The sequence below is a fragment of the Lactuca virosa genome, chromosome 4 (genome assembly GCF_052849685.1).
Source record: "Lactuca virosa cultivar CGN04683 chromosome 4, Lactuca_virosa_CGN04683_v6, whole genome shotgun sequence".
In the NCBI taxonomy this organism is placed as follows: Eukaryota; Viridiplantae; Streptophyta; class Magnoliopsida; order Asterales; family Asteraceae; genus Lactuca; species Lactuca virosa.
In genome coordinates this window covers 67005797-67077885 of record NC_136429.1, presented here as the reverse complement: position 1 = coordinate 67077885, position 72089 = coordinate 67005797, and the positions used below count along the sequence as shown (strand labels likewise).

At 36.7% G+C, this 72089-nt stretch overlaps 1 protein-coding gene and 2 long non-coding RNA genes across 3 annotated transcripts; 2 read left to right on the top strand and 1 right to left on the bottom strand.

Annotated features, from left to right (window-relative positions):
• Positions 1-19464: 19464 nt before the first annotated feature.
• On the bottom strand, positions 19465-22239 carry LOC145105120 (ubiquitin-conjugating enzyme E2 5-like). Its single transcript, XM_079042253.1, has 6 exons — positions 22082-22239; positions 21875-21954; positions 21226-21340; positions 21090-21142; positions 20757-20885; positions 19465-19797 (listed from the first exon to the last, which is right to left on the bottom strand). The coding sequence occupies exons 1-6, from the start codon at positions 22123-22125 to the stop codon at positions 19664-19666; spliced, it is 555 nt and encodes a 184-aa protein (XP_078898379.1). The 5' UTR covers positions 22126-22239; the 3' UTR covers positions 19465-19663.
• A 16288-nt stretch (positions 22240-38527) lies between these two features.
• On the top strand, positions 38528-38963 carry LOC145168844 (uncharacterized). Its single transcript, XR_013742132.1, has 3 exons — positions 38528-38604; positions 38684-38728; positions 38807-38963. It is a non-coding gene; the product is annotated as an uncharacterized LOC145168844 (long non-coding RNA).
• Positions 38964-44316: 5353 nt separating this feature from the next.
• On the top strand, positions 44317-44971 carry LOC145168694 (uncharacterized). Its single transcript, XR_013742015.1, has 2 exons — positions 44317-44489; positions 44715-44971. It is a non-coding gene; the product is annotated as an uncharacterized LOC145168694 (long non-coding RNA).
• The last annotated feature ends 27118 nt before the right edge of the window (positions 44972-72089 follow it).

The window sequence follows — 72089 nt, the reverse complement described above, 5'->3', positions numbered from 1 at the left end:
AACCTAATTGTTCATTGATTGTCAGAGCCTGATTCGAGGGCATAGTCCTTGAGACGGTTCTTGTCTAATATTACCAAAATAGATAAGAAACTTTGGTTTTTGTTCATATTTAGGTAATCATGTTTTTTTTTTCGTACACATTTGGTCAATAAATTTGTTTGACCTGTTCATAATAGAGTAATATTACCATAATTACCAGTCATATTACCCTATTTTGAACAGGTCAAACAAGTTCAATGGTCAAATGTGAACGAAAAAAAAACATAATTACCTAAATGTAGACAAAGATCAAAGTTCGCTACCTTTTTTAGGTCATTAACCCAAAGATGAATGGGAGGGAAGGAAAGTGGGAAAATTTTCAAGCCCAATTTTATGCAAACATCTTGTGAAAATCATTCAAATACACCCCTTTTATACAAACATGTGGTGTTGGGTTCGTGTTGAGTTGAAATTTTAAATTTGTTGGGAGAATTTCACCATAATCCGTCCATCTTATTTAACATGTCATGTTGTGTTCACCTGTTTATTTTCACCTTAAATTCGTGTTAAGTTAGAAGGTTAAAGTTTAAACCTTGTAAATGCATCATGTCGTTGAAACACTAAACGTGTGTTGGGGTATGAAGTCTTGTCCAACATGGAGCACTTGAGATTCATGGAGCATGTGACAAATGAATGAATCATCTGAGAAGGGAATGGATCTCTTGACAAAGAAACAAATATTCTAAAAGGGGGTATGGAGCATCCTGGTGCATGGATGGGCCATCTATGATCAAGATGCGCCATCCTATGCTTGGATGCGCCACTTTGAAATCAGAATATGCCACGAAGTGACTTGATATGCCACAGAGTGACTTGATATGCCACTAAGTGATAGGACATGCCAAAGTGATAGGAGATGTCACAATGTGACATGATATGCCACCAAGTGACTTGATATGCCACCAAGTGAGATGATATGCCACAAAATGACATGATATGCCACCAAGTTACAGGAGATGCCCCCAAGCGACATGATATGCCACCAAGTGACAAGATATGCCATTCAAGAGGTGGATACACCATTATGGAACATGATGTTCCACCAAGGTTCATGGTGCACCATCATTGCTCCTGATGCACCACTCAGATGTCAAGTTCACTAGGATGCTCAAGACTGTTCAAATGTTGCTCAGAAGAATGAAGATGCTCATAGAGGATGTTCCACGTGGTTGATGTGCCATTGTGATACATGATGCGTCATCATGTGTTTTGGTTGATGCTCATGAGGTCGAAGATTCTAGAAGCACCCACATAACATTCTGTGAATGGTTGGAAATTAGGACATCTCCTATATGGGCTAATTATGGATGGGTCTGACCCATCATAATTATGGTTTCCCATGATTGCCTATAAATAAGTTCATATATCCATCATTGTTAGTTGCAAAGAAATTTCAAGAGAGTAATCATTGTGAGATTGAGAACACATCCTTTTGAGCAGTTAGCAAGCAAGAGAGATTCTTTTGTTTTTAGAACTCAAGTGAGGTGTAACTTTTGTGTGATTGTAATTGTTCTTGGAAATTAATAAAATCCTCTCTCTCTCTCTCTCTCTCTCTCTCTCTCTCTCTCTCGCGTGCGCGCGCGTTCGCCTGTGGACATAGGTCACCTTCACCAAACTACGTTAAATATTGTGTTCACTTGATTTACATTTTTCAGAAGTTTTATTTCCGCAAGTTCACTGAAGTTAGTTTTGATATTTGTCTGAAGTGCTCAACTTGTTTTGTTGTCATCCTAACAAATGTGTTTGCAAAAAGCAGAAGGGCAGAAAAAAAAAGTGAAAAAAATAGAAAGAGTCAAGAGTTAGGATGAGAGGCAATGTCAATGTTCTAAAAAGCTCGTTATTGCTCCAAGACTTGCATCTGACGCCACGCCAAAAAAACACCGTCTTAAGTCATTTGTATTTATATAATTATAAATTATAATAAAAAACTGAATAATAGTAGAAATCATATATATGTATATATAAAATTAAGAATTATATACAAAGTTGATGCCTTAAGTCGCACCCTAAAAAACATCACGACTCACCATTTTTCTTGAAGCTTAGGATTTGATGTTGCTGTCAAGCCACATCTCATGTTATTTAGAATATTGGGCAAGGTTATGTGGAATAGGGAGTGACCGAGTGACATTGTAGAGTTTTTTGACCTAGGCGGTAAGTTGTTTCCACATTGTAGAGTTTTCTTTTGTGATGTATCAGTGTGCATAATTAAATGTATTCAATACTCTTAGTCAAACCAGTTCTGTTTTTGTCGGGCTAGTTCTTACCACACATACCCCTTTATTAAGAACAAATCTCTGGTTTTATTTCCATTGTGCTCGTATCTAGAACCTGTCTTATATGAATGCGAAAACCCACTTCGATCATGCATAGAACGAAAGTAACAAATAATAAAATTTTCAACAAATCCCAAATGAATAGTTCTTATTAGTTACAAGACGATCCTTGAAGCTTATATTCAACTTCTCTGTACGGGGAGCTAAATTTGATACATGTCAAAATTTGAAACTTTAAAATTGACACATGTAATCTAGTTTTGAATACCTAATCAATCCTGGGATAAACAAAAATAACTGGTTTCATGTGATTAACCATTAAAACATGACAATTTAAAACAAAAAACATGACATATAATTAGGAAAAATTAAAATTGGTGGTCAAAGCATTAAAATTTAATATGTTGAAAACTTTTTATGTCAAGGGATGAGTAAAAGCTGAATTGCAAACTGAAAAATCGAGACCGAACATGAAATTGATGGTTTGGTTTCTATTTTTTCAAAACCCAAAAATTTGGTTCGGTAAAACCGAACCGAACCAATTTGTGTAAATTATTAAAAAAATATATATTTTATGAAAACATTATAAATAAGTTTTGCGGAATTCTAGCATAAGTAGCAACTTGTTCATGTGGTTGTGAATTTATAACTAAGGTCTCTAGTTGAATCTTGTCTTCGATATGATGTGTTCTATTTTTCCAACGAGGGACGCACATCCCACATCGATGCCCATATAAAAGCTCCGTCAATTTTATTTAAGGGGGTAACTCATTTTCATTTAAATCTTAACTTTGAGGAGTCCCACATCAACTTTTACAAAATCAAAACCAATTATGAAATCAATCAAGGTCAATTTCAAAATCCTGTATGTTAATATGCTCGATTCATATTGTTGTTTGGGTTATGGTTGGGTAGAGTTAGTGAATTACCCTAATAGGGTGCTTTGCTAGGTGAATATCAAGGAGTATACATTTAGACATTAGCCTCTCTCATTTCTATGATAAGTTTTAAGACCCATCAACATACCAAAAAGTTTGTATACCCATACAATCATGGATATTGTACTTCAGAGTTGAGAGTTAAGTTTTTAGTTTAAACCATTGATATATCAGGTTACCTATTGTTTATCATTTTTGTGTGTGTAAAAACCCATGTTTGAGGCTATAGAACGCAAGCTTAAGTACATAAAAAGAGGTTGCTTATTACGTGATGAATTGAAGACATCAAACAACACATAGCAAAAGTATCAACTCAATTTGAGTTTATATGAGAGAGTTAAAGTAGATATTTTTTTTGCACATGGCTATTAAGAAAAAAAAAACAAGTCTGGAAAATTTAAGTTTTACTCAGGCTATACTTTTCCAAATAAGTTGATTCTTGTGCCCAACAAAGAAGACGCAGGAAGAAGAATCAACCAAATCCAGGTTTATATGAAAGAGTATGAATGTCCAAAGTTTCAGAAAATTTTGGTTCAATATTGGTTTTTACCTTGATTCAATAGTCTTGAGAACCAAATTTGGGCTCACTAACGGTCATAGAGGGTTCACCAAAAAAATTTAATCAACATTAACTTAAACAAACAATGAACACAAGAAAATGATTATAAACCAAACATGCCTGATTTTCTCAGGGCTTCATCGATTACCATATATAATATGTTAACAAAATCTTTGTCGTAGTTACACAAGACTTCAAAATATCCCCATTACAACCACCATTAGATTACCATTACACCTACGCCCTAATAAAGCTCCGCCCATAACGACGAGACCCACAACCAACAAAGAAATAGATTTGATTTTCTTCTCAATGTGATTGAACCTTTGTTGCATGTTGAGCACATCCACCCTCAACAAAAGAAACTCTCGACCCATCTCATCCTTCAAACGATCAACCTTAGTTTTTTACGCCGCTATCTTCTCTCCACAATCGCAGAAAAAGGTGTGCAAATCGTTTAGGTTCAACCTGTCTCTTGAGTTTATCGAGTTTATTAAGTCTGGTGAGGGTGGTGGGGTAGGCTCAATGGAATTAAGTGAATGGATAAATGGATTCTTGTCGAGTGGTTGTCAGCTTGTGTTTGGCCGAAAATTGTAATGAAGTGTTAGGGTTTTGTCCAACAGCTCCTTCTCTTATATACTATAGGACCATACCAATCCTTAGGGCCCAAGTAAAGCAACTCTCCCTTGACTCGCTGACGTGTCATCCGAGTTCATCTTGAGTTGACTCAGTATCCACTTTGGCTGGTGACTAGGCATGAGCACCGGTTAAAATAGGTAAAAGTCCCTATTTATCTGGTGAAATGACAGCTTACGCACTTAGAAATCCAAAAAAAAAAAAAAAAAACAATAGGGACGTCTTAAACCAAAACCTTCAAATATTTTACAATTGGATTACGGCATCCTTCTTCCAAATTGTAGAATATTTTGTTGGGTCCTAGCCTTAATATTTCATTTGGGTGTTATATTAAAGACTTAAATCAACTAACTTGAATTTATCCCTTTGTAGATGTCTAGTTCTAACAACTATGGTCTACCTTATCCTTTTGGAAAAAGCTTTCCTTATCAAGATGATATTCCACAAGACGATCGAGGTGAAAGATTAATCCCTTCTTCGTGATGTAGTGTAACTTCTCTTCCTCCAAATCCTCCAATTATTCACCCTGACCCACATGTTCGTTGACTTGAAAAGTTCAAGGTCACTCAGGCCCTATTGGCAAGAAAACATGAAGATGGAAAGTCTGTATGTGCTCACGTCTTGGACATGAAGCTGCATATTGACAGGCTGGGAATGTTGGGTGTCGTGTTCCCTAGGAAGCTGGTCGTTGACTTGGTTCTTCATTCACTTCCTAAGTCATATAGTGAGTTTGTTAAAGACTACTATATGACAGATCACGACGTGATCCTTATTGATCTTACCTATTTGCTAATTGATGCTGAATCAGAAATGATTTGGCGCACTGGTAATGCAAATTTGATTGGAAGATCTACTTCCCAAACTTCCATGGAGATTGACAATGGAAACATTGGAAGTCCAGAAAAGTCTTCTCTTCCCAAGGGAAAGGGATCGGCCATGGTCGAACCATTAGACCAAATGGTAAAGAGAAAGACTAAGTCTGAGATTGTCCCGTGTGCCATTCCAAAAGAGTCAGTTTGTTACTACTACCAAGAGAAAGGGCATTGGTTGCGAAGCTGCCTTATTTACCTGAAGGATCACAAGGATGGTAAAGTCAAAGTGTATGAATCTGCTTCAGGTAAGTCCACTATCTAACTCTATTAAGTTCCTATTTGTAGATTCTTAATACATGATGTGATGAAAATCAAATTTTGATGTTTTGTAGGATCCAAGAAGAGAAAGGAAGCTTAAAGAAACAGCAGGCTGAGTCTGATCACGAAGAGATGGATTTCGATCGCATGATTCGATGATCAGAATTGTGAGCTGCTACTTAGGAGTTATGATAGATTGCTTAGAAATATGTAGTAACATAGTTTTCATTTGTAATTGAATTGTAAGGAAAAGTTTTTCCACAGTCTTATAAATAAAGAAAAATTTGATTTTATCTTATTTTATAATTCCTTGCAATGACATTTGTGAAAATTGATCTTTGTATGTTTCTATTTTTAGCAATATGGATTTGATTCTTTCGTTTGTGGTAGTGTCTAAATTTACCAAATAAGGAAAGATTCTCATCACCAAGTTTCAATTGGACAGAAACTTGGAATCATGCAATTTGTATTGTATGATGAATGAGAACCTTCGTATTTGGGAAATTAAGACTAGTTCCTTGTTCACATGTATATGTGAGTCAACTGAAGGACTAGGGGATCGGGTACACTTGTTGTGCACTGGTCAGGTCCACCACAAAGAACAATAAGACTATTCGTCATGATTTACTAAAAGTTTAGTGAATATGATTATGCTTACAAGTTTAAGTATAATTCTAAGTCATTGAAAAAGTTTCAATGTATAGTTGCAGTTTACAAGTCGGTTGCACATTGATGATATGTAAACGCAAGAGTAACTTGGTGTTATAAACATATTGTTGTGTGTGATTTGATGAGTAAATAGAGCAAGCATAAGAGTCGAAATTTATCCGGTCCTTTTACCTTAAGAGGGATAAAATCGATATATGTAGTCCCCTCGATGATTTAGTGATGACACCCTAAGCGCTTGGCCAAGCCTGGACTGATTTGATTTGTTCAATTAGTCGGTCGTCATAAATCGGAAATCGGGAAACAACACATGGACAGAGAGAATGATTATAATCCATGTCTCATGTCCATACGATATCTAGAATGGAGGAATATATGATCTATTATCTAAAATGGCACGTTAGAGTTAGACATCGGCTTTTAAGAGCTACAATTGCTAGTCGGTTTTAAGTCTTACTTGCATTTATAGTTATTAGACTTATCCAAGTGGGAGACTGTTGGACTAGGTGTCTAAGCCCATAACTATAATTAGTATGTACTTGACCCGAGAGTAGCATGGTCTATTTTGGGTTGCATTCACCAAAACTATCTGATAGGATGGATATTTGAGAAAGATGTTATTTATGATTTATTGATATATTATAAGTATAATATATTAATTGAGGAATCATATTATTTAATTAGTATTGATCAATAACTAATTAATTTGGAATTAATTTAGTGATCAAAAGAGACTAATTAAATATACAGGGACTGATTGTGTAAATCAATGATACATATAGGTTGGGCTAATAATCCATGATTGATTAGTGATGGGCTAAGCTTATGTAAGGATCCATAAAGTGTTAGTCCATTACAAGCCCAAGTGTAAGAATTAGGGTTTACACATAACCCTTCGAATTCTACACTATATATATATATATATATATATATATATATATATATATATATATATATATATATATATGTAACCCCTTGGCCTAAAATTGGATACACTAGTCTTCTTAGAGAAACTATAGCCGATTTTGAGTGCCTCCAACGTTTCTCTCAAGTTCTCCAATTGTTGGTGGTGTTTTGTGAACCATTTGAGGCATCACACTTGAGGTGCTAAGTTCTTAGAGGCCAAATACAACAAGCTACAACAAGATGTATTCTTCTAACTAGTTTATATGATTCATATACCACATTTTGTATGCTAGTTAGGCTTCTTGCTTTGGAAACCAATATTGCATGTATAATTAGAGAAAACTTAGATCCAAAACATTAGGGTTGTATGTGCACCATAGGGATGTTAGAGTACATAAAACCCATCAGAAACGCAAACCACAAAGAATCCGACACATGGCACAAAACGAATGGGGGAGACGTCGCCTTAAGCGTGCGGCGTGCACCATGAAAGGCGCGACGCACACCCCAAAAAATCGCCAATAAACAGCTCAATACTCTCTCATTCTTCCCCGCTCCATTCACAAACTCTCTCATCTCTTTATAATCGATTTCGAGGTCTTTTCTTGGGATTTATGAGTATTTTTTTAGCTTAGCGAAGCTCTAGGCATTTAGGATCAATTAGGAGAAGATTTCAAGTCGAATTTCTACCAGTCCAATCTTCCGATTTTTGTTAAGTTAAGCTACAATCATATTTCTTTCATTGTAACTTATATTTATATTCATATTCGTTGTTATGAATGTATAAATAAGATTTATCAGTAATTATAGTTATAATACTGATTGATCTACTTACGGGAGATGTGTCTAGAATAGGCACGTTGTAACACCCCAAATTTCAATTGTTCAATGAAGGGCCAAAAGTGTAAATTTAGGAAAGGGACTCGACGAGTAGGTCCGTCTACTCGCCGAGTCGGAGCGGGATTCTATCGCGGTTTAAGTGGCCAACTCGCCGAGTCGGCGACTTGGACTCGACGAGTTGGTGCTGAAGAAGGAAAACCCTAATCCCGAGGGTTGCACCCTATTTAAAGGACTTTATGTCCTTCTCCCAGCCTCCTAATCCCCCTGAGAGTTCCAGAAACCCTAATTTTCGTGTGAGACTTCATTGTTGAGGAGATTGGAGCTTGGAAGAAGAGTTTGGTGTAAAAAGCTTGAGGAGTTAGAGGCTAGCATCAAGGGGCTTGTGTAGATCCAGAATCTACATTAGTTGGGCACATCTCAGAGGTAAGAAGCCCTTATCCTAAGCTATTTCCTTTTTAGATTCATCCATGGTGGTTGATTTGGGGTTCCTTAGTTTGTTTGTGATCCATTTCGGGTTTAGAGGCTAGATCTGAGGTTGCAACTCCGGATCTAGGTTAGTTTTGAGCTATGAAAGCATAAAGCACCATCCTTTGGGTTTGTTGAGGGGATCCTTTGTCTTAAACCCAAGCCCTAGAGTGATTTGGACCTTTAACTCCTTGGTTTCACGTAAAGTTTGCAACTTTACGTAGGGGTTATGCCCTAGAAGAGTGGATCTACAGTTTGGAGCCCCTGCATGGCTCGAAAAGCCTCTGTATGGATTGAGAACCGAAGAGACTCGGCGAGTCACATGGGTGTACTCGACGAGTTGTATGAACATATGCATGGACTCGACGAGTTGGAAGAACAACTCGGCGAGTCTGTTGAAGATTGCCTTAGACTCGGCGAGTCTGTTCTTGGACTCGGCGAGTCTGGTCGCAGAACCCAACCTCTTGTGGTTAAAGCTTTGGTTTAGTAAGTCGGTTGGCGACTCAGTGAGTTGGACAGGATGGGATTCCGAGATCGTTGAACTCGACGAGTCTTGGGGCGACTCGGCGAGTTGAGTCGTGTTATGGGAGTTTTCTGAGTATGGGAACTCGGCGAGTCGACGGGTTGACTCAGGCGAGTAGGGTCAACCAGGAAGGTTGACTTTGACTGAGGACTTTGACTTTGACAAATAGTTGACCAGTTTGACTTCCAAGGGTACTTTGGTAATATTGGTATTTATGGAATTGGTTCTTTGGTAGTGTTCTGTGGTGAAGATCGTGTCGGTGGTCGGAGCAGCTTGGTCTTATCTTTTCAGTCGGTAATTGCAGGTGAGTTATCCTCACTATATCGACAGGGTCTACGGCACCAAGGCCGACCCTTTATCGGATGAAAATCCGGGTATTGTTTGCTATGTTATTGCTTTGCTAGATCTGCATCCTGGTATTTAGGATGGTGTTATGTTAGTGACCTGGTTAAGGTCGGTACCCGGTATATAGGGTAATGTTATGCTAGTGACCGGTTAGGTCGGAATCCTGGTTAGGATGTTGATATGCTATGTGATCTGTTAGACTGTTTGTCTGGTTAAGGTTTGTTATGTGATTAGTTGTTTTATGTGCACATGGTTGTTTGACGGGGGTTGGGTTGAGGCGGGTCCTGCTTCGTGCTGTAGGCCAACATATCCAGGGCGGACCGGATATTCCGAAGGCCCAGCGAGCGGTCCGGATAGGCTGAAGGCCCCAAGAGGGCGGACCAGACGTGCCGAGGCTCGGAGAGTGGACCAGGCCGACTGAAGGCCCGGTGTGGGCGGACCAGTCATACTGTAGACTCAGAGAGTGGACCAGGTGGATTGAAGGCCCGGTGCGGGCGGACCAATCACACTGTAGACTCGATGTACATGGCTAGACTCGGAGGGTGGACCAGGTGGACTGAAGGCCCGGTGCGGGCGGACCAGTCACACGGCAGACCCGATGTGCATGGCTATTCTATTTGTGATATGTTATGAGTATGTTTATGTGTGGTTGGTATTTTGGGGGTAACTCACTAAGCTTTCGGGCTTACAGTTCAATGTATTGTTTCAGGTACTTCAGGAGATCGTGGCAAGGCGAAGGCGTGATCGTACCGCTCCTCATGTTTTATGATTTATGTGATATGGTTCTGGGGGATACTCTGATGTTTAAACTATTTTGAAAACAAGGTGTATGAACTTAATGGCTTTTGAATGAATTAAAATGTTTTAATTTGGCTCAAATGTTATGGGTGTTACAAGTTGGTATCAGAGCCTTGGTTTGAGTGAATTGGAGGAACATTCGTGTGAATCCAGTCTCAATTCAAGGAGAGATTTTCAAAAATAGTTTTCAAAAGGTTTTCGAAATAAGTAAAGGAGGACGCAGAAGGTACGATGAGCCGGAGCCAGTAAGTAGACCCCAAAATACCATGCAAGTTATTTGATTATGTGATATGTTAGAACAACATGCTAGTACTAGGCTAGGGATCTTCAGGAAATTGCATGATAGAATTGCCTGATTACATGATCCCTGCTAGCCTAGGGTTTCCCTTATGTGAAATTGACCTCATTACTGTAGTTGTCTTGTGTATGCATCACAGCTGTATATAATTAAGATCTTATAGCCCGAGAATGTTTGATCTGGCCTTATGTTCTGTTCTTATTGATTAGGGTATAGGGTAGGATTGGATATTCGAAAGTCTATAGGTTCCAGCGTTATGTATGGCTAGCATACACTAGTGCTGCAGGGATTGGTGGAAGTTTCATGGATGGGTGGGTTGTGTGAGGTCGGGAGGCCAGTTATGAGATATTGAGCATTCGTTGTGTGATGTATATTATTAGGGTGTTGTGGTGATACTTGAGACAAATATGGGTAGGTGTGGAAGGTAGTATGGGCCCGTACTACTGAAAGCACATGACCCATACACATGTCAAGGAAGTCATAACCCCTAGGTTGTTGGTTAGAGGTTAGTTCTCGGAGGTTATGCGAGGTATCTGAGGATCTTGTTGGTGTATTGCAGTATGGAGGATGTGAGGCGTGTCGTGACTGGATCCGGATCGGGATCAGGACAGGGTGAGCAGGAGGCCCCAGTGGCACCTGAGATTATCGGCCAGGAGGGGCCAATGTTGACAGAGGATCGGGTCAGGAAGATCATCCGCAAGGAGGTGGTCGAGATTGTCCGGAGTCAGATCCAGGAGTTGTTTGGGACTATTAAGTCCGCTATGAGAGAGTACTTCGATGATCGTTATGCAGCTCTTACTGAGACGGCTGCCGCGGCAGCTACAGCGGCTGTAACAGCGGCAGGGGGTGGAGCCGGTCGGGGCTTTCAGTATCGGGACTTCGATAACACGAAGCCCCCTACCTTTGATGGAGTTCAGGATCCTATCATTGCTATGAGATGGTTGTCAGACGTGGAGGGTTGTTTCTTCACGTGTTCATGCCCTGCAGATCAGAGGGTGAGGTGTGCTCTGAACCTTTTGAGGCTCGGGGCGAAGGATTGGTGGAGGTTGACTATGGGATCTTATTCGGATGCGCAGCGGGCTGCAGTTACTTGGGATCAGTTTCGGGAGATGTTCAGCACTCATTATGTTCCACGGGTTGAGAGAGAGAGGTTGGATCAGGAGTTCCTGGAGCTGAAGCAGGATTCAGAGTCGGTGACGGAGATCACCAGGATGTTCACCGAGAGGGCGATGTTTTGCCCGAAGTTCGCGTCGGAGCAGGCTCAGATGTCCCGGTATATGAGTATGCTCAAGAGGGATATTAGACAGTTTGTGTCCACGCAGAGATGTGATACCTTGTTAGAGTTGCAGGAGGCCGCCATGCGGCGTGAGTTGGAGATTGAGTTCCAGTTGCGAGAACAGAGGCAGGCCCCGGTGCAGTCGCAGCCGGCGCCGAAACGGTTCAAAACCGTTGACTCCAGGATTGGGGGTCAGAGCAGCCACACTTGTGAGAAGTGTGGGAAGGGTCATACCGGAGTTTGTAGGTCCGGTGGTGCATGCCGCAAGTGCGGGAGAGAGGGGCATTATGCGAGGGATTGCCGTCAGTCAGCCCAATTCAGGATATGAGGATTTGTTATCACTGTCATCAGGTTGGTCACATGAGGGCCAACTGTCCACAGCTTGCTGCAGGATCGGTGCAGGCTCCAACACCAGCCACTTTGAGGATTACTGGCAGGGGTCAGGATGGAGTGGAGCCTCCGAGGGCTCAGGGACGCGCATTCCAGCTTACAGCAGAGGAGTTCAGGGCAGAGCCGGATGCAGCTGCGGGTATGTTTCCATTTTGATATCTTGTATTCTTGTTGATTGTGTGATATAGCAAATCTGTTCGTCTTCTTTATCACATGAATCATAGTATGATCGAGGATCTTAGTAGTTAGGAGTTGTAGTTGGTTAGCATCCAAGAGGATAGATGATCGGAAGGTAGGATATATGACATTTTGCCGGGTATGGCACCTTCGATGTGAGAAGTGTTCAGCTGAGATTCAACTTTCTTGGAGTTCGGGTGTGCGATTGCGGAAAGGTTATTTGGTGAAGGTTACTCACTTCCGAGGGAGTCGGATCATGGTTAAGAGGGAATATATGGAGTAAGGGCAATTAAGCTATGACGGTTTTGGGTATTGGTGGTTGGTAGTCGGTGCACTAAGTGGGGGAGAATTGGAAACTTCTCCGGTGAAACAACATGCATCCAAGGATGGTTAGCTGTGGGATTTCAGCAGTGTCTTGTTGAGGGTGCGGATTGGTAGGAGCAAGTGGTAGACAAGTGGGGCAGGGAACAAACCATGGTTTCAGGTAAGGTAGTTGGTCGATGTGAGGCTTGGGTTTAGGCCATGGAAAGGATTCCGGGATCGGGACTGGAGTTTGGAACCCCAAGAGGGCTAGAACAGACTGCATGGGAGAGATTCCCGGGAAGGATGGTTCAGGGTGATGTACGATAGTTTTGAGCGGTCCGGATAGACTGAAGGCCGGAAGGCGTACCAGTCAGGCCGAAGGCTCGGGGAACGGTCCAGACAGGCTGAAGGCCCAGGAGGGCGGTCCAGACATGCTGAAGGTTCTGAGAGTGGTCCAGATAGGCTGAAGGCCTGGAAAGACGGTTCGGTCATGCTGAAGACTCTGTATGTGTTAGTGGATCGGTAGGAGGAGAATGAGTGAATATGTCACCATGCAATAGTAATCGATATGGTCTGGCCCCAAGTATTGATCATGATGATGAAGTTGGCTGGAGGCCGTGCGTGGGCTTTGTTAGTTATGTGATCGAATTCGGAGTATATGGGAGTCCGAGAATAGCAGTTGCTCTACATGGATAGTGTAGAATGGAGTTTAGCTTAGTGGCACTTATAGGTGCGGTAAGGGTTGTTGAGTAGACTTCCTGGAAAGGAAGGGTATGTAGCTCTGGAAGGAGTGTGGGTCCTCTGAGAGGAAGGCAACAGAGTAAAAGGATGATCGAAAGTGCTTCGGTTATTGGTAGTAAGCACTGGGATGGTACCAGATATATGGAAGCACATACGGGTTGGATGCCCGTTGAGGTGGTGGCAATGTTGGATGATGCGCAGGCATGTTTTCAGTCGCCTTGGAAGAGGAGGAGGATAGTGGTTCCAGATTGGAGACTGGGACAGAGGAAGGTGAGTTAGCAGGATAACAGACACATGAGTAGTCTGGACCGGTGCTGAGGACTGTATAAGGATATTACAGTCAGAGGTCAAGGATCTAGAGATCGTGATAGGGATGTGTGAGTGGGTTGCACTCCGTTGTGTCGAACCGAAGGGTTCGAGGGTGACGCAAGGAAAAGGTCCTTAGTTCCGAGTATGGATGTAAGCTTGAGCTATGTATGTGGAGGTATTTCAATCTGGGGTATTCTATCATGAGGATGACCGGACCCTATGATTGATTGGACCTGGTGTGTTTGGTATTCCAGCCCGAGGCTGTTTGGGCCAGGTACGAGTGGTTACGCGATATGCTTGGTTGATGGGTTATGGGAGCCGAAGGATGCGGTATCCTGGCAGCGCGTAAGGGATAGAACCAGAGGGTGGAACAGGATTCGTTCCAAGTTGCAAGTTATCAGGGTTATCGCCAATTTTAGGCGAAGGAAGATGGATTAGTGTCTTGGCAGAGCTCAGTGGGTGTTGTGGTATCTAGCGTTCGCAGGGCGCGAAGGTGTGTTCCCGATTTGAAGGGATGGTATCATCGGGTAATACGTGGTTAATATGTAGTGCTATTGAGTTGAAAGGCCGATGGTCGGCTTGGAGTAGTGGCAAGGATGCCACGTGAGAATGAGCCATTTTGAGAGAGATGCAGAAGTAGGGTTTGTAAGAGCATGAGTTGATTGAGAAATCGGAGTCTACAGTGCATGGGGTTTGTTCTGAAGCGTATACTGCAGTAGGCTTCAAGGACGAAGCCTAATTTAAGTGGGGGAGAGTTGTAACACTCCAAATTTCAATTGTTCAATGAAGGGCCAAAAGTGTAAATTTAGGAAAGGGACTCGACGAGTAGGTCCGTCTACTCGCCGAGTCGGAGCGGGATTCTATCGCGGTTTAAGTGGCCAACTCGCCGAGTCGGCGACTTGGACTCGACGAGTTGGTGCTGAAGAAGGAAAACCCTAATCCCGAGGGTTGCACCCTATTTAAAGGACTTTATGTCCTTCTCCCAGCCTCCTAATCCCCCTGAGAGTTCCAAAAACCCTAATTTTCGTGTGAGACTTCATTGTTGAGGAGATTGGAGCTTGGAAGAAGAGTTTGGTGTAAAAAGCTTGAGGAGTTAGAGGCTAGCATCAAGGGGCTTGTGTAGATCCAGAATCTACATTAGTTGGGCACATCTCAGAGGTAAGAAGCCCTTATCCTAAGCTATTTCCTTTTTAGATTCATCCATGGTGGTTGATTTGGGGTTCCTTAGTTTGTTTGTGATCCATTTCGGGTTTAGAGGCTAGATTTGAGGTTGCAACTCCGGATCTAGGTTAGTTTTGAGCTATGAAAGCATAAAGCACCATCCTTTGGGTTTGTTGAGGGGATCCTTTGTCTTAAACCCAAGCCCTAGAGTGATTTGGACCTTTAACTCCTTGGTTTCACGTAAAGTTTGCAACTTTACGTAGGGGTTATGCCCTAGAAGAGTGGATCTACAGTTTGGAGCCCCTGCATGGCTCGAAAAGCCTCTGTATGGATTGAGAACCGAAGAGACTCGGCGAGTCACATGGGTGTACTCGACGAGTTGTATGAACATGTGCATGGACTCGACGAGTTGGAAGAACAACTCGGCGAGTCTGTTGAAGATTGCCTTAGACTCGGCGAGTCTGTTCTTGGACTCGGCGAGTCTGGTCGCAGAACCCAACCTCTTGTGGTTAAAGCTTTGGTTTAGTAAGTCGGTTGGCGACTCAGTGAGTTGGACAGGATGGGATTCCGAGATCGTTGAACTCGACGAGTCTTGGGGCGACTCGGCGAGTTGAGTCGTGTTATGGGAGTTTTCTGAGTATGGGAACTCGGCGAGTCGACGGGTTGACTCGGGCGAGTAGGGTCAACCAGGAAGGTTGACTTTGACTGAGGACTTTGACTTTGACCAATAGTTGACCAGTTTGACTTCCAAGGGTACTTTGGTAATATTGGTATTTATGGAATTGGTTCTTTGGTAGTGTTCTGTGGTGAAGGATGGTGTTATGTTAGTGACCTGGTTAAGGTCGGTACCCGGTATATAGGGTAATGTTATGCTAGTGACCGGTTAGGTCGGAATCCTGGTTAGGATGTTGATATGCTATGTGATCTGTTAGACTGTTTGTCTGGTTAAGGTTTGTTATGTGATTAGTTGTTTTATGTGCACATGGTTGTTTGACGGGGGTTGGGTTGAGGCGGGTCCTGCTTCGTGCTGTAGGCCAACATATCCAGGGCGGACCGGATATTCCGAAGGCCCAGCGAGCGGTCCGGATAGGCTGAAGGCCCCAAGAGGGCGGACCAGACGTGCCGAGGCTCGGAGAGTGGACCAGGCCGACTGAAGGCCCGGTGTGGGCGGACCAGTCATACTGTAGACTCAGAGAGTGGACCAGGTGGATTGAAGGCCCGGTGCGGGCGGACCAATCACACTGTAGACTCGATGTACATGGCTAGACTCGGAGGGTGGACCAGGTGGACTGAAGGCCCGGTGCGGGCGGACCAGTCACACGGCAGACCCGATGTGCATGGCTATTCTATTTGTGATATGTTATGAGTATGTTTATGTGTGGTTGGTATTTTGGGGGTAACTCACTAAGCTTTCGGGCTTACAGTTCAATGTATTGTTTCAGGTACTTCAGGAGATCGTGGCAAGGCGAAGGCGTGATCGTACCGCTCCTCATGTTTTATGATTTATGTGATATGGTTCTGGGGGATACTCTGATGTTTAAACTATTTTGAAAACAAGGTGTATGAACTTAATGGCTTTTGAATGAATTAAAATGTTTTAATTTGGCTCAAATTTTATGGGTGTTACTGGCTTGGTTGTTGGATTTCAGAAAAGCTGTATGCTAAAATGATCTTGCCTCCAAATTGTCTTGCATGACTGATCCTTATTTGATAAAACTCTCAGTATTCATTTTGATTAGTGAAAGATCTAGCTTTCATTATCATATTGTCATAGGGATTAATAAGTTGTAGTATTATAGGTTAATACTTGTTAGACACATTACCCATCCAGTTGGATCGCCAGTAGGATCACCCAGATAGTTGTGAATCATCTGAGTAACTGTCCAGGTGAGTTATCTCACTATACCATATGTTATAATATATATTCATGTATGTTAGGACATAGTAGTTAGTAGAGTAGAGCAGATAGTAAAGCTTCTATGTTCCTGTATCGGTAGAACTTAAGATGTAGTCTCTATGTATGGTTTTGTATGTCGGGCATGGCCCGACATGTAGTTTGGATGGGACCTGTTATGTATGTTGGGCGGGGCCCATTAGGTAGTTCAGGCGGGGACCATTATATAGTTTGGGTCGAGGCCCGTTTATATGCATGTATATGTATTGTGGTATATGGTATCTTGGGGAATCATTAAGCTTCATGCTTACCCAGTTGTTTATAAATATTTTTCAGAAACTTCATTGATTCGCAAGAAAGGCAAGGCTCGACTGTACATACACACATTCGCTACATGTTTCCACATAATGTTATTATACTATGATTTATTTGAATAAAAAAATTGCCTTGAAAATTGAGGACGTTACAGTAGGTACGCCCAAGATAAAAGGCAGATGACATATGATGAACCTGCTATCCAAGGGAATAAACTGTCAAAGAAATGGAGCATTGTCACATTGGAAAGTGCAACAACATAGGCCATAATTCACGTGCTTGTAAAGGTAAATGTGACATTAATGAGAAAAGAACTAGAGGCACAAGAGGAAAGAAAAATGGGGTTGCAAAGGAGAAAGGGAAGGATAAGTCAAGGGGGATGTTTGTGTTTCTGTTAGGTCTTTTGATTCCTCAAACTTGCCATTTTAGTTTTACGGTATCATGTTTGTTGACCTTGAATCATTTCAAACTTAGGTTAATTATGAAACAATGTCAACTGCTGTTGTGATATATAATAGCCCTTTTGGTTATATTGTTTTCCTTGTAAACTTGCTTGGACCAATTCAATATGTATAGAAAGATGGAAACAATAGAAAACACATTAACCATAATACATTAACCTTTTTGAAATTAGATAATCTGATTACACCGATATGCATTAACCATAACACCAAGACTACAACTTCCTGCATTCAGACGCCACACCAGACTCAAAGTAAGACCGTCAATACATTAACCCTACAACCAAGACTACACTTTCATACATGAAAGCCAAAAAAGACATTAACCCTAAAATCTAATCAACCATGTTTCAGGTAACGAATTACAAAAAGACCCCATTTGAAAAAAATGATTAACTTATACATCATTGCTTGCATTATAGCTTGTTGAAGGGATCGTTGGAGCTTGTTCATAGACCTGAGTAACCCAGGTATCACTTCTACCGATCTAGGGAAAATGGGGTCATCAAACCACCCAATCAACCAAAATAGCCTTCCAGGGTTGCGATTAGACCATGATGTGACAATAACAAGATCTCGGCTTCCACATGGGCAAATCAACATTCTTTTGCATGTTCTTAAGCTTTTCTTAGTTCACAGTTGAAGCATTAGAGTGATATGAGCAAGAAGAGGGGGTAATATATAAGTAAGACAAAATGTTCGAAAATGGTCCTTTAGGTGAAATGACGAAAATGCCCTCATGTGCAAGGCATATAGGGGCATGTTAACAGTGCATCAGGCGGACATTCACACCAGGGGCCTTTTGTGTGCAAGGTTTGCTCTTTAGGGATCATCTCAGGGAAAAAAGTTTCATAAGGACCATTTTAGGGAAAAACGGTAAAGCAAAATGACCATTTGTGAAATTGCCTGTATTATATATTGGACCAGATTCAAGAATTAAGATTAAAATGCTAGAATTAAGATTAAAATTCAAACTTTCAAAGTGACTTAGTTTTACTAATCCTCATTACTTATCTTTTTTGCTTTCTAACTCCAACTCTTTCCATTTTGCATTCTAAATTTACTATGAATTTTATATTTCCACCTCCCAACTCTAGTGTTTCATATTTTCCTCTTCGTCTCCATGTCTCCTACTTTTCAACCTTTAAAAGGGTTTAACCCGGCATGACAATATATTTACAAGGTCTAAACCTTACCCCAAAACCCGACACGAAATCAAAACAAAAATAAATAAGTTGACACGACATGACACGATAATTAATCGGGCCAGGTTAACGTCAAACCCTTTCTACCCATTTAATATCTTGACACGACATGAACCTGACACGACACATTTTCTTGGTCTGGGAATGGAGATATATACTTTTTATTAATATAAAAATATAACAAAAAGACTAAGGAAAATACAAAATGGTACAAAAAATAAGTTAGTTTAACAAAAGACAACAAGAAAAAGACAAAAATATGGATGGAGTGAACACCTCCAAAACAAACGCCATTACATAAACCGTTCTTGTTATATACTCTAATTTATACAAGGAAGCTATACTTTTGTACTAGTTTTCACAATGAAATCGTTACATTTTGTCACCAATCTATGCAAGTAATCCTCTCACTAACAAATTTATAAACTTTTGGTAAAATATGGTACCATAACATAAATGAATAAGAATTCCATTTTGTTGCATATTTTGGTAAAAATATGCATAAATAAGTGATCAACACTACAACACTCTGAATTTAGTTATTTTAGCTAGCAAAATGTCATGCAAACAAATTAAAAGATGTTAAAAAAAAAGATATATGCCACATTTAGACGATCCCATCAACCAATCCTATGACCAACATGAGAAAAGATAAATCACAGTTCATGTAAACTGTGATGATCAGAGTACTCCATCACCAACCAATCCTATAGTCATCACGAGAAAGATAAATCACGGTAGGTGTAATGAGACTAGTTGTACATTTTGGGATGTACAAATAGTTTCATACAATTTAAGTACATATATAAAACATTAAAACAAATTACCCACACAATACATGAACAAAACGAGTAAATTTATGTACATGAGATGAAAATGACAGTGGGATTAGGATTTTCATTTTTCATCCCGGTCTTTTTTACGACAACGTTACAAACACAACTTGAACAACTAAACCATAATGTACAAAATAAATACCAACAACTTAAACCAATCAATCAATTGGGTTAGACTATGGGTCCACGGGGCCCGCTGCCATGTCATCATCTCCCGAGTCGTATTCATCTTCAGTCAGCTCCTCATCACTCGATTGTTCTTCCGGAAGACCACCTATATCTTCCGCCTTTGCATACTTCTCGCAGTACTCTGTTCAATGTACAACTTTCAATGCATGGGGAACATGTTATTTTATTTATAGCTGCTCTACTCCCAGTCCCAAACAAAGTGCTATAGTTGACTTTTTATGTCAAACAAGCCGATCTTTGACTTGGTAATTGCTACATCGTTGTAAGTTTTTTGATAGAAAATCGATATTAACAAATACTATGATAATTAATTATTTCTTGTGGTGAATTTTGTATCTTATCATGACTTGAATGTCAAAAGTCAAATGTAGTAAGTTTGACCTAAAAACTAGAAATCAATGAGTTATGTAAATTGTAAGCAGCCTCTATGGAAAATGCAAAGTGTGATGATTTTCCACCATTTGAAAGTGCAAAAATGTGAAAACTGTATATACTGTTTGTTAAATATCTATATAAAAACCATGATCAGATATTCCAAAAGTCAAATAAACTATGATCAGAATTCCAATAAGAAGAAACCATAATCCACCACAACCACAATTATTCAAAGTTCCAAATGTTACATGTCAAAAATAAAACACATCAAAAATCAAAAGGCTTTTAAACTCATAGAGAAGAGAAGAGCTTTTAGTATTACTTTTTTCACTTCTTTAGTTTTTTGCTTTTCTATCTTTTAAGTACTACAAAATATCAAGAATTCAAAAAGAAAGTATGGAAATGGAGTTGGGCCCTATTTATTTTTGAAGTACAACACAATTGACAGTTATTAAGAATTCAATTTTTTCAAAAAGAAAGTAGGAAAATGGACTTAGACCCTATTCCCTTTTTCCACATTATATGTTGTCTATGTTTAGAAAATATTTGAGCAAATGATAAATGGAAAGAAGAATTAAGCAAGGGCAAATTTGTAAACAGCTAGGACTATTCAAAAAGTTAGGACTTTTAAGCTTTTGGCATCATCATGCATAAAACATGATGAAAGACTAAATCAAACTTAAAGTTAAGGGAAAATTTGCATACCTTTGACTCGTTGTTCATAAGAAGATTTATCACGCATCAGAAGAGCTGCAGCCTCTCCATTCAATGGATCAGAAGCATTTGGGTACAACAAAAGTTGCGGAAGGAACACCTCAAACACATTCACCAAGTCTATCAAAAAAAGATACTAAAATATATCAAAAACTCTCTTCCACAATCACAAAAGGGAATCATCTATCAAAATCACAAAATGAACATACTGCAATTTCCATATCACATCTCAAAATAAAAAGGGTTAAAGTTGAAATTGGTCACTCAAGTTTTTTCTTTTTGTAATTTTAATGGAACAAACAAAGTATGTATGTTTTATATTACCGAACATGGGGCTCCATGTCTGATTAATCACATCCAAGCAAACTGAACCAGACCTGAAAAAAAAAAATCAAATTATGATAATCTTGAACCCAAAACAAGATCATAGATATTGGATTCTTCAAGATCACACACTCACATTTCATCCACATTTGGATGATAAATTTTGTTAACAAAGCCAATGGATGGAGATTTATAAGGATAAGCATCTGGAAGTTCAACCCGTAGCTTCCACACACCTCCATGGTATGGACCTGCATAATTCATGATTATATTTCAGAAGAATAATAATTAATCCAAACGAACATAAAATATTCCTTTTCTTTTCTATATATGAAGATGTTTTATGTCATTTGAGATCTTAAAATGTTTTCGTTTGACAAAAGAAGGTCAAAAGCTGAAAAGCGGCTTCTGATTTACAGATAATCATTCCCAAAATGCAATAAGCCTCAAATTCAAATAACTCCAATCATAAAAAGCCAAAATTTAAGCAAAAAAATTAGGGAATAAAGATCAAAATATAATATAACCCTGTTCATATATACACAGAGATACAGACCAGTAAATCTAGGCTCTAGCTAAATTTCGTGAAAAACAAAAGAAAATAAACAAGGACCAATATCATATAGATGAAAATTTTGTTCAAAAATTAGAAAAAGCAAGTCAAAATCTCATCTAACCCTGTTCGTATTAGTTGAATCTAGCTTTAATTCAACAATACCCACGAAACCTAAGATCATAAAGCATTAAAAAAAGGAAACGTAAAGGACAAAAATAGTAGAACTTACTGTCAGCAGGTCCATGGAAATGCACATAAAATTCTTGCATCCCATCATTGATCATCTCCACTTTGTAATCACTCATCATCCTAGTTCATAGTAAATCGGTTGGAAAATTAATTTTGTTGTATAAACAAATTCCGAAAAGATTAAAAAAAGCATAAATTATGATATAGAATTGATTTTAAATCTAAATAGCGAAATTAAAGAACTTACAACTTCATCAAGTCCATCTCTCTGCGTTTGGTAGGAGAAGACATTTTTGTGATTTTCTTTTGAGAATAAATTTGTTCGAGTTCACCGAGAGAGATAAGAAAGAAAGAGAGAGATGAGAAACAACTCACAAATAAAAAATGGTTTTGGAGTTTTGGAGTTTTGGGGTATAGAATTATAGAAACAGGGACACCCCACCCCTTGTACCAAAGGAGAAAATTGCGTCACAAGGGAGAAAACAACAAAAAATATTTTAATATATATTTATAATATAAGGGCTAATCATAAAATAACAAATGAAAGTTTGATAATAGAAAATATAGGTTAGGTTGTATGAGTTCATAAAATATTTTTAAAATGCAAAATAAATAAAAAAAGTTGATTTTTTTTTTAAAATATTAGTTTCGTTATTTAAATTATCCAAAAAAATACTGTTTTATATATACGTGAAATATTCTAATATAATATTACAGTATAAATATTAAAACAAAATTGTTAGAATATTCAAATATTCTATTAGAATATTAGATTATAAATACTCAAAAATTTCTAATAGAATATTATAATATTCTAACAATTCTAATAAAATATTAGAATATTTTAACATATCTAACAATTCTAATAGAATATTAAAATCTTCTAACATTTTAAGAATTCTATTTTAATATTTACAGTGTATTGTTCTATTACAATATTTCAAATATATATTTAAAAAAATTGTAGTTTTTCTAATTGTTTTTAATTTTTTTGGGCAAGTTAAATGAAAAAAAATAATATTTGAAAAAGAATTTTCGGATTTTTCCTTTTATTTTTCCTTATATAATATTTTTTGATCTCCAGATGAGTGGCTAAGATCGCGTCCCCATGTCTCACAAAATTAACATGGTCTCAAATGAACCTCTACCTAAAAAATAACAAAGGTTAATAACCATTATATCTTATAATTCTTTATTATTTAATAATTTATTTTTAATTATATCTATACTTAAAGCCAATGTGGTGGATGTTTCCATTGCGGATTCTCACCTTCCATTTTCTAAAGTTATATTTTTCGCCATTCTCATTTTTAAAATAATTTCTAAAATGATATTCACCTCTATTTTTGTTCTTTAACTTAAAAGAATAATTTTTTATGTGTTTAATTTTATTTATGTGTTAGTATAAGTTCGAGGTGATGCTTTTTTATGTACGTGTTGGTATAAATTCAAGTTTTTCTACGTTTCGATGTATTTTTTTTAACGTTTTCATGTTTATTTTTATATATGTTTTCTACGTATGAGTCGAGTCACATAGTAAGGTGATACCGTTTAAGGTAGTTTAACCACTGGCGCATCCATCCATAAAGGAGGTAGCGGGCAGAGAATGGTATAGCGAGTTCATGTGCTTGCAGTTGGTTTACTACCATCCCCCTAACCTTTAGTCTCTGTGAAGTTTGACAACCTCAAACCCCGGTCCCATGGGGAGAGTTTTCTATTTGAGTTTCGGAAAAGAAAGGAGAAAGGACTTTTAAAGCTTGCTGATTAGGTTTGGAAGCTAAATTCCATTTTTGGTTATTTAAACTTTTGTTTGTTAACTTTAGAAAAAGAAATCTTACGTATTTTTATGTACACGGCGTCATAAATTCCAATTTTCTTTACACTTCGTGCTTGTTTTTATGTACATTTCATACGTATGAATTTGGTCACATATAATACGTTTTCATTCAACGGTATATATTGGAGTTAATCAATGGTGCCGATTATGTATATTTATCTACCAACAAATACAACGATAATTAACTTTTATCAATAAAATTGTCAAATTCAACTTACAAAACAAATTCCATTGCAACTCTTAGAGGCAAAATCCTATTTTGTATTAAAAGGCATCTATTTTTAAACAACTATTACACGATCATTTCATTATGACTTGTAAATGTGGGCTTTGCCCTTTATTTTTAGCATTCATATATTAAAAAAGTTATATTATGTGTGGTCGTAAGGATAATTCTGGACCAATAGATGAAAAAAAAAATTAATGACTATGATCTGAAGATTTATGCTATACAATGGAATAACATGTACAATATAATCAAATAAATTTAATTGTAATGGTAGTTTAATCAACTAAACTAATTTAAAAAAGGAAATTTTCGAATTTTAAAATATAATTAATACTCTTAGATTTTAAAATCTGACTTTCAAATTAAAGTTCTTAGTTTCGGATATTCCGTCAGAATATGTTTATGAGTATCGTGTGTATTCTTATAGAATATGCTTATGAATATGAAATCAATTTTTACTTCTTGAAAAATCTATTCTTGGTAGAACGTAATATATGTAAACATTTTTTAAACTAATAGCATATCAAATAATTATATTCTATGAACTAGTCTACATCAAAAAACTGAAAAATCATAAAAAGGTTAACGATTTCTATTAAGCATTCTTGAAGAATAAGATACAAAAAAAACATTATTAAAGTAACATTCATAAACAAAAAATAAGATACATTGACATTCAAATGTAATTCTTGAAGAATAACAACATTCTTTATCATAATTAGGTCTATTTTAAAAGAATATGCTGATATTATATTCTGAAAGAATATGCTGATGCATTCTGAAAGAATATGTTGATGATGTAATCCTAGTCTTTAAAATCCTTTATTCCAAACTTGCAATTCCATTCCAACGCTGAAACCATTCCGATACACCTGATTCACATTCAAAAAAATAACAGATTTCATTTTAAGGTATATTAAAACATAAAGATCATGCATAAACCTCAAAGAAAATATACAATTTCTATCGTAGGGATGCATCTTTTGTTCCTGATTAGCAAAGTAGCCTTATCAATTTCATTAAAAATTATGGCCTTTGTCATTCCTTTCAGCTTCCGACACCTACAAAAAGCAAATAAAACTAAATTTATTCCAATAAGTAGTCCACTTAAAATATGGATTCCTTTTAAAGTTTTGCTCTTGAATATTCTTGTTTTAATGAATTTTTTTCCATAAATTCATATGGTATTTAACAAATTTGAAGGCATATGAGTGGTCGCAATGTCCATGAAAACAATATTCAAATCACGACATCTCGTATCCATCTAAACACAGTTTTTATCTCCAAACTTCAAACAACTCATAAATTTATCAAAATAATGCAAATAAAACATTTAACCATTAAATCACACAAAATTAAAACACACAAAATTAAAAGTTAAACAATCAACAATAAAGCATTGAAATTACCCCCGTGAAGAGCATTTAACCACTAAAATTATTTCCTTAATTTACAACACCACAAATAAATGTATAATGCGTCTAGAAAATTATTAATTAAACTTATTTGACACTTAAGAACGAAGAGGATACGAGTGTAAGTCCAGACAAGCCATTGGTTGATTGCTCTTCGTGAATTTGTGTTCATCGCACAAAACCTTCGACATTAGAGTTTGCGTTGAAGAGGCCGACGACTTTCTTCACGGCGGCAACGACAGTAAGAGTTTTAGGAGTGGTGGCGGTGATTATTAGGGATTGACGAGCAATGCCAAATTTAAAGGGATTCATCCATGATTTAAGGGATTTAATTTTGGTTATTAATTAATTTATATATAATTTTACTTATCTACCTTTATTTGATTATTTAATTATTTATTTTTTCTACAATCTAATTGATTCCTACGACCACACAATAATTAGCGATCCACATATGAATCTAGCTCTCTCTCTCTCTCTCTATATATATATATATATATATATATATATATATATATATATATATATATATATATAGGGTTGAGATCGGTTGAGAACTCAAAGTTTCCCGAGAACCCGAAAACTAAAAGAGGAGCGTTGGATCAAAAGTAATTCGTTAAGGACATGATCGTCATCTTACCAATCTCATTTAATGTTTAATTTTTTTGTATTATTTAATATATTAATATAAATGTCTAAAAATTTACATCATATATCAAATTTTCAGATTTTTTTAAAAATAGTATTTTATATTTTTTTTTAAATGCAGATTTTTTAATTTTTTTTATAGAAAACATGTGTTTTTGAAAAAAAAATTGAAAAAAATATTTTTTTAAAAAAAACTGCAATTTAAAAAAAAATGCATTTTTTTTTCAGAAAAACTGCAATATTTTTAAAGAAAACTGCATTTTTTTTCAAAAAAAACTGCAATTTTTTAAAAAAAAACTGCAATTTTTTTAAAAAAAACTGCATTTTTTAATAAAAAGACTGCAAGTTTTTTAAAGAAATTTTTTTTCAAAAAAAAAACTGCATTTAAAAAAAAATCGCATTTTTATTAAAAAAAATAAAATTTTAGGTGCATATATGCATATTTTTTCAAATGCATATATTCATATTTTTTATACTATAATATTCGTAAGTAAATCATAAAAAAACTCATTTTATTTACCAATTTATAAACACAATAGAATAAGTATTTTATTTGATACAAAAAAAATATTAAAAACAAAAAATTGTACAAAATTTCAAAGCGTTTTTATATCTTCGTGTCAATATTTCCATATTTTTCTTCAATTTATCATCTTCACCTCTTCAATATTCACCACAATTTTCTTCCAAACTACAAGAAAAATTAAAAAAAAATGATTGATGCAAAAACACTCACAAAAATACATATGTGATTTTCATGTGATTAACATATGAATCACATGCGATTCACATATGATTCACATTTACATATGACATCATATGTAAATCACGTACGATTCACATATGAATCATATATGATTCACATGTGATTTACATGTGAATCACATGTGATTTACATGTGAATCACATGTGAATTACATGTGAATCAAATGTGATTCACATGTGAATCAAATGTGATTAATAGGTGAATCAAATGTGATTAATATGTGAATTACATGTGATTTTCGTGTGATTAACATATGAATGTGTCCATATATACGTAATTCATATGTAATTCACTTGTGATTTACATGTGAATTACATATTATTCATATATGATTTACATGTGATTAATATGTGAATCACCTGTGATTAATATATGATTTACATGTGAATCACATGTGATTTACATGTGATTTACATGTGAATCACATGTGATTTATATGTGAATCACATATGATTTACATGTGAATCACATATAATTCACATGTAAATATATAATCTTTCTCGTACATTGTAAAGTAAATAAATAAAAGTATGTAGCTATTTTTTGTATTTGACAATGTCTAACAGGGATTTTGTACAATTACCTTTTCCCGAGTAGAATATTTGCATCAGATGTAGACTTTAAATATGTCCAACTCCTTCATTCACAATTGTTTTGAGATTCATGAGCTTCTCTTCATGCTATTGAATCATGTTCTTGACACCTGGGTGGGAAGTATATAATCATAGCCAAACTTAGCATTGATTTCTCTTATCATGGAGCTTGCATTAACAAATCTGGTATACAATTTTGATTTGACGTTGCCAGATGGAGTGAAAAAAGAGGATTTGGATATGAGTGAGGAATTTGGTATAGTCCTCCATATCAAAACCTCTCTAAAGGTTATGGCAACTCCTGGTGCTACTTGTTAAATCACAAAGATATATATGCTTTTCATTGTGTTTGTAAAGTTGCATTGCAAGCAAATAATGAAATACAATATATAATAAATAATGCAACTTTTCTTACCATAAACACCAACAAAAGTTAAAGACAGTCTGGTGCCTGAATCAAATTATACCTCGACTGAATCAAATTCAACTTTCCAAACCGATTACGTCCCTTAAGAACTAAGATAGTTGATATTAACCAAATTTCTGTATCCTAGATTAATCGAATGATTATCTCGTTATTCAATTTCAAGCAGCAAAGCTCGAACTCTATCCAACTTCATTATATGTGATTACGATTACAATTATTCAATATCATAGAATTACTCTCATTTCTATTAATCTGTGCATAGATAGCTGTTGGATTAATGTCTAAGTCCATAACTATAATTGGTAAGACTTGACCCGACCCGACATGGTCCATTTGGGTTGCATGGCATCATGCATTTGGATAGACTATAATGAGAGAAATAACACTTAAGGTTGGTTAATATATTATAAGTTCTAATATATTAATAAGGTTATTTAATTAGTATTGATCAAGAATTAATTTGGAATTAATTAAGTGATCAAAAGGAGACTAATTAAATATATGGGTTGATTGTGTAAATCATTCATTCTTATATATGTGGGCTTGTGATCCAAGATTCCTTATGTTGGACTAAGTCCATGGGGTGACCCATGGATACTCCATGGAGGTTAAAATCCATGGAGCATAAGGAATGGGTAAAGTTATGAGTTACATGGTGTAACCCTAATAGCCACCATATAATAGAATCCCATGGCTCAAGAAATCGTGCACTAATGTGTGAGTGTGAGGGCTAGACGATTTCAAGGAGTGTTCAAGTTTCTCTCAAGTTATTCCAAGTGTATTTGGTGTTGTGTGAACCATTTGAGGTGTCACACTTGGGGCACTAGGCACTCAAGCTTCATGAAGACATTCTACATCAAAGAGGTATGTATTATATCTTGTTATATTTATTATTTTGTATGCTAGATTAGGATAATACCTTGGATGTTCATAATTGTATGTATAATAGAGAAAACATAGATCCAAGGTATTTAGGGTTGCATGTACACTTAGGAGTGTTAGAATGCTCATAACCCAACAGTGGTATCAGAGCCTAGGCTTGTTTTCTTGTTATACTTGCAAAAGTAGCTGAAAAATCGAGTTGGATGCATATATTCGATTGTTTTGGCTGGAATTGGACTAGGAACATTACCCTAAGATGTTTTTGGACTTATAAACTTGTTTTTGATGTGGTAATGTTCATGCTAATCCAATTTCTAAGATAATTGTCATAATTTCAAGATTTGTATTAGTTTGTATGTTCATGCTAATTTCTTGAAGATTGATGATTTGAATTATCTTGTTCTTAAGGTTCTTAGATTAATAGAAAAGTTGTGTGAAATAGTTGTTTTCAATCCATTTTAATCTAAGAGTTGATTCCAAAGTGTGTTTTTGTAACTTGTCCTCAAGTTATATGAAAAGTCACATTTAAGAATCATAAAACTCATAAAAGTTGGCAAAGGTTACAAAATGAAGAGTCTAGTTCTAATTAAATGGTTTTATGACTCCATAACTTGTCCTCAAGTTATGGAGGTTCAAGAGTCTCTTCATTAAATTAAAAAAAAAAGTGTAACCTTAATTAGTTCCATAAGTTACAATAAAAAAAGTTATTTTTTTTATTAATTTGTTTAAAGTCTTCCATAACCTGTCCTCAAGTTATGGAACTTGAAGAGTTTTTTTTTTTTTTTTTTTTTTTTTTTTTTTTTTTTTTTTAATTAAAACTACTTTAAACTCATAAGTTATGGAATTAATTAGTTTTGAATAGTTTCAAAACTTGCCCTCAAGTTTTGGAATTTGAAAAGTTTTCACTTATGAATACTTTAATTCCAAGTTAGCCCTTAGAATTTTAAAAGTTAAAATTCAACCCTTATACTTTATAATATTATAAGTTAATAATATTTATATATATGTATAAGAGTAAAGTCAGTCTTACCGTTAGTAGGCCTCATTCACGAAGTCGGTCTATAAGGGGGGTATAAGGTTACTGCCTATAAAATGACAGTTTAATGGGTGTCCACTCTCACCCACCGCTTCCTTGACTGGTGGAGGGTCGTTAGCCGAACGGGTAGGACAAGGACTATAATTCTCCTTTCATTAAAAATATTAATGATAAATACTAAGTAACTAAACTCTTATTAATACCCAATCTTAGTTACTTAGGAAAATGTGAATTTGGTGCTAACCCATGAAATTACACTTTGCACTTTGCTTAAGTCGTTAGTGGAGCGTGTGTGGTTAACCGGCACACTAACCTGGACTTAACAAGGTAGGCAAAGGGTAACTTAATATTTATCATAGTATCAGTGGAGCGTGTATGGTTAACCGGCACACTGATTAAGGGGTAAATATTAAGGGTACCAAGTATATTTGCATGGTTATTCACACCTTGTTTTGTGATCCTCGGCATCCCAGTCACAAAACCTGAAGGGCACACTCGAGATTGAAACATGCCTTTGAACAGTTCAATGAATCTCAAAGATCTAGGACTTTCAAATCCAATTAAAACCTAATAAATTATTTCGTTTTTCATGGTGGAAATTGGTGAATCGTCATTCACCTACCTTCAAATATTTTATAGCTTGGATTACGGCATCCCTCTTCTAAGTTATAAAATAGTTTGTTGGGTCCTAGCCTTAATATTTCATATTGGGTGTCATATTAAGGACTTTAAATCAACTATCTTGAATATCTCCCAAAAAGATGTCTGGTCTAGACATTTATGATCTTCCCAAATCTCTTGAAACAAGCTTTCCTAAATGAAGATGATGTCCCATGGATATCATACTTCTTTCACCTCCTCCAATTATTCTCCCTAACCCACAAGTTCCTAAAAAGTTTAAGGTCACTCAAGCCCTATTGGCAAGGCAAGGTCTAGGTATGATCACATCTTGGAGATGTAGTCACATATTGACAAGCCGGGAGAGTTGGGTGTCAAAGTCTTGAGAAAGTTGGTGGCTCAACTACTTTCTAAGTCACATAGTGAGTTCTTTTGGGAATCCTATGAAACAGACTAAGACAAGACCCTTAATGATCTTATCTATTTGTTAAGATCAACTTCCTAAAACGCTATGGACATTGACAATGATGACATTGGATATCCAGTAAAGCTCTCTCTTCCCAATGGAAAGGGATCGGCCATAGTCAACTCGGTTGACCCAATGGTAAAGAGAGAGGCGAAGTCTGAGATAGTCCCATTATCAAGGGTCCATAGGTAACTATTGCCAAAGGAAGGGGCATTGGTTACGAAGCTGCCAAATTTACCTAAGGATGTTAAAGTCAATAAGTTTGGCTCTACTTCAGGTAAAGTCCATTGTCTAACTCTATTAAGTACATGCTGATTCTGATCGCGAAGATGGATTTCAATCGCATGGTTCGGTGATCAGAATTTTGGGCTATTACTTAAGAGTTATGATATTTATATTGCTTAGGAATAGATAACAACAAGGTTTTCATATGGATTGTAAGGATAAGTTTTTCCGCAAAGTTTTAAAATAAAAGAAAAAGGTTTTGATTTTATTTATTTTAAGTATCCTTACAATGGCATTTGTGAAAAGTTGTTGCTTATAAGATTCCATTGATAGCAATATTGGAAAAATGGATTTGATTCTTTCGGTTGTGGTAGTGTCTAATATTACCAAATAAGGAAAGATTCTCATCACCCAAGGTTCAATTGGACCGAAACTTGGAATCATGCAAGTTGTATAGTATGATGAATGAGAACTTTCAGCTTGGAAAATTAAGACTAATTCCTTATGTGAATAAGGAAAGGACTAAGGGATCGAGTACACATTCTTGTGCACTGGTCAAGTCCACCACAAAAGATCAAGAAGACTATTCGTCATGATTTACTTAAGTTCAGTAAATATGGTTATACTTATAAGTTTAAGTATAAGTCTGTAGCATTGGAGAAGTTTCAATGTGAGACAGAACGAATAAGAAGAATCAAAGAATGGCAGAAAGATAAAAGTTTCTCAAATCTGAAAAGATGGGAGAGTACTTTAGTATCATGTTTATGATCATCTTAATGATTAAGATACCATATCACAATTGGTCCTCTAAAGTCATCTTAGTGCATTCTTATGACTAAGAAGAGGAGTCATGAATTGTTGAAATGGTTAAATCAAAAAGATGAGTCATACTTCGTTCCAAAACAATTCTTAGAGTCATACTCCAAGATTGTAACTTGAGTGACATATCTTAAAGAGGGTTTGTTAACACTAGTCAAATCTTGTAAAAGGTTATCTACTCTTGTACATTTGAAATTGGTAAGTTGTGATGTTTTGGATAAAACAGAGACCAACTTAGGCCAATTGTGTAAAGTGTTAGTCTTGATAAAGAATCCGCACTATCTCTTGAATATTTGACAAGGGAGTCTTATATGTCAAGAGGACAGTGGGAGTCTTAAAGCTCTTGAAAGTTTCAAGACTTAATCAAGAATAAAACCTAAAGTCCTTCACTAGCACACGGCTTGAGGTTTATAACCTATCGTGTTGAAATTTTTGTGCCTATTCAAGTTGGCTTTGCATAGGAGTTCTGAGAGTTCTCAATTGGTTGCACAACTACTTGGAAGCAATGGCAGGCACCTGAGCTGCCAAATGGCAAGAATTTAAGATTGCACAAGTTTAATCAATATGAGTTTGGATTTGTCACTAACCTTGTCTTGTGATTATGGTTTTGACAAATCCACATGGATAAGAACACATACACTATTAAATCTAAGTGTCATAAGGTTTCTCTCCGATTCATGAAAATGATGGTGAGAAAACACTTTCACTAAGTAGATTTTAGCTAGATAGCAATTGTGATATTTGCATTCTCAAAGTCGTTAGTGGAGCGTGTGTGGTTTACCGGCACACTAACATTGACTTGTGAGAAGTGGCAAAGGTCTAAACAATTGAGACTATGATTACGGCATCCCTTTTCATAGTTCTAAAATTGTTTAGACACACATGTGAGCTATCTAAGAGAGGTGTATGATTTTGATAAAGTTTTATCAAAACAATCTAGTATCAGAAATCTGAACTTTGGTAAGAAAGTCAGCTGATTTCTGAGTACATGTCAAAGCTAGTGGGAGCATAAGTGTTATGCTAATAATCATCATGTTAGTGGGAGCATGATAATTATGACAAAGGTTGCAAGTTAGCAATGTTAATTATAGAAAACAAAAGTTTCAATTCGTGAGGTTGCAGGGGTTGAAAAAGTTGTTTTGCTATAATTAAGGGAGAGGAAATTATACTTCATTTCAATTCTAAAAGCTTAGATTGAGATTTTAATCGTATTTAATCAAGGATATATATATGAATTTCATGTTGGAATGGCTCAACATAAGGAAATTCTATATATGGGTCCATTATTTGCGTTCTAAAATTCGATTATGATTACGACATCCCTTTTCATAATCTGAATTTTGAGAACTTGGCAAATTGAAATGGAAATATTATAGCAAAAGACTGGTTTAGTCTTTATGTGAGACATCATGAATCGTGTCCCATATGCTTCGGATATAGGATCGATTACATGTGCTATATTCATCATTTCTAAAATTTTCCAAATGCCTGGGGCATTATGAAGGGAAAAGGTCTAGAATTGGATATGACTAAAATGATTAAGCAATTGTCGAGGACAATCTAAGGTTTACCAAAGATTGGTTGCTCAAGGACAGTTGGAAGTATAATGTTAATTCTGGAAGGACCATATTGACATAATCTGTAAGGAGGCAACTCTTGTTCAGAAGTGATAGTCAAAATGGAATATGGAAATGTTTCAAAGTTAGAAATTATTCAATCTGTGTAAGATTAGGAAACTTAATGAAAGAAGGATGTTTCCAAGGAGCTGATCTCCTTTGGAATGCTCTGTAATGATTGTTGTCAAGTCTTTCTGACTTCGTGCATAATCATTAAGAGGATCAATGCATATAAGTTTAGAATCTAACAGATTTCAGTAAGTGGCATGAATTTGGAATTCTTGCATTTGCAGTAAGGATTTGGGACTGTGAAAAGAGAATCATTGGAGTGATGTTCAATTGATCTATTTTACAAAGTAAAGATCATAGACAAACATAATATGCATACTTGGTGTATGGCATGACTAGTGTTTAGAAAACATAGTGTACATGCTTGGAGCATGGGACAACTATTGTTTTAAATTCAAGTATAAAGTTGATAAAACCGAAACAATGAATAATGAGTAATCAGTATGGTGATAAATAAAAGTGTTTATTTATATTCATAGGGTTTGATACCATATTTGATTCATTTATTCTTGTGTTTCACTTTGCATGTTTTGACTTCCAGAATAACTAAGTCGCTCTTCCTGAATGATTAAGTTATTCAAACCATCCACAGTCGGTCATATGTTGGAAGTAGATATGAATCAAGACTGTCATGGGTTGGTTTGTAGAGGTCCAAGTTGGTGGACAAAGTGGTGCTACAACACTCATGAGTGCTCATAAGTTCTGAGTATTGGATTCAACCCGCGCTCATTTGAATCACTTCATGGATTTTATCACGAGTGATCATGAGACGATAATATCTTATATTCTTCAAACCTAGAGATATGAGTTGTTACTATGAGTTGGTTATACATTGATTGCACGAAAAACGCATTGGTAACTCGATGTTATAAAACGTGCCTTTGTGTATGATTCAATAAGTAGTAGAACAAGCCATATGAGTCGAAGTTTATCCATTCCTTTTACCTTCGGGATAAAAGCGATATCTGTGGGCCCCTCGATGATTTAAAGATGATACATGTGAGTGCTTGGCCAAGCCAGGACTGATTTGATTTGTTCAATCAGTCAGTCATCATGAATCGGAAACCGGGAAACAACAAATGGACAGAGAGAATGATTGATAATCCATGTCTCAGTCCATATGATATCTAGAATGGAGGAATATATGATCCCTTATCTAATGGACAAGTCATTGACAAAGGTCAGAGTTCATCGACAAGGTCAGAGTTCGACAGAAGCTTTTGAGAGCTACGATTGCTGATCGGTTCCTGAAGTCATACGCAATAATAGTTTTAGACTTATCCAAGTGGGAGACTGTTGGATTAATGTCTAAGTCCATAACTATAATTGGTAAGACTTGACCCGACCCGACATGGTCCATTTGGGTTGCATGGCATCATGCATTTGGATAGACTATAATGAGAGAAATAACACTTAAGGTTGGTTAATATATTATAAGTTCTAATATATTAATAAGGTTATTTAATTAGTATTGATCAAGAATTAATTTGGAATTAATTAAGTGATCAAAAGGAGACTAATTAAATATATGGGTTGATTGTGTAAATCATTCATTCTTATATATGTGGGCTTGTGATCCAAGATTCCTTATGTTGGACTAAGTCCATGGGGTGACCCATGGATACTCCATGGAGGTTAAAATCCATGGAGCATAAAGAATGGGTAAAGTTATGAGTTACATGGTGTAACCCTAATAGCCACCATATAATAGAATCCCATGGCTCAAGAAATCGTGCACTAATGTGTGAGTGTGAGGGCTAGACGATTTCAAGGAGTGTTCAAGTTTCTCTCAAGTTATTCCAAGTGTATTTGGTGTTGTGTGAACCATTTGAGGTGTCACACTTGGGGCACTAGGCACTCAAGCTTCATGAAGACATTCTACATCAAAGAGGTATGTATTCTATCTTGTTATATTTATTATTTTGTATGCTAGATTAGGATAATACCTTAGATGTTCATAATTGTATGTATAATAGAGAAAACATAGATCCAAGGTATTTAGGGTTGCATGTACATTTAGGAGTGTTAGAATGCTCATAACCCAACAATAGCATCATTTAAGGCAATTAAATTTCTCGATGATTTTGGCTGGAAAAGAAGCAATAAGGAAAAAACATGTAACCTAGATTCATGGCGTTGAGAGCTTTTGGACGGTCGAGGGTGATAACAGCAACACCGTTTGGTAAGACGTTCCCTTTGACAAAGTCGGTGGTGCTGGCCATGGTCGCGTAAGCTGCTACAGAGAGAGACCGGTTTGATATGTAGAGAGAGAAAGTGTGAGTGAACAAATCAATCGTCAACATGATCGACTGTGTGAGCGATAGATTAGGAAAAACTACGGGACTGAGACCGAGAGATAGAGTGACTGAGATCGAGAGATCCATATGTCAATCTCGATGTCAATCGATCGTCCGAAATACGGTGGAGATGTGAATTGGGACTGATTGTTTAAATAGGAGTACATGATTCTTCACATCAGTGACTGCACCATGGTCTCTCCAATCGAAATCATCCGGGAGATTGTTCGTTGGAAGGATCGAAACTGATATGAGATCGAGATCTTCGGAGGCGATGCAACGTTCGCGAGTGGGATGAAGGGGGGGGGGGGGGAGACGCAGACATAGAGGGGTTGGGGCAAACGTGATTTACTCGATGATCAGATTAGTGAATTATGTTATCACTAAAATGCCCCTGATTCATTTAATTAGGATGCCCCCTTGTCTTTTTTTCCTAAGTATTTACAAAAGTGCCACAAAACATCCTAACCTTTTATTATTTTAATCTAACGGCCCTGGTTTGGTTCTCGGGTTCTCGGGAAACTTTGAGTTCTCAAATGATCCTTCATCTCTCTCTCTCTCTCTCTCTCCCTCTCTCTCTCTCTCTCTCTATATATATATATATATATATATATATATATATATATATAGGGTGAGGTTCAATAGAGAACCATAATTAACCAAGGAACCAAGGAACCAATCTTTTTTTCAACTTTTAGAACTTATTTTTTATCAAAAAAAAACTAAAAATACAGAAATTCATAACTTTTTATCGTTTTTCCAATGATATCAAATTCGATTTTTTTTACGTCAAATTCACAATGTGAATCTTTGAAAATTCACAATGTGAATCCGGATTCACACGGTGAATCCGAAAAATATTTTTCACATTCACAATGTTAATATATGAATTTAGATATATTTAGATTTTTTTTCGATAAAGAATAAGCTCTAGAAATTGAAAAAAAGATTTGGTTCCTTAAAGAACCAATAATTATGGTTCTCTATTGAACTTTTCCCTATATATATATATATATATATATATATATATATATATATATATATATATATATATATATATATATATATATATATAAAGAGAGAGAGAGAGAGAGAGGAAGGATCATTTGAGAACTCAAAGTTTCCCGAGAACCCGAAAACCGATTGTGAGCCGTTAGATCAAAATAATAAAAGGCTAGGATGCTCGGTGGCGTTTTTGTAAATAAATGGGAAAATTAAACACGGGGGTATGGTTCTGAAATTAATCGAAGGGCATTTATGGTATTGAAGAGATTATCCCCCAAATCAATCGATGCCGCTCTCAAATCCCTCATCGTCTTTGTCCGCCATCCCTCTTTCTCTTACAACTTCATCGTCGATCCTTCCCCACTCCAGAACCATCGCCTGACATCTATGGTTTCCTCCGTCAAATGTCTCCGTTATTCATTGAATCAGGTAAGGTGAAGACTACTAATCCATGGTCCTTATCCTCCGTATCATCGATGGTGAATCCACGAGCTAAGAGATCGATGTCATTAGTTTTCATCTTCAATTGCGACAATAGATTGCCAAATACCTGAATATTCTATGATGGATCTTTGATAGCCGAAGTATGTGTAATCACATCGTACAGAAAGAGATCCCCACTGAAGATCAGACTCACACACATGCGCTGAAGATCGATGAAGGACCACAGTTATTGTCGATTTTCAAGAAAATCATCGCCGATTTCAATGAAATCACCATCGATTTCTAGCACAGGTGATCAAAATCACACACATAAAGTCAATTATTGCTCATCGCAACTTAGGTAAGTTCAATTAGTATTCCTAGTTTTATGAATTTGAACTTTTGATTTTGCAGTTCTTGGTTGCGATTATGAACGACACACCGATTTGCCTCGCCGTGTCGGAGCAATTACTCTGCATCACGAGCAACACCTTTGTCAATCCATTGTTCCTCATTGCAGATTCCTGAGCCATTCGATCTCTTGACATGTAACACGAGCTCCAGATCACTCCAATTCTGTGAACTGTCACCGCCGGTGATACTTTCATCAGCCAGTGTACGACCACCGTTACATAGTTCTCGTCTTCAGAAATCGTCGTCCGTCCTTCGGTACATGTCGACATCATCTCTAGTATCTTCTTCACTTTTTCAATCACTGAAACTGTATTTTTGGACCGGAGAGGATTTTACCCGGTGGTTCTCACGATCCCCTGACAGACGAGTTCCTTTTTCGATTGGTGAGATGTGTTAATCTAGACTCGAATTAGTATTATAAGGTACATCTTAATGCCTCCTCTGTATATATTCAATCAAAGTTTGTTCATCATTAAGCCCAATGCCAAAGTGATAGGTTTTAGTTAGTACGTTTGATTTGAACTATTGTGTTTCTATGCCTCTGCAAATTGCTGATTAAGATACTTATTCATTCGATTTCAAGAACAGAAAGTGGTGATTACCTCAAGTGATTTTCATACTTAAAAAAAACTTAATTACCTCAAGTGCTCCATCCAGCTTCATCAAGTACTCCTCTGTTGTGATTCGACTCTGTTGACAGCATAATAAAAATGTGTAAATCCCATAATAAGCACAAATAACATAATTTATAGAACAAATAATCAACTTACAGGAACTTCAACTGGCTGATCAATGTATCTCCTGGCCTCATAATCCTAATAAAGAAATGAAATAGAAATATAATTAATTTAAGTTCAAACTTGAAGTTTAAGTTATATGATTTAGAAGAAGGAAGCTCACAAGTTCCTGTAAACATCAACATGGATTTGCTCAATTTAGTTCTTGCTGTCTCTTTTGCAAAAGAACAAGATCAGATTCTTTCAAGGTATTCTTTAAAATTGTTTTAATAGAACTTATTATATATGATGCTTACTATTGTTTTCGTTTATTTGCTTTGAATGTAGCAACATAGCTGGGTTTATTTGGATCACTGATATTGATATTCCAAGGTTTGATTGAGAGCTCTGAACTTATTAAATATTAAATATAGAATACAAATTAATTTTGTGTTGTATTTACAATTTCAGGAAGAAAATCACATATCTAGCTCCATCAGGAGGAGAACTTCCGAGCAAGTTCTTGTTAATGGGAAGCTTAACCTGGATTGAAACCTAAACTGCAAGTCTTCATTGCCAATTTTTTTTGTTAATGTAAGCCGTTTGTTTTTTAATCCATGTAGCATTGAGGCCCAACAAGCAAACTTGGGTATTTAATTTGTAGTATATGTAGCAAAATTCTGAATGGGTGAATGTGCACATCAACAATTTGAACCCATCAAATGATGGCTGGATTGGAGTTTTCTCCCCTGCCAATTTCAGGTTCTTATCATTTGTATTTTCTACTTTTGTCAATTTGTTTATTATATTTATAGCATCCTACTTCCATTTCTTAATTAATTAATAAAAAATGCATTGCTATAATTGCATATATTTCTTAAAGTATAATAATTTTGAGAACATATTTTTTGTCCCACCTTTTTAGGTGGGACAAAAAGCTGCAATTTTTATCCATCTTGGGATAAAAAATAGACCTGATAGTCTATTGTTTTCAGCATTCAACCTGCTTCCCTGAAAACTCAAGAGTCAGCCCTCCGTATTTATGCACTACACCTATTAAGGTTTGTTCTTTTATTTATGACATGGGTCCTAGATAGTTTTTGGGTGTGAATTTTAAAAATGAGTAATCATTTGCTAAAATATAGGGATAGTTAGGAAATTTTACATATATCTCAATAATTAGTTATCTTGCAACAACTCGTTACATTATTATCCAAATTTAATTATTTTGTCGTATATAATATCCATTGTATTAATTTGGATGTGATTCATATATTTACATGTGAATTATATGTGATTCACATGTAGATCATATGTGATTCACATGTAAATCTCATGTGATTCACATATTAATCACATGTAAATCATATATGAATGATATGTGATTCACATGTAAATCACAAGTGAATCACATAGGAATTACATGTAAATTACATGTAATTCACATATGAATCACATGTAAATCACGAGTGAAACATATGAATTACATGCGATTCACATGTAAATAACATGTAATTTACATATGAATTACATGTGATTCACATGTAATTCACATATGAATCACTTGTGATTCACATGTAAATCACGAGTGAAACACATATGAATTACATGTGATTCACATGTAAATCACGAGTGAAACACATATGAATTACATGTGATTCACATGTAATTCATATATGAATTACATGTGATTCACATGTAAATCATATGTAATTTACATATGAATCAGATGTGATTCACATGTAAATCATGAGCGAAACACATATGAATTAAATGTGATTAGCATGTAAATAACATGTAATTCACATATGAATTACATATGATTCACATGTAAATCACGAGTGAAAAACATATGAATTACATGTGATTCATATGTAAATAACATGTAATTCATAATTCACATATGAATTACATGTGATTCACATGTAAATCACATGTAATTCACATATGAATCACATGTGAATATCACATTATATAATCACATGATATAATCTCATGATATAATCTCATGATATAATCTCATGTGAATCTTAAAAGATACAATCACATGATAGTTAAAAGATACACATTATATAATCACATGATATAATCTCATGTGAATCTTACATGATATATACATGTACATTTTTGTGAGTGTTCTTGCATTAATCATTTTTTTTTAATTTTCTTGTAGAATTTGAAGAATTTGTGGAAAATATTGAAGAGATGAAAAGTGATAAATTGAAGAAAATATGAAAATCTTGATATGAAGAAATGAAAGTATTGTGAATCGTTGTAGTTTTTTTTATATTTTATTTTGTATTGAATAAAATACTTGTAGTATTATGTTTATAGATTGATTTATAAAATTAAGATTTTTTATGATTTACTTACGAATATGATTGTATAAGAAAATATTCATATATGCATTTGAAAAAATATGCATATATGCACCTAAAACGTTGATTTTTTCGCTAAAAAATTAGAGTTTTTTTTTTTAAATATTATAGTTTTTTTTTAAATATACTGATTTTTAAAAATTTACTTTTTAATAAAAAATGCAGTTTTTTTAAATATACTGCAGTTTTTTTGCAGTTTTTACTTTTTAATAAAAAATACTGCAGTTTTTGCATGTAATTCACATATGAATCACTGCAAATTTTTTTTTAAAAAAACTGCAGTTTACTTTTTAAAAATCAGTATATTTAAAAAAATTGCATATTTTTTTTTGAAAAAAAATGCAGTTTTTTTTTTTGGAAAAATTACTGTTTTTTTGAAAAAAAAAACAGTTTTTTAAAAAAAAAATGCAGTTTTTAAAAAAAAATCATTTTTTTGAAAATTCATTTTTTCTGAAAAAATTAAAAAAATCTCCATTGAAAAAAAAACGAAAATTATTATTTTTTTTTTTAAAATATGAAATTTGATGTTTTATGTTAATTTTTAGAACTTTTATTAATCTTTCCAATAACAAAAAAAATTAAACATTAAATAAGATTAGTAAGATGACGATCATGTCCTTAATAAATTAATTTCGATCCAACGCTCCACTTTTAGTTCTCGGGTTCTCGGGACACTTTGAGTTCTCAACCGATCTCAACCCTATATATATATATATATATATATATATATATATATATATATATATATATATATATATATATATCATTACTATATATAAACACCCTTTTTATCTCCTTACGCCAAAATCAAATCTATAGTGTTTGTTTCACGCCACGTATCATATCTTCATAACGACGTAACCTTCAGCAACAAGCGTTTTTAACTTCGCATCCTCCACATAAATAGCCCCAACGATTCAGCGACTCCTCTTCCCCGCTAAGCGCAACTCCAGATTCCTCCTCAAACAATCGACCAAGAGATATGTCTGTTACCGCCACCGCCTTCTTCCACCCAAGACTATTCTCCGGGTCACTTGGTTTTCAATATCCGCCTTTCCCAATACACCGCGATGACCCCTCGCCGTGATTCTCCATGTAGTTTTGTGACTACACCTGCTTCAATCTTTTTATTGATCGATTTTATTTTCTATTGGTGTGCCAAAATTGAATCGAAACACTTTTCCTGATTCTCAGGTATTCATCCATCCCTTTGAAAAAAGTAATAATTCATAGATATCCCCTACTTTTGTCTAAAACTTCGATTTTTAAAACATCCCAGCTTCTTTCCTTATTTTTGGATTGATTGATTTTTAGTAAGTAAGTTTTTGTCGGATTGTGTCTAATAGACGTATGTAATCAGAATTTGGAACCATAGGTTAGTTTAAGGACGATTGGTTCTTTATGTGGGTATACATATAGAGTAGGAAGATGTTGAATATGTCATGCAAAAGAAGAATTTAATTATGCTCATAACGTCTTTGATAAAATGCCCAAGAGGAGTTTCATCTTTAGAACCTTAATGATTAAATGACAAGAAGAAAATAAATGATTGATTTTCACATACCGACATTGAGGTGGTTGTATTCATCGTTGGAAGTTCAAGATGAACGTGAAAAGGTACTTGTTTTTCTTCTTCTAAGCCTGTCAAATATTCAATTTGGACGTTTTAGAACTTTGTGCGATGATATCATGCCAAGTGCTTATGAAAATGCCTACGTGATAATTAGAACCAACAACATGATTCCCACTACTAAATAAAGCAAGGTTATTTTGATATTTGTGAAAATTGATACATGGAACTAGAAATTTCATTTCAGTAGGGTCGGATTCCCTTTTGATCAATCTTATATTTACATGTTTTTTATGCAAACATTTACACATACACATCTATGATAAGAATCATGTATATATGTTATTCCCTTAAAAAAACTCAAGTATGTTCCACTCTATTCCTAATTTAACTATTTATTTATGTCCTATTTTAAGTTTATTTATCTTGTGAAAAAAAATTATTATGTAAAACAATGCTAAAGTAACATGAATGACTTGTTAGCAGAAGTTGTTTCAGGGTTTGTTTAGGGTGCTTAAGAGTTTTTTTTGGCACAAGCACTGAAACAGGAATCATCTGATATGTTTTTCTTACAATCATTAAAGAGGGTTACCATAAAGACATAATTGTCAAACCTCTTATTGTTAGGAATAAACTACAAACATGAATTGAGGGTTTGGAAATACTTTACTTGATGGACATTCAACGTGTCAGGTAAGAAGTTAAAGTATTAATTCATCAAATCTCCAAAAGAAGATTTCAGATTATGTGTTTAATTGTATATTTTAAAGTTTTTTACAAGTGTTTTAACTCCAATCTTAGTCACATGTATATCATATGTAAGAAAGCATTAATTGAGCCTAATCTACAAATGAGGGGACCATGAAAAATAATTTAGATCTGATTACAAAATGGTTCTAAACTTTGCTGACAAACTAACCAGAACACTAGAACATCACACCGGGTAATCTGAACAACAACTAAGGCTACTTTCATTTCTTGAGGTGTGAGGTATATAAGACATGTATACCAAGTTTCAATGTTGCTTATTTTTAAAAGTAAAAGATTATATGCTTTAAACATTATTTTTTTGGTCTTAGTAAACGGTTAAACATTTTGTTGCTTTTTCCCATTTCTTTTTACCACAACACGTCAAAAGTATACACAAACAACTTTTCTTTCATAAATTGTGTCGTTATTCACTTTCGTGCTCTAATGTTTTCCTTTTCAACCAATGCAACGTGTCCTAATGTTCCCCTTTCGCATGGTTTCCAGCCTTCTCCACCGTTTCCATGAAACAATTCATCACAAAAATGATGTGTTTCTGGTGCCTCCTTCAGGCGCTTTTACACGCTTCCAAGGACGACGCGAAATTGGAACGATGCTTGTATGCGCTTCCCGGTTCCAAAAAAAACGATGCATCAAATCGGTACGAACTCTCATACACTTCTTGAAGAGACAATGTGGTCTATATATACCCTATTCTCTCCATTCAACATCAGTCTGTTTCAATTGCTATTCAGTTCGCCATACTTTTTCACTCTTCCTCATCATATATCATCGTTGACGTGTTTTTTTTTCAGGGTCTTAATGGAGATACTCCAAAGCGGGAGCAATTATTGCCCATATATGAAGAAAAACTGAACATATATTCGACAAAAAAACCCTTTTATTTTCCATCTTCTCCAATCACACGTCTTGCTTCTTCTACAACAAAAAATGAACATATAGTGGACAAAAAAACCCTAATTTTCCAACCTGAGTGAGCGCAAGCATTTATTCTTCCTTTTTCCAAGATTCTTCAAAGGGGTTGCATTACCTTCGCAAGTCAATTGTAGTTTACCCTGCAATCTTAAGGTTATCTATTAGCACCATTAATTGTTAAAGAAACTAATTTTACCTATGTTGTGTTCAAATTCACCATTAATGTTGCGTGTAATAGTAATTGCATCTACCAATATTATATTCATATCTTCATACATTTTTTTATCTATAAATTTGTAATATATGAGACATGATGTCTTGAGATATGACATATTCATGGGTACATTAGAATCTCGTGTTTTTAATATTCTGTTTTAACCTTAAACGCATCTACAAGTTTGGTTTTAATAGAACTTGGTAGTACAGAAGCTTATAGAGACCTTTAAGATAAGGCAACATGTATCTCAACAATAATCATGCCATTCAGTGTTGCTTGCAATGCCTCAGTAATGAAGATGATAAGGTTTGGATTTTCTTTGTCAATCTTAGTTTTAATTTGATCAAAGTGTTCTTAATTAGAATTGGTGCGTGTTTTTAAGACATCAATTAATTCATTTGGTTTATTGGTTTTAAAAAGTTCTTTGTGTGAAAGGCTTGCAAGAGAAGTCAGACTTGTTGCAATCAAGGCAGTATTGGTATTCATAACATTGGTATGTTTTTATCTAATGGCACTATATTATGATTTCAGGGCTATTACGTGCTTTTAGGACATTTCCTCTTCAAATTGTGACTGTTAGTCATGGCTAGAGATGAACAGAATGCACGTAATAATACATTCTGCTAGACCTTGTGCTATCAATCTGGATAGTATAAATCCATGATTCATGTCAGTGCATATTGACTCATTAGAAAAACATGAGAGGAAATTGGTTATCTGATTGTAAACCAAAAGATTAAGATATAATTATCATTTACTAATTAAAAAGAGATTATTATCTTTTTTAATTTGTATCTTATTTCTTGTATTGTTATTATTTAAATTTATTTCTCTTATATACTTTAAGGTGTTTTACAAGTTTTTTAATGCCAAATTTTCTCTTTAAGGTTTTTACATATCATATTTGTGTTGTGCAACAAAAAGAATGGTTGGCATTCGCTATTTTGTAACAAAATGCATACCAAAGTTTGTGATGAATAAACTTGGTATTATAGCTTGTAAGATTCTAAATCGAACAAAACATATTTTCCTGTTTATTGTTTTCATGTTTTTTTTCACATGATTCTTGACGAGAGAAGATGCTCTTGTTAACAAACTTAGACTTCCATCTTTGTTGCTCAGATTGCTGGTGTAGATGATTCACACATGATCCATGAAACAAAGAATGAAGGTTTTAAATTTTCATTTCAAAATAGCTTTTAAAGCTTTCAATAAACTATCTAACTAATAATAAATATCCATTATGATTCATATTGTTCGCTTTAACACTCGGTCGTTCTAAAATTAACAGGATGCCATCATGAGACTTTCTTTAGAACAATGGACAATACATCAAAGATTAATTAAAATCGGCCTATCTGAATAGGCCTTGATAGATTTTCCATAATACAAAAAATTCATAGAAGTAAATAACAATGGACTTTCGGTAATAACAATGTACATTCATTTTCTTTTTCTTATTCATGCATAGTACATTGAAAATACATAGGGCTGTAAACGAACCGAACGAACACGAACAAAGGCTTGTTCATGTTCGTTCGTTTAAGTTAGCCGAACAATCGAACGAATACGAACGAAGTTTTCTTGTTCATGTTCGCTCGTTTAACAAATTGTATTGTTCATGTTCGTTCATTTATGTTCGTGAACATGCTAAACGAACATAAACAAACAAAGATAAACAAACACAATTGAACATATATGAACATAAACGAACTATAATATAGTAATGTAATAAAAAAATAATTTAAAATATATGAACATAAAAAAACTTAAACGAACAAACATAAACGAACGTAAACGAACAACATAAACGAACGTCCACGAACGTAAATGAACGAACGAAACCATTGTTCATGTTCGTTCGTTTAACTAAACGAACGAGAATTTGTGTTCATGTTTCATTCATTTATTAAATAAACGAACATAAACGAACTTTCTGCCGAACAGTTCACGAACGGTTCGTCGAACGTTCAGTTCGTTTACAGCCCTAAAAACCATCTATTTATAACACTATTCTTTTACTTTTTTGGTTACTAGCATAATATATTTTGGCCAACTGTAATACCAATGCACTCATATTTGTTTACCAATAATAGTATTATTCTTACATTTTTTTATCGATAGAATCATTTGAAAAATATGAATGAAAGTTCATTGCTATTTGTTGCGTTTAACCTTACGGAAAAAAACTCAAGAAAGAAAATTACGATGTGTTTGTTAGAGTATGGTTGTTAGTGTAATCTTATGGTTTCCCAGGAAATACCAAAAATACCCTTCACGGGCCGTGCTTAGCACGGGCCTCAAACTTTTCTAGTATATATATATATATATATATATATATATATATATATATATATATATATATATATATATATATATATATATATATATATGGTGAGGTTCAATAGAAAACCATAATTAACCAAGGAAAACAAGAAACCAATCGTGAGCGTCGAAAATCATAACGATCAACGACCAAGGAAATAGATGTACACTTTTACATTAGACGCGCACACACTGGATTATACCAAAAAAATCCACCATTTACAAAAAAATCCACCACTTTTTTTCGTTTAAATTTTTTTTAGGCCATGTTTTTTATCGAAAAAAAAAAACGAATATACCGTTGTTCACGATTTTTCGTCATCTTTCCATAGAGATCCATGATGATATATAAAAAACGAACTTTTTTTTTCGAAAAAACTTACTTCATTTTTTTTGATGAAAAAATTTAAGGTCTATTTTCTTTATAGAAAAAAAACCAATAAATGTATCAAAATTCATATTTTTTGTACTTTTTAAACATAGATTCATATTCATGTTAAAAAAAAACGATATTTCAGTTCAGATTCACATTGTGAACCTGTTCAGATTCATATTGTAAACCTGTTCAGATTCATATTGTGAATCTCCTCAGATTCACAGTGTGCATAATAATAAGTCAGATTCACAGTGTGAATCTGAACTGATTGGAGCTTTTTCACATTGTGAATGTTAAAATTTGAAATATTTACAGTTTAGATTCACAGTGTGAATCAATACTGATCGAGGTTTTTTTTTTTTTTTTTTTTTTTTTTTTTTTTTTTTGTGAACCTTCTCAGATTCACTGTGTGCATAATAGTAATTCAGATTCATAATGTGAATCTGAACTGTTCGAGATTTTTCATATTGTGAATGTTAAAAATTGAAATATTTACAGTTTAGATTCACAGTGAGAATCTACACTGTTCGAGGTTTTTTTTATCGGTGTTGATGTTTATTAATAGAGTACAAAAAATTAATATTTTTGGTATAATTAGTTTTTTTTTTATAAAAATAAACATAAATATTGAAAAAACTAAGAAAATTAAGTGGGTTTTTTTTCGAAAATAAAAAGTTCGTTTTTTATATATCATCATAGATCTCTATGGAAAGAGGACGAAAAATCGTGAACAACGGTATATTCGGTTTTTTTTTTCGATAAAAAACTTGGCTTAAAAAAAATTTGAAATGAAAAAAAGGAAGTGAGTTTTGTTATAATCCGGTACATGTGCGTCAATTATAAAAGTTTACAACCCTTCCTTTTCCCGTTGATCGCTTTAAATTCCGACGTTTTGGATTGGTTCCTTGGTTCATTGATTAATAATCGTTCTCTATTCAACTTTTCCATATATATATATATATATATATATATATATATATATATATATATATATATATATATATATATATATATATATATATGGAATATGATCGTGTTGGTGATTATCCTTAAAATAAATGTATATAAAGTAGGGTTCAATATTTTAAATTAAGTCGTATTTCCCTAATTTTTTCATTATAATTTTGTTTAAGTTTTCATAATAGATATTTAAGATAAATATCTATACATATTAATAATTTGATTTATTTGAAATACTCAATAATAATTAGATGATAATTTGATATTAAACAGACAAAAATGATTGGATAGTAAGTGAATAAGATGAGATCATTTTTTTGTTGGTTCTGTAATTATATATCCAAAGTTTTGGAACCGGTGTAATTGAATTATGATGTATATCTATTGTTTTAATTATTAAAATATTAAAATAAACATTAAAAATGTAAAAATAAAAATAAAAGGGTATACTAGTCATTTTAATTTTCGGATGGACCATTTCCACATAGAAATATGGCCAAAAGGACCACGAAGCCAAAAAGTTGAGGTTTGGATGAAAACCTAGAAAAAATGCATACCACAGGGACCATTTTTACAGTTTGGTCAAAAGTTAAATATAAAGTTATAATCATTTAGGAGTTACACTACAAGAATAGCGAGTATTAGCGGCGACAGGGGTCACCGCTAAAAGTCTGGGTTGTCACCAATAATACCTTTAGCGGCAACGTGTTGCTGCTAAAAGGTCGTCGCTGATGCCTCACCGCTAATACTCCCCAAGTCGCTGTTAATGCTTTCCGTTGCCGCTAAAGGGTTGTCGCCGCTACTGCCGTGTGTCGCCGCTAAAGGTCTGTCGCCACTAATACACAAGTGTCACCATTAAAGGCGTCGCCGGTAATTGTATTCACCATTAGTTACACTAGCCTCCCTGTTTGACTACTTTAGGTTCAATTTTGTTTAACTTCTATCTTGTAGCTTTTTCAGTTCCTTTTGATACCTTTTTGCGTGTTTCAGTAATCTTGAAGTCTCATTTTTAATTGAATTCGATTTTAGTATACCTCTGCACCAATGACATTTTGCACGCCTTCTTTATACACCATCATCATCTGCTAGTATAACTTCATAACACGTGTCCTAATAAGGGGCTTTTTTCCATTTTTTGTCGTTTATTCGACTTTGGTTCATTTTTGTAACACCTATTTTCCAGATATGCTTCTTTCGAGTTTGAATTATTTAATATAATTTTCCAGATATGCTTCTTTCTAGTTTAATGGATGCGCATTCGCGAGGCTCCACGACGTGGCGAGTTGCTTTCCACGACGTGGTGGCGGCTTGGGTTCAAAACCCTAGATCTTGGGATTTGTACCCTATTTAATGGCACTAAGGTGCTGTTTGTTTTTTCTGAGGCAAAATGTCTGCAGTCTGCGGACCACATTTGTAGACCTCTGCAGTAGAAGATGTGGACCAAACGTTTGCAGTTTGAAAAAAGAAAACTGTTTGTTTTTTTAACACCTGCGGGCTACTAAAATAAACTGAAATCTAAATAAACTGATTTTTTTAAACTTCAAAGTGATTTTTTAATATTTTTATGACTTTGTTATAAATAATTAACGAATCTAGATCAACTTTTATGTATTATTGTATAAAAAATAAAAATAAAAATGGTATGAATTAACGTATATATTTGATAAAAAAACTAACAATTTTGGTTGCAAAGTTATAACTAAACATTATAATTAGTGATCAAAGAATTTGATACATAAATGGATGAAAATAAATTTCGATTTTTTCAGTTAAATCCATTAAAAACGTACCATAAATATTTTCTCGTGAAATTGACAATACTGTATTAAATAATGTTTTACAAAATTTGGCAAAAAAATATAAGAATATATTATGATTTTTTTCATATTTATATAAACAACTTCAACGACTATTATTGTAATAAATTTTTATTTATAAATTTGTCAAAAATATCATGTTTGTATCGTCGAACGTTTTTTTTTAAGTTTTGTAATTTTTTTTTTTCAAATTGTTTATCATTAATAAAGTTGGAAAAAATATAAATTAAAAAAAAAACTTAAAAAAAATATAGATATATATGTTTTTTTAGGCTAGAAGATGTCTGAAGATGTTAGAAGACTCTGGCCCACATCTGCGCCAAAAAGAGGACGCACAGACATTTTTAGGTCTGCAGTCTTCAAAAAAACAAACAGTCTGCAAAGGCTAATGTCTGCGCGTGGTCTACGCGGCGCAGACAAAAGAGGCCACGCAGATCCGCAGACAAAAAACAAACACTACCTAAGTCTTAGGGTTGCCTCATTTGGCAGCCTCCACCCTCTGAGATCGTATTCTACCCAAACCCTAGCATCCTTGTGTGTGTTTTTGTAACGCCCGGTTCCCGGTACGTAATTTTAAATATGAATTTTACATTTTTATACTGGGACTTGACGAGTTGGTGGACCCAAACTTGTTGAGTAGGTGCTAATCTTGGACGCGGGTGGAAGAGTCTACTCGACGAGTCGGAAGCACCGACTCGACGAGTAGATTTATCTGAATGAAACCCTAAATGTTAGGGTTTGCCCCCTATTTAAACAACTTATATGGCCTCCATTCCAACCTACATCACCCTCAGACCCTATTCTCGAAACCCTAATCAGTTTGTGAGTGTTCTTGAGCTATTTTGTGCCATTTTAGTGATTTGAAGCTTGGAGAAGGAAGGAAAGGCTTGGAGGTTCAAGAAGAAGGCAGTAGATCCAGAGTTTTGGTTGCATTTCCAGTTTGTTTGAGGTAAAAAGCTTCAACCTTGGCTTTCCATCATTTAGATCTTCTTTAGGGTTTGCATCTTGTCATTTTTGGGACATTTCTAAGTCACTCCCGGGATTTGAGTGTATATTAGAGTGATGACTTCAGATCTGGGAACATTTGAGCTCAGGAAGCTCAAAGTTGCCACCTTTATTGAGCTATGGCCCTATCCCATGCACTAGGACTCCTTTATGGCTTAGTTTTGGTGTTTTAGCTTCATAACAGCCATGCATGCACGTAAAGTTTGTAACTTTACGTGTTATATCGACCCTAGGAGGCCATATCTATGCTTTAGATGCAATAAGCCCGACTGAAATCGAATGTATGGACTTGGACTTTGGGGGACTCGGTGAGTCGTTCATAGGACTCGACGAGTCGGGTCATGGTTCCCCAACATTTTCTGTTTCTGAGCAAGCGGGTTGGGTCTAGAAGAGGACTCAACAAGATGGACGTGAATATGGACTTGAAGATCAAGAACTCGATGAGTTCCAGGATAAACTTGGTGAGTTCAAGACAATGTCCCAACTTGTATTAAGTAGGACTCAACGAGTTCAAGGATGAACTCGGCGAGTCAATGAGCAAATGTTCCGATCTGTATGAAGGGGAACTCGACGAGTCCAAGGAAGGACTCGACGAGTTCAAGTGGAAAGTCCCAATTCTGTCATAAGGAGAAACTCGGCGAGTTAGATGATAACTCGACGAGTCCGATCGCGAATTCGAGTTTCTCTGAATTATGGAACTCGACGAGTTGATGGATCAACTCGGCGAGTTGAGTCAACCAGGATGTTGACTTTGACCAGGGCGTTGACTTTGACTTGAGTTGACCCTTGAAAGGGTTACGAGCAAGGTTATAAAAATCGCTCGACATAGGCTAATCGGTGGACTGGGGTCAAGGGATTAATCGGGGACCATTAATTATTAAAAAAATTAAGAAATATAACATTAATCCTAAAATTATAAGATTAAATATAACACTAATACATATCCCTATTCTAATAAAAGAATAGATTGATTCTCCTTCTGCCATGTCTCATCTTATTAAGTCTCATAATTAATGTCATTCCACATGTCAATCTATTGATTCTTTATTTCAAATTTAAATTTAAATTTTAAATTTCTCATTCTAATTACATTAAATTAAATAACATTAGAATAAAAATTAAAAATAAAATTAATACAAATAATAAGGTCATGTATTTATTTAAATCAATAGTTATAGTTTTATATAACTAAAAAAATATCTCTTAATTAATAATTTATTTAAAATAATTTATTAATAATTTTGAGTTTTTACTATAAAAGTTTAATTAATTTTATAACCGTGGTTTCCACGGGTTATAAACTAGTAGCATTAATAAATATATCATTATAAATGATGACTCATTTTGATTCCTTTTTGCTTTGGCTTTGAAGACTCTTGTGATGTTAACGATGACCACACTCTCACAGCCCTTCATATGTTGATTGCTCTCCTGTTAAACAATTAATTAAGCCAACAATATTGAAGAATGAATGAATCAGCAATGTAAGAAATGTAATTTGTATAATATATATATTAATATATGAGAAAGGGGGATTGATTACCTGATGCCTTTAATGACAGCTAAATCAGCATCACAAATGACTCCAACTAGTTATATCCCGTATGGTTTTCTTCTCTTTCCATCTACTGGTTCAGTTTCTTATTCAAGTTGTTCCCAGTAGTTTTCTATAACACTTCCATTAGCATTCACCTTGTATCTAACCCCCATTCGGTACCTTGTATCATAGGCTGCAACTAAAAAAAGTAAATCCAAGCATTGTAGGACCAAAATCACTAACATTTCAGCTCCTGTGAATGTTGTTAGACCATCAAATCATTGTATGACCAAAAGCACTGAAATTTCTCTTAAGCATTTACACAAACACTTGACATGCTAATTATCAAACAACCATATCATCCATATCACTGAATGTGACATCCCCATTTTCACGGCCAGAAAAGACCGATTTTGTTTATGCTTTATAAAATCAGAGTAACTCTTTTAGTAAAAATATTACGAAATTTGTTCCCAGAAAGACATGATATTTATATTATCAAAGCATTTCCGGAGAAATGTATTTTTTTATTCATTTTAAAACATTTGGGATGTCATCGTCAATACAGAAACATAACCATAAACAGAACTTACATTCATTTACACTAGTGATCTACATCTCTTCAATCTCTCAGTGTAATGTAACTTCATATTGACACCTGTGATACAAATAAGCTTGAGTGGATCAGGTTGGGAAACCTGGTGAGTACATATGGATTTCAATCCCACAGTGTTATATCATATATATAATTTAGAACTCACAAAATATACAATTTCACCATATATATATATATATATATATATATATATATATATATATATATATATATAGGTTTAGGTTCTATGGAAAACAAAAAACCCTAAAAATCATTAAAATGCATAAAAAAATACTTAGAGATCACAAAACTTTTTTATCAAAAAATCGCAACTTTTAGGTCAAAATCGCTGAAAATTTTTTTTGAAACAATTTTTTTTTTACAAAAAAAAAATGATTTTCTATTTTTATTTTTCAGCGAAATTGTAAAAAATGCTGCGATTTTTTGATAAAAAAATTCAAAAAAAAGTTTTGTGATGTCTTGGTATTTTTTTTATGTATTTTTCTGATTTTTAGGGTTTTTTTGTTTTCCAAATAACCCTTCCCTATATATCTATATATATATATATATATATATATATATATATATATATATATATATATATATATATATATATATATATAATAACAACTCTTACCCCACCCCGTTAATCCTTACAACGAGACTATCCATACTCTCGGACCTTAAATTTTACATTTTACTTAATCCATACTCTCGGATCAATAATTGTGCCCATTCCATACTCTCGGATTAGGGAAAAGTGTCTATGTGTAAATCCATACTCCCGGATTAATGACGAATAACTATGTCCTATCCATACTCCCGAACTAAGGACAACTGACTATGTCTTAATCCATACTCTCGGATTAATGACAATTGACTATGTCTAATCCGTACTCCCGGACTAGGGACAATGACTATGTCTAATCCATGCTCCCGGATCAATGACATATACTAAAGTTCTATTCTCTGAGTATAACTCACTCGTACTCATAAGAGGATACTACCCAATATTCCTCATAATTAATTTAGGTTTACTCTTTGTCCTAAATCATCATATACAATCAGGTATGTTCTTTAACACGTATTTTAGGCAACATCAAATAACTCACACATAAACATATATTTAATACTTCAATCAATACTTGTATTAAAATCATGTTCATGAAAGGGACTATGCACTCATCTGTAAAGGTGGTGATTCCGAACTCAGGCAGTGCTTCGCTTCTTAAAAACAACTTCCCTTGACGAAACCTAGTATTATTACCACTAGATTTTAGTCTAATATTCACCGAGACTAAATATTAGTCTAAGCATTATTACTATTATTTAAGCACGAAACAATACTTCTCAACCACTATGTACAGACAGGGGCCAGACATGAAACACCGAAGGGCAGGATCATTTCGGCATATAACACTTCTGAATCCAGCAACCCAAGCGGCCCTTCAAACCAGATTCCCCGTACCGCGAGTAGTTAAAAAGACATTATAACGACACTTATATAACTCATAATAATAGCCCAAGTATTTATTGTAAGGTCCTAATAACATTACTATATTGAATCATAAGCTATACTAAAGATAGGGTAGGCATAACTCACTTACAACGAGTTTTCCTCAAAACCGGGCTCCGCCGAAGCAGAGTTTCTGAGCCGAAGGCTCTTCTTTTCGGAGTTGTCGGGCGCTCCGGGGCTTCCGCCTCGTACTAGGGGGTTCCCTAGGCTTTTGGGGGGGGGGGGGGTTAGGGCTTAGAGAGATGTTCTAGAGAGAGAGAGGAAGAAGTTGGAAGGTGTGAGGAATGAAGGGAACCCGACACCTCTATTTATAGGCTTCCTGGAGCGTCACCACGTCGTGGTATTGCGTAGGCTCCAAGGTTTCTCCTGGTGCTGACACGTGGCATCGCACAAAGGGTGAAAATCAGCCAATTTTCAAAAATTCATAACTTTCGCATACGAGCTCCGTTTTCGACGTTCTTTATATCCACGTGTAGGTAAAAATAAGATCTACAACTTTAATTTTGACTTCGTCGGCTAATTCTCGACCGATATTAAATTTAACAGTACGAGGAGATTATACTGTTAAATGTCCGCGTAAAATTCATAACTTCTACATACGGACTATGTTTTTGTCTGTCTTTTTACCGTTGAGTTCCTATTAATGAGATATTCAACTCTCATTTACGTCGCGTAGGCCAAAAACCGCTCGATCTAAAATTCGAGTTTCGGACTGTCCACTGCTATGCCAAATCTTAGAAAATTCATAACTTCCTCATACGAAGTCAGATTTGGGCGTTCTTTTTTTGTATGTTCTCGGTTTAACGTATAATACAAATTTTGTTTAGATTTCTAAGGCTAAAAGTCATCCATCGTAAATTCACTATTTACGTCTCCCGGTGCCGTGCCGGTTTTGCCGAAAAACTTCGACGGGTCATAACTTCTTCGTTATAACTCGGATTTAGGCGTTCTTTATATGTACGGAACCCTTGTAACATATACTACCACTTGGAAAAGATTAATCATTCTAAATAATATTCCATAAAAAACTCATTTTTGATGCTTATTGTCTCTAAATTGACTAGCCCGGATCTGCGGGCGTTACAATTATCTCCCCCTTATGATGATTACGTCCCGGAATCATCAACGAAACAGGGCAGTATAATGACTCCATACGTTATCTCTTCCTCCTAGGTAATAATCGTAACTTCTTTGTTCCTTCGAATGAGTATCTAACTCTTGGACTTCTTGTCTGCAGGCGGTGCTCGATCTTGCACTTGCTCCCTATCTCACGTTAGACTCCAAATTATGACCTTCAAGTCACAATCTCGATCCTCACCGGATACGAACTTACGATAAGTTCTTTTATTACTACAATGGACCGATGTGTCATATTCTAGTGACCTATCATCGTATGTTGCAACGCTTAGACTCAGGTCTCTTAGAGTCAAATTTCAGAACAGACTATACATTCCTTCATGTTCTAATGGGATATAATCACATCTTAAAAGGTAGCATTTCTAGCTACAAGCAACTATCGCGATACCTCTACTGATCGCTTTGATTATCTTTTATTTTAATCTTTCGGCTTAAGTCAGATGCTACATCGAACTTGGTTCTCTGAACCACGTAACATATTCATCGTAGTCGGACTCAATTTGATATGACCACAAGGGTTAGAATAACAATCATCTTCTTAGTCATTACCGAAACAATGGTAATGACATACATGAACAAAACAGAATCAAGTACTAGCTTCTTGGTAACCTTGTGACTTTCCCTGATCCAAGTGCGAGTCATGTGCTTCCGGTAGTATAGGCCTCTACTACCATCCACACCTACTCATACTCGTCCCAAGTATTGTCTCGCAGTCCCCCAAGTTCTTATCTCTTAAAAGAACAAAACAATTTAACACATACGAATGTGTCTAAATAATCATTAATATTTCCCTAGACTCTACTAGGACTTCTTCCATGCATATCTTCAACAACAATTCTGCTTCAACTTGGTTGGTGATGGAAACACCAGACGATAGGATAACTTTAGGAATTACACCAATCGTGCTATCATCCTACCAATCAAATGTGTACATTCGTACGTACCATACTCCTCTGAACGTACTGTTATGTTATCAGACATATTCTAAAGGCAAGATACCACTCTTACGATATCTTCCGATAGGTGTCATTCACTATCATTTAGCCTTTTCATTTCCTCCATTTTCTCAATTCTATACGAGTCTTCACCATGATGTTCTGCACACCAAAGCAGTCATTTGGTGTGTCGAGACGAGAATATAGATAGAGAAGATTTAGACGCGTATTCTTCCTTATTACTCCGAAAAGTTACATCCCAGTTCTAATACCATAGTTAAATGTTTAGAAATCTGAACACATAAAGTTTCCAGATCCGGTCGGCAATAGACCATAGATCCGATCAAACGATAACATAAAGCATCACAAATCATTTAGCACATAAAATCATTTTAGGCATCTTCCCTAATTAAGCTAGTGCTTGTGTCTATTCAGGTGTACTTCCTAAAATATATTAGACACACTCCTCACGATCATCGCTTAGAATTCTAAGTTTAAGTCTAGAAATAAATCCGTATTCCTAGTTCACTTAAACTAATGCTCTGATACCAACTGTGACATCCCCATTTTCACGGCTAGAAAATACCGATTTTGTTTATGCTTTATAAAATCAGAGTAACTCTTTTAGTAAAAATGTTGCGGAATTTGTTCCCAGAAAGACATGATATTTACATTATCAAAGCATTTCCAGAGAAATGTATTTATTATTCATTTTAAAACATTTGGGATGTCATCGTCAATACAGAAACATAAGCATAAACAAAGCTTACATTCATTTACACTAGTGATCTACATCTCTTTAATCTCTCAGTGTAATGTAACTTCATATTGACACATGTGATACAAATAAGCTTGAGTGGGTCAGGTTGGGAAACCTGGTGAGTACATAGGGATTTCAATCCCACAATGTTATATCATATATATAATTTAGAACTCACAAAATATACAATTTCACCATATATATATATATATATATATATATATATATATATATATATATAATACCAACTCTTACCCCACCCCGTTAATCCTTACAACGAGACTATCCATACTCTCGGACCTTAAATTTTACCTTTTACTTAATCCATACTCTCTGATCAATAATTGTGCCCATTTCATACTCTCGGATTAGGGACAAGTGTCTATGTGTAAATCCATACTCCCGGATTAATGACGAATAACTATGTCCTATCCATACTCCCGGACTAAGGACAACTGACTATGTCTTAATCCATACTCTCAGATTAATGACAATTGACTATGTCCAATCCGTACTCCCGGACTAGGGACAATGACTATGTCTAATCCATGCTCCCGGATCAATGAGATATACTAAAGTTCTATTCTCTGAGTATAACTCACTCGTACTCATAAGGAGATACTACCCAATATTCCTCATAATTAATTTACGTTTACTCTTTGTCCTAAATCATCATATACAATCAGGTATGTTCTTTAACACGTATTTTAGGCAACATCAAATAACTCACACATAAACATATATTTAATACTTCAATCAATACTTGTATTAAAATCATGTTCATGAAAGGGACTATGCACTCATCTGCAAAGGTGGTGATTCCGAACTCAGTCAGCGCTTCGCTTCTTAAAAACAACTTCCCTTGACGGAACCTAGTATTATTACCACTAGAGTTTAGTCTAATATTCACCAAGACTAATTATTAGTCTAAGCATTATTACTATTATATAAGCACGAAACAATACTTCTCAACCACTATGTACAGACAGGGGCCAGACATGAAACACCGGAGGGCATGATCATTTCGGCATATAGCACTTCTGAATCCAGCAACCCAAGCGGCCCTTCAAACCAGATTCCCCATACCGCGAGTAGTTAAAAATACATTATAACGACACTTATATAACTCATAATAATAGCCCAAATATTTATTATAAGGTCCTAATGATATTACTATATTGAATTATAAGCTATACTAAAGATAGCGTAGGCGTAGCTCACTTACAATGGGTTTTCCTCAAAACTGAGCTCCGCCGAAGCAGAGCTTCTGAGCCGAAGGCTCTTCTTTTCGGAGTCGTCGGGCGCTCCGGGGCTTCCGCCTCGTACTAGGGGGTTCCCTAGCTTTGGGGAGGGGGGGGGGGTTGGGTTTAGGGCTTAGAGAGATGTTCTAGAGAGAAAGGAAGAAGTTGGAAGGTGTGAGGAATGAAGGGAACCCGACACCTCTGTTTATAGGCTTCCTGGAGCGTCACCACTTGGTGGTGCCTCTCACCACGTCGTGGTGTTGCATAGGCTCCAAGGTTTCGCCTGGTGCTGACACGTGGCATCACACAGGGTGGAAATCAGCCGATTTTCAAAAATTCATAAATTTCGCATACGAGCTCCGTTTTTGACGTTATTTATATCCACGCGTAGGTAAAAATAAGATCTACAACTTTTATTTTGACTCCGTCGGCTAATTCTCGACCGATCTTAAATTTAACAGTACGAGGAGATTATACTGTTAAATGTCCGCGTAAAATTCATAACTTCTACATACGGACTCCGTTTTCGTCTGTATCTTTACCGTTGAGTTCCTATTAATGAAATATTCAACTCTCATTTAGGTCACGTAGGCCAAAAACCGCTCGATCTAAAATTCGAGTTTCGGGCCGTCCACTGCTATGCCAAATCTTAGAAAATTCATAACTTCCTCATACGAAGTCAGATTTGGGCGTTCTTTTTTTGTATGTTTTCGGTTTAATGTATACTACAACTTTTGTTTAGATTTATAAGGCTAAAAAGTCATCCATCGTAAATTCACTATTTACGTCTCCCGGTGTCGTGCCTGTTTTGCCGAAAAACTTCGACGGGTCATAACTTCTTCGTTATAACTCGGATTTCGGCGTTCTTTATATGTACGGAACCCTTGTAACATATACTACCACTTGGAAAAGATTAATCCTTATAAATAATCTTCCATCAAAAACTCATTTTTGATGCTTATTGTCTCTAAATTGACTAGCCCGGATCTACGGGCGTTACACTGTAATTTCTATTAAACATTGTATGACCAAAATCACTAAAATCGTAATTCCTAATGATCAAACAGTGAACCAAGTGTATATGAAACAAATTCCAGAGAATCGGGTTTATGTAAAATCATTCTTTGGGTTCTTCACAATTACATTAAGCTGATTTTACCAATTTGAGTCGATAGAGAATCGATTTTACCAACAAAACACACCCTAGAAGCTAATTTGAGTATAGATTGAAGAAAAAACCTTCGTACACCAAAAACGAATTCAGACCAATTTCGTGTCGACGGGATTTCCATCACCTGCAACCTCGTTAATCTGAGTCGCCGAGGTTTGTTTACACGATATCGGAGGTAGCGAGCTTCGTTTACACATCGTTGGAGGTAGCGTATCCGAATAACGAGATAAGTAGGGAAGAACGAGATGCAAAGTAGAGATATGAAACAATTATACGTTTATCCCACATCACTGGTGGGAGCATCTTTTAGAGGCAAACTTATTCTATAAAAGGAGGTTGTATCTCTTAGAAAACCAAACCAAGTTGTGTTAGTGAGCTGGCTCCTTTGAGCTGGCGGGTTTCTTATATTTAATTGGTCCGATTTGGTTCGATTAGGTGTCCGAATTGGTCTGCTTAGTCCGATTTGGACCGAATTGGACCGATTTTGACCGATATTCACCACGACCGATTAATTAACCCTCTAACACCTATTCATAGGCGGTTGGAGGCTTCCAAGCGTCTAGGCGCCGATTAATCGGCCGGCTAGACCGATTTTTACAACACTGGTTATGAGTATGCAATGATAATTAAGGAAGGTTGTTATGTGTAGGAGTTTGAGGAGAGCTAATCCCAGCACTGAGGACAGTCAGTTACTGAACGACATCGAGGTGAGTTATCTTCCAGTCGAAGTGGGTCTAAGGCCACAATGTCGGCCCACTAGTAGGAGATGTTTGTTAGATGGTTGTCTTTGTGATAATTATCTGGTATGTTATGTTTATCTATTGGTATGCTATGATGATATGTGATGATGGTAGAAAGGGTAGGATAGACCCTAGTACCGGTCGATAGGGCCGAAGGGGTATGCTAGCACCCGAATAAGCTAGGCGGTATATGATTTGTATGTTATACACTAGGATGCTATGTGGTAGAAGTAGGGGGTGAAATAGTCCCCGGTACCGGTCGACAGGATCGAAGGGGTAGGCCAGCACCCTGATATGCTAGGCTAGGTACCGGTCGACAGGACCGAAGTGGTAGGCCAACACCCTGATATGTTAGGCAAGTTACCGGTTGAAAGAGACCGAAGGGGTAGTCAGTACCCATATATGTTAGACAGTATGTGTTATGTATGGTATGTGGTATAATGGGGGAACTAACTAAGCTTTGTGCTTACAGTTTTCAGTTTTGTTTTCAGGTACCTCTTCTTCGAAGGGGAAGGAGCCGGCACGGTAGCAACGCATCACATACACACACAAGATTTCCGCATTATGAGATTCTTGGGACTGTACTCTGACATTGTTACTATTTTATGATATGGTTTTGAGACATGTGACTATGGTTTTATGAAATGATATGATTCGATGATGTTTTTCAGTAAACAATTTTATAAGTTACTTAATTAAAAATAAAATTTTGGTCATGATTTTTGGGATGTTACAATTTTGAGTATGTAAGCCCATTTTGTGAAGGTAGAAGGAAGAATGAGTCTCCCTTGTTACTTGTGTGTTTGGTTCCAACTTAGATTTATCATCTTTATCACCTTTCTGATCATTTGGAGGTATAAAGTTTCTATCTTGCTCATTGATTATCTAGATCTATTGTTATGTCATTTTACGAGCTTTTTGGTTCAAATCTTCTTGTTCTTGGAGTTTGAGTGAACTCTAGAACCCTTAGTGCATTTTATGGCTTTTGGACCATGGTGATGGTTAGAAAGATGGCTTGCATGAGTTAGTTTTGTGTCCATGTTTTTGGTTCATCCATTAAGAACTTAGGTTTAAAGATATTGACTTATTGGGATGACTAAGTGGATAAAGTCAGAAACTTTATCTATCAAGACCTTTGGAAGGATCAGATATGAGCTTTTAAGCTCTAGAGATTAAGGGTTAAGAGCTTAATCCATCAGATCCCACGATGTGGTGGTGTGCTCACCACGACGTGGTAGAATGGTTTCTCGTGTCTGTTTTGTCGTAAGAATGCCACGACGTGGCTAACTGAGTTGACCTTGACTTTTACCGTTGGTCGTTGAATTTTTGGTCAACTTGTGGGTGTTAGACTATAGATTAAGGATTTGCCTCTAATTGATGTATAGGTGGTTCGTAGTGCCAGTCTTTACCTCCGTGTGAGCTATGGTGATTATCTGCGGTTTGGGAGGTGAGATTTCTCATTATACTTTATATTGTAGTATATGTCATTTGTATGTTAGGATGTTGATATGTTGTAGTGATCTACTAGAGTGGTAGATCGGTTATGATTACCTGTGTTTGCTTGTTATTTTTATTTGCATATGTCAACATATTGTGGTGGGGTTGAGGCGGCCTTGGTCCGTGCTATAGGCCAATATACTCGAGCGGTTCAGTTGATATTGTAGGCCCAAGAAAAGCGATCTAGCTAGATGATGTAGGCTCAGGAGAGCAGTCTAGTTGGTAAGGTAGGCTCAAGAGAGTGGTCCAGTTATAGACTGTAGGCTCAGGAGGCGGTCCAACAATGTGTTATAGGCATGGTGTGTATGCATTGTATGCTTATTGTTGTGTGGCTCTTATTTGAGTCCAACCATTGTAGGGTAGGACCTCTCATTCGAAGAATTATCTGGTCTTAATGATATGTAATGGTATTCGAAATCTAGTTAGGTAAAGGTAGCAGGGATTCCTTATGCACCTGATGGCGGAGAGTAGGTCGGAGAGTTACCCTAGGGTAAGCCTAGGATGAGATTAGTGTAGTAAACAGTAGTAGTAGAAGGGACTTGGTGAAGTCAAGGCAATCCTTGAGGAAAGTACGGATAGATGTGGAAGGTAGTATGGGCCCGTACTACTGAAAGCAGAGGATCCGTAATCGAGTCAAGGAGGGATAAGATAGAACCAGGGAACTTGTAGAATGTGTGAGACCTCTCGAGGTTATGTATGATCTTGACAATTATGTGTTTTGTTTCAGAATGGTGGTGATTACGCGACACGGAGGGGGAGGTTCAGGGTCAGGATCAGGTTTAGGATCAGGTTCGGGATCGGATGCCGAGCCAGTTGATGAGGGACTACGTGAGTTCATTGCTTCTGAGATCACGAGAGACATCCTTGAGCCGACCCCGGTGATTTTCGGGTCGATCAAGGAAGGGATTATCGAGCTGATGGAGAATCGCCTCAGGGCATTTCAGAGTGACATGGATCCCACTCAGTCAGGGATACGCACATTCTCCTTCAAGAACTTTAGGGGATGTGGTGCGCCAGACTTCCACGGGGTGAAGGACCCCATTATTTCCAGGAGGTGGATTGCAGACATCGAGTCTGTACAGTTGACGAGCTTCTTCCCTGAGGGGTCGAAGGTCCGGTATGCTGCAGGGTGCTTGAGAGACCGAGCTCGAGATTGGTGGGAGACGGTCAGTGATTCGTTAGGAGCCCCAACCATTAAGGCTATGACTTGATCAGACTTTGTGACCAGGTTTAGGGCGGAGTTTGTGCCAGCTGTGGAGATTCAGCAGCTGGCTAGAGAGTTTCTTGACATGAGGCAGATGACAGAGTCAGTGGCGAAGATTACCGCCAAGTTCAGGGAGAGGGCCTTACTGGTGCCTCAGTACGCGGGGGATGGGGAGATGAGGAAGACCCGGTACTATGATATGTTAGCTACTCAGCATGTTCGACTTTAGGGGACATGATAGCCAGGGCGAGAGAGAGGGAGATTGATATCGAGCAAATCCGGAAGAGGAAGGCGGAGACTGGGCATGTTGCTAGGGTTTCGGGGAAGAAACCCAAGGGACCCGACACTAGGTCGAAGGGCCAGCAGGGCCGGAGCCGCTGTGGGAAATGTGGCAAGACTCACGAGGGGGTTTGTAGACTGGGATCATCGGGCTGCTATAAGTGCGACAAGCTTGGGCACTTTGGCAGGGATTGTACTGCCCCTACCCTCACCTTTCAGACATCAGACCTGATTTGCTTTCACTGCAATCAGAAGGGCCATAAAAAGGCCAACTTTCCGAGATTGACAGCAGCAGCACCAGTGACAGCGCCATCTCCAGCGACCCTACAGATTACGAATGGCCGACAGGGCAAGACAGATGCTCCGGTGGTGAGGATCCGAGCCTTCCAGCTGATCGCCGAGGAGGCGCATGCCACACCTGATGTGGTGACAAGTATGTTTTTTTCCCTAACTCTTATTTCATGTCGATTATAATATTTATGTGCTGTGTTTATGTGTTATATTTAGGATCGTTCCATGTGAACGACATCCCAATTCAGGTGTTATTCGACTCGGGGGCTACCCGATCATTTGTCTCTCTTGCGCTTAGCAAGAGGTTTTCTGAGTCTTCAGGCATGCTAGACTATCCTTTAGAGGTTGAGATTGTTGATGACCGATCTGTCTAAGCATCAGAGGTTTTCAGAGACTGCGTGTTGAGGTTATATGACGAGCGTTACCTCGTAGATTTAGTTCCCATTCTGTTACGTGTGAACAAGGTTATCATAGGCATGGACTGGTTGAGCCCTAATGGGGCGGTGATCGACTGTGCGCAACAGTTGGTGCGTATCAGGACCCTAAGTGGGGGAGAGCTGGTGATTCAGGGCAAGAGGCCACAGCGAGGACCAGCTTTGTGCTCAGCAGCGAAGGCTAGGAGCTACCTTCATCAGGGTTGCGCAGGGTACGTCGCCTACGTTATGGATACCCGGGAAGTGGGTAAGGCGACCGTGAGTGATGTGCCAGTGGTGCGAGAGTTCCCGGACGTATTTCCAGAGGAGCTTCCTGGGATACCTCCGGAGAGGCAGGTGGAGTTCCGGATCGACCTAGTCCCCGGTGCAGCTCCGATAGCCAAAGCACCATATCGGTTGGCTCCTCCTGAGATGCAAGAGTTGTCTACACAGCTGCAGGAGCTGTTAGACAAGGGATTTATCAGGTCGAGCAGTTCGCCTTGGGGAGCCCTGATCCTATTTGTGAAGAAGAAGGATGGGTCGCATCAGATGTGTATAGATTACCAACAGCTGAACAAGGTAACGGTGAAGAACCGTTACGCACTCCCGAGGATTGATGATCTCTTCGACCAGCTACAGGGGCCATCTTGATTTTCCAAGATAGATTTACGTTCAGGCTACCATCAAATGAGGGTCAGAGACGAGGATGTATAAAATACTACGTTCCAAACTCGCTATGGCCACTACGAGTTCGTGGTGATGCCCTTCGGGCTCACCAATGCTCCTTCCGCATTCATGGACCTCATGAACTGCGTATGCAGACCGATGCTGGAACGGTCTGTGATAGTTTTCATTGATGACATCTTGGTTTATTCCAAGACGCAGGAGCAGCACGAGGAGCACTTACAGGAGGTGCTGGATACATTGAGGAGGGAGAGCTTGTACACCAAGTTCTCCAAGTGCGAGTTTTGGTTGCGCGAGGTGCAGTTTCTTGGGCACCTTGTCAACCAGAACGAGATTTTGGTTGAACCGGCCAAGGTGGAGGCCGTGATGAGATGGGAGGTTCCAAAGTCTCCATCTGAGATTCGGAGTTTCCTAGGGTTAGCAGGCTATTACCGGAGATTCATTCATGACTTTCCAAGATAGCAGTACCCTTAACCCGGCTGACGAAGAAAGCCGTTGTATTTCGTTGGGGGCCTGAGCAGCAAGCAGCGTTCGAGACACTAAGACAGAAGTTATGCGAGCCCCCGATCTTAGCCCTGCCAGAGGGCGTGGAGGATTTTGTAGTGTACTGCGATGCGTCCATATTGGGTTTGGGCGCAATACTGATGCAGAGAGGGCACATCATCGCCTACGCCTCGAGCCAGCTGAAGCCTCACGAGGCGAACTACCCGACACATGATTTGGAGTTGGGGGCGGTTGTCTTCCCCCTCAAGATTTGGCGACATTACCTCTATGGGGTCCATTGTACCATTTACACGGATCACAAGAGTCTGAGGTACCTCATGGATCAGCCGAATCTGAACATGAGGCAACGTCGGTGGCTAGATGTGGTGAAGGACTACGACTGTGAGATCCTATACCACCCGGGGAAGGCCAATGTTGTGGCCGATGCTCTTAGCCGCAAGGCAGCCCCGATCAGAGACATTTGTATGCGGATAACAGTTGTGACTCCGCTTTTGGAGCAGATCCGAGAGGCCCAACAGGAGGGTATGAAGGAGGAACATCGGAAGAGTGAGCGTATTGTGGGTCAGGTTTCCTCCTTCGATTATGATAGATGTGGGCTGTTGAAACTACACCGTAGGGTGTGGGTCCCATATCATGGAGGCGAGCACCAGGTTTTGATGGAGGAGGCACACAAATCCAGATTCTTGATTCATCCCGGGGCGACGAAGATGTATAGAGATCTTCGTCGTGATTGCTGGTGGCCCTGCATGAAGCGGGGTGTAGCTTGGTACGTCGAGAGATGCCTGACCTGCAGGAGGTCAAGGCCGAGCACCAGAGGCTTCACGGAAAGACGCAGCCATTGGATATCCCTATGTGGAAATGGGAAGATATTACTATGTATTTCATCACAAAGCTTCCCAGGACCGCACGAGGGGTGGATTCGATTTGGGTCATCGTTAATCGGTTGACCAAGAGTGATCATTTCATACCGATCCGGGAGAGCATCTCGGCCGAGAAGCTGGCCGATATCTACATCCGAGAGGTAGTAGCTCGACACGGAGTGCCAGTTTCCGTGATTTCTGATCGAGACCTGCGATTCACTTCCATATTCTGGAAGAAATTCCATGACGAGTTGGGTACTCGTCTACACTTTAGCACAACTTTTCACCCGTAAACGGATGGTCAGAGCGAGCGGACCATCCAGACTTTGGAGGATATGTTGCGGGCATGCGTTTTAGACTTCGGTGGTAGCTTGGATACCTACCTTCCCTTGGCAGAGTTTTCCTACAATAATAGCTACCACGCGAGTATTGACCGTCCTCCCTTCGAGATGTTGTTCGGTATGAAGTGTAGGACCCCGATTTACTAGGGTGAGGTTGAGCAGAGGGTCATGGGGAGTACCAAAGTGGTACTCAAGATGACGGAGAGGATCCACCAGGTTCGGAGGAGGCTTCAGACTGCTCAGAGTCGGAAGAAAAGTTATGCCGACAAGCGCCGTTCGGACCTGGAGTTCCAGGTCGGGGATATGGTTCTCGTGAAGGTGTCACCTTGGAAAGGTGTCATTCGGTTCAGGAAGCGGGACAAGTTGGTCCCCAGGTACATTCGACCTTTCAGGGTTGCAGCTCGGGTAGGCAAGGTGGCGTATAGGTTGGATCTGCCAGCCGAGCTTAGCCAGATTCACAGTACCTTTCACGTCTCCCAGCTGCGGAAGTGCCTGGTAGAAGACTCTGCAGTGGTGCCTCTAGAGGATATTTAGGTGGATGACAGCATGCACTACATCGAGGGACCAATAGCTATCCTCGACAGGAAGTCGAAGGATCTGAGGAACAAGAGGGTCGAGTTGGTGAAAGTGCAATGGCAGCATCGTAAGGGCTCAGAATGGACTTGGGAGCCGGAGGATGAGATGAGGGAGCACTACCCCGAGCTTTTTCCAGATGCAGCAGTAGACTTCAAGGACAAAGTCTAAAATAAGTGGGGGAGATTTATAACGCCCGGTTCCCGGTATGTAATTTTAAATATGAATTTTACATTTCTATACCGAGACTCGACGAGTTGGTAGACCCAAACTCGTCGAGTAGGGGCTAATCTTGGACGCGGGTGGAAGAGTCTACTCGAGGAGTCGGAAGCCCCGAATCGACGAGTAGATTTGTCTAAATGAAACCCTAAATTTTAGGGTTTGCACCCTATTTAAACAACTTATATGGCCTCCACTCCAGCCTCCATCACCCTCAGACCCTATTCTCGAAACCCTAATCAGTTTGTGAGTGTTATTGAGCTATTTTGTGCCATTTTAGTGATTTGAAGCTTGGAGAAGGAAGGAAAGGCTTGGAGGTTCAAGAAGAAGGCAGTAGATCCAGAGTTTTGGTTGCATTTCCAGTTTGTTTGAGGTAAAAAGCTTCAACCTTGGCTTTCCATCATTTAGATATTCTTTAGGGCTTGCATCTTGTCATTTTTGGGACATTTCTAAGTCACTCTCGGGATTTGAGTCTATATTAGAGTGATGACTTCAGATCTGGGAACATTTGAGCTCAGGAAGCTCAAAGTTGCCACCTTTATTGAGCTATGGCCCTATCCCATGCTCTAGGACTCCTTTATGGCTTAGTTTTGGTGTTTTAGCTTCATAACTGTTGGAACCTGAAAGTGAACCTCTAGCAATCCTAAGTACTAATTCCGAAGTGTATGTTCCGAAGTGGAGAGTGGTCTGGAATCTGTCCGGACCAGGTATGACGATGTGAAGACTGAAGACATTCCGAAGCTGACTCTCATGTCCGGAATGGATGCTGATCCGGAGTGACGATGTTTTGTCTTTTGTGCATTTATTATATTTGTCTTTGTATTGATGTAACGTTTCATAGGACTTAGTCTATAGTTATATTTGGACAATCAGAATATCAGAATCATTTCTTTTTTCCGGTCCTATGTAAGCACTTCAGTTAATTTGCTGTAACATTCACTCCTATTTATAGGAGTATTCAATACAAGTCAACTACGGATCTTTCACTCACTTTTGGCATTTTTCTCTAAGTTCATTCAAAACATTCTTCTTGTTCTTCATTCATTAACTTTACCTTGATCATTTAATCTCATTCTTCATTTAATGACTTGATCATTTGTTGAATATATTATCTGTGACAACCCAAAATTTCTATTCTGTACAACCATTCACTTCAATAGGAGTCAAAACTGTTTCTGCTAATTTTCAAGCTTTTTGGGAATAAGTTTGAGTATTTTAAGATTAGTACTTCAGGAGATACCAGGAGAGAGGATGCTTTAGGGTTTATTGTGCAACAATAAAGTCCCAAAGCTCCAAGAGTTTGGAGTTTACGGCCTAAACAAAGGTGTTTACGGCCGTAAACCCTAAATTGGGGGTATATATATGACACTTAGTCATTATTTACCATTTTTCACAAATTCAAGATCCAAACTCAATTCTCTCTCAAGTATCATCCAACAATTCTTCAAGATCTTCAACTTGTAAGTGTTTCTAGCCCTAATAAGTTGATATATTACTTAATCTAGTGATTTAACACACTTCCATCTGTGAAATCATTCCAAAAGGTTAGATCTTCAAGTTTCACCAAGAACACCAAGAACACACACTAGTGTTCTTGGACTTTTAGCACCTTTTCAAGCCTCTATCTTGTAAGTACTTCTATCCTAGATTATAATACGCCTTGTTACACTTCTATACATCAAGAAAACACCAAGGAAACCAAGGATCAAAGGTGTTTACGGTCCAAGAACACCTTGGACCGTAAACCCTAAAAAAGGTGCCAAAGTGTGCCCTAGTCCCTTCTAAGCCTTGGAAACTTGCATAGATCCCTTCCTTAATGAGTTTAGTACTTGAAAACATTAAAAGACCATAAACCATATGGGTTTACGGCCGTAAACCCAAGGAGAAGTGGTCCAGGGACCGTAAACTCCATAAAGGAGTGAAATGGTGCCCTAATCTCTTCCTAAGGCTTATACTTCAAGTAGAAATGCTTCTAAGGACTTGTAAAGCTTCAAAACACAAGATGGTCAAAGAAACATGAGTTTACGGCCGTAAACTCATGGGTTTACGACCGTAAACTCAATGAGTTATGGTCACAAAACCGTAAACTCAAATAAAGGGTTCCCTTGAATCCTAAACTCAATAGCAATGTCCTACAACACTTAGATGCAATCCTTCGGACTTATAGCACTTATATAAGGTGTTTTACATGTCCTAGGATGTCTTAAATTTGTTAATTAGTTGTTTAAAGACTAATTGGATACATATATGTGATATTATATGTTAACTAGGATCATCGTGTGTGTACAAGTCTTCACTTGACACCTAGCATCCTATACTTTCCGTTCAGCCAAACCACTCACTACAGGTGAGTTCATACCCCTTAATTAACCTTTTAAATGTTTTTAAATGCTTTTATGGGGGGGGAATACAAGTTGAACAAATTATAGTTATTATATCAATCACATGTGATTAATAACTACCAAACAAGTGGATTTCTTACTTTTCAAACTGTGTTACCAAACTGTTTTACTTCAAACTGTCTTACAAACTCTTTTACATACCAAATGCTTTTATCAAACTCTTTTACATGTTAAATACTTTTACTTAAATTCTTTTAACTTATATTCTGTGTATCTATATAGATATAGTTATATAAGTAGGATTGAAAGGACTTAGGACTGATAGCTCACCTTACTTCCTGTTCCTTGTTTGGTTGTGGACTTAGGGAATTCAGGTTATTTATCCGAAGGTCGTTTGAATCCTAGTTATATATCATGTATATGTGTGTAGATATAAAAGGTTACTTCTTTCATTCAGTTCAATGCCTTTGGGTAGCAAAGGTATACAAACATGTCCATATACACAAACAACATTACTAGTAAACTATTATAGGTATAGTTTAGGAAGGTACTATTACTAGAACAATGAAACATACAATGAGTCAGTTCATTCATGAGTAATACATAGTGATGAGAAACAAACATAATACATAGTGATGAGAAACAAACATAATACATAGTGATGAGAAACAAACATAATACATAGTGATGAGAAACAAACATAATACACAGTGATGAGAAACAAAACATACAAGCTAGACAAAGAAAGAACACACAATACAGCTAGCACATACATATACATATACATATACATTACTTACAGTTATGTGAGCCACTTAACGGGGGCATGACACTACCTGTCATGACCCATTTTGTATCCAGAATCTCCTTAAATGGGGAGCGTATGAGTTTGTGTATAGATCTATACTGGATTGACTATCCTACACCTTGCTACTCGCTACAGTGGGACTTGCAAGTCTACGGGTGCCAAGCGTCATTTCTTACGACGTCTTACATCGTCGTTTTACTATAGAGTCGGTAGCAGGATACAGGCCGATCACATGGTACTTTAAATAACAAATAGTTTAAAGTAATTAGTACAACAGTAGTTACTTAATACAACACTACAGTACTATTTCATTTTCCCTTTACATTTACTTTGTGATATTCACACAATAAACAATAATGTAAGAACTATATTTTTGGTTAATAATAGTCAGATTTGGGAAAATACACACTCTTGCAAGAGACACACACACAGATACTAGATGCCTTGGTAGAAGGCTACTTTTAGTAGGAAACATAGGGTTTTCTAGGAGAGTTCAAACAATTACAAACTTTTACAAAACATATACATTACAGACTTACAAACACTTTCATACAATTACAGACACTAATATACTTATGATCTCACCAGCTTTAAAGCTGATAAACTCTTTCAAAATAACTTGTATTCTCAGGTCACCAGTAGACAGGTACCGGTGCCAGATTCTGAGAAGATGGAGCTCGTTCAAGACTCATCTTTTATTTTTGATGTATATTTTTGGTGTCTATATAACTTGACAGAACACACTTGTATGAAATTATATTATTAATGCAATGGATGATGTTGTTGCTTGTTTACTACTTTGCATTGTTGTGATACTAAACATGACGTCCTCCACCCCCGAACGTTTCCGTCATTCCGGTTTTGGGGTGTGACATTATCTAAGACTTGACTGGTCTTCCCAGGCTTGACTTGAACACTTATTAGCAAGTAAACATTGATCTTAAGCATTCACTCAAGGTTTGAGTTTTCAAACCTTGTCCGTGTGCATCGATCTTGTTCTCACAATTGGTATCATAGCTTGAGTGGTTGTCCTTTGAATCCATAAGATCAGATTATAGTTGGTTTGAATTTACCTTGGTGTTTCAACCATTTCTGTGATAATGATAAAAGTTCTTCTATATACCACTTTAGCTTGAAGATATCTTAACTTCAATGGCTGCTTCTAATCCTCAGCAAATGATTTCAATGCAAATCGCAAATAGTGTGGGTGACCCTACACGTGCCCCATTACTAGTTGTGGAAGAATATGATCACTGGAAAGTTAGAATGGAAAGGTTTTTACTAGCCAAAGATAAAGGTGAACAAATCTGGAGATCTGTCAAAGAAGGTCCTCATGTTCCTGTAAGAACAGTTGCAAGAGATGCAGCAGCTCAGCTCATGCGAGAAGATGAAGCTCGCCCATCTCCTCTAACTGCAGATGATGTCGAGAAGCTCCATGCTGATCAAGTTGCTTTCTCTAAAATGGTGTTTGGTGTTCCTCCTTCACTCTTTGAGCATATCAAGCTATGCAAATCAGCCAAAGATATTTGGGACACTCTTCAGGACCTAATTGAAGGTTCGGAAAATATGAAGGACAAGCTCCTTACCTCAGTTGTCAACGACTTCGACACCTTCACTACCACTCCAGGTGAATCAGTGGCCTCTGCCTCCAACCGTTATCAAATAGTGGTCAACAACATGACTGCTCATGGGATTGTCCGAACTCCTCTGGAGTACAATCTCAAATTCATAAACAGTCTTGGCAAAGGATGGGGAAATGTGAAATCTTGTCTCCAA

Excerpts from the sequence above, each read along its gene's own strand:
- LOC145105120 (XM_079042253.1), bottom strand. The coding sequence starts at position 22,125 with ATGTCTTCTCCTACCAAACGCAGAGAGATGGACTTGATGAAGTT. Across the intron at positions 21,955-22,081 it reads GAGATGGACTTGATGAAGTT|GATGATGAGTGATTACAAAG; the intron begins GTAAGTTCTTTA and ends ACTATGAACTAG. Across the intron at positions 20,886-21,089 it reads GACATGGAGCCCCATGTTCG|ACTTGGTGAATGTGTTTGAG; the intron begins GTAATATAAAAC and ends TTTTTTTGATAG.